The sequence below is a fragment of the Acomys minous genome (assembly GCF_964271855.1).
Source record: "Acomys minous genome assembly, chromosome: 4".
Taxonomy (NCBI): domain Eukaryota; kingdom Metazoa; phylum Chordata; class Mammalia; order Rodentia; family Muridae; genus Acomys; species Acomys minous.
Genome location: NC_140486.1, coordinates 70,186,160 through 70,258,248, shown reverse-complemented (window position 1 = coordinate 70,258,248; position 72,089 = coordinate 70,186,160). Strand labels below are relative to the sequence as shown.

At 44.7% G+C, this 72,089-nt stretch overlaps 1 pseudogene across 1 annotated transcript; it reads right to left on the bottom strand.

Annotated features, from left to right (window-relative positions):
• Positions 1–31,463: 31,463 nt before the first annotated feature.
• LOC311596270 (transcription factor E2F6-like) lies at positions 31,464–57,997 on the bottom strand (annotated as a pseudogene). The gene is made up of 3 exons: positions 57,945–57,997; positions 57,659–57,743; positions 31,464–32,207 (listed from the first exon to the last, which is right to left on the bottom strand). The product of its transcript is annotated as a transcription factor E2F6-like (transcript).
• Positions 57,998–72,089: the final 14,092 nt, after the last annotated feature.

Here is a 72,089-nt window from a genome sequence, read left to right as displayed (position 1 = left end):
AGACAAGCAAACAACAACAATAGCAAAAACATATTTTCAGATAACATTTCAACGTTTGTAGGCACAGTGTGTGGATTTTCTTTTGGCTTTTTGAGATAGGTATTCACGAAGCTCAGGCTGGCCTCAAATGTAGTCAGTGTCTGGTCTTCCTGCCTCTCCCTCCTGAGCACCGAGAATACTGACACGTGCCATAGGCTTTTGACATTTGTTGGTTTTTGAGTGTTTCATACGTGGATACAGTACAGGCCCATTTACTTTCACTCCAGCCTCTCCTATCTCCCTCCCACTCTCCTCACCCCCAATGTGTCACTCTAGGTCCCTTTTCCACACCTATGTTTCTTGCTCTGCTCTGTGACCCACAGATTTTAACTACAACTGTGCGACCATGAATTTGGAACTCTCCACTGGGGCTTTGGTGGGCTCAGCATTGGGTTCACTCCTAAAGGCAATGACTGTCCTTATTACAGAATGCATGAATAGTCAATAGTTCAATAGGCAGCAATAGGGCCTTATGAATTCTTCCTTGGTCCATGAGTGGCTATTGACAGGCCCAGTCCCATTCAGGCAGAGCGCAGGCAACTACAGCTACAATGAGTTCATGTCACCAATGTCTGTGTCATGCCCCAAAGACACTATTTCACAGCCCTTCTCCCTATGTTCTGGCTCTTACATTTTTTTCTGTTCTTTCTTTTGCACTGGTCCCTGAGCATTGGAGAGGGTGGTATAGTGTCCTGTTTGGGGCTGGCCACTCAATTGTCATTTAAAACGATTTACAATTGTTTTTGTACATTTGTATTTATTTATTTGTATTTGCATGTGTGAGTGTGTGTGTATGCGCGCGCGTCACAGCATGTGTAGGTCAGAGAACAACTTAATGGGGAATCAAGGTCAAGTTCTTCGCACTGGCAATGGGTACCTTCCCTCACTCACTGTCTCACCATTCACCAAACTTCATTTATTCTCAGCATCTTCAACAGCCATGCATCTTTGCAACCACTAAAATTCAGTGCAAAGAGATACTTATCTATTAAACGGTAAGAGTAAGATTTCATTTCTGGGTATAACAAAAATAATTAGACTGTAGTTTTGTGCCATGCCAATTTAGCTAAACAACAGTTTTGAGTTCTCTTCTAAGGCCTATGACCACCCAGCCATGGGCCTCTGACTAGGTTCACAGTGTAGGAATGTATTACTTCCTGTGTGGTAGACCTCAAATCAAGCTGAGATTGGTCGGTTATTTCTGTAACAGTTGTGCCACTATTGCACCACTGAGGCCATCTTGTCTTGCAGGTTTCAGGTTGCCATTGTAGTTTGCTGGGTTCACAGCAGGTAAGATCATTGCTGTCTCTTCTCTCCCCACTACTGCAGGCTGAATTGTACCTTTTGTCACTGTGAAAGCCAGCTAGCATGGAGGAAGAGGTTCAGCTCAGGTTCAGCTTGCTTTCTTTCAATCTTGCAACCAATGTATGAGGTATCTTCAGCAAGAGGGTCTTCTCTTCCAGTTCTGGCTGCCTAAGACATGGCCAGGGCCTGCATTGTCAGAGAGCTCCTGGGCTCTTGTGACCCACAAGGAAGGAATGCCATACTTTTACTGAGACTTTTGTTTGATTGACAAAAGCTATGGAAGTCATGAAGGGTATCTCCCTTCTAACTAATTTTCAGCTTGTGTCTTATGAAGTTTTGCTGATGGTTTTCTTGGCTCCTGCCCTTTGCCTGTCACCTTGTCTCCATTGCTACCATCCAATTAGTATCACCTGAACCTGTCTGTGCCCAGAACTTCCCCTCTCTCTTTTTACATAATCTATATTTTACTAGGCCTGCTTCCTTAAAACATCCCTCTGATGGCTCCTTTCTAATTTCCTGGCTTCTGTGGGTGCTTAAAGTTAAACACACAAACCTAAGGAGTCAAAGCTAGGATACACATATGAGAGAGAACTTGAAATGTTTGTCTCTCTAGGCCTGTATTACATCCCTCAGCACAGCTTTTCAGTTTCATCTATTTACTCGCAAGTCTGAGAACTTCATTTCTGTTCACTGCTGAATAAAATTCCATTGTAACTTTCTCAAATTTTCATTATCCATTCATCAGTTGATGGGCAGCAAGGCTGTCTCCGTTTCCTGGGTATTGTGTATAGAGCAGCTATGAAAATGGGTGAGCAAGTATTTCTGTAGAAGGATGTAGGATCTTTGGGGGTATATGTTCAAGAATAGTATATCTGGGTCATATGATAATTCTATTTCTAGCTTTTTGAGGAATACACAAACCATTTCCCACAATGGCTGCTCCAGACTACATTCCCGCTGAATAGAAGTTTCTCTCTTTGCCATAGCCACAGCAGCATCTGTTGCCATTTGGTGTTTTTGATGACTGCTGTTCTCACTGGGGTGAGATGGAATCTCAGCATCATTTTGATCTGTATTTCCCTGACGGCTAGGGATGTTGAGTATTTTTAAAGGTGCTTACTGCCCATTAACAGTCCCTATTTTGAGAACTTGCCATTCTTTTCCAGAGCCCATTTTAAAAATTGAATTGTTTTCTATGTTTAGTTTTTTTATCCCTTGTATATTGTATATATTAATTTTTTGTCAGATGTATAAGTGATAAATATTTTCTCTCATTCTGTAGGCTGCCTCTTCACTTAGTTGATAGTTTCCTGTACTGTACAGAAACTTTTTAAAACTTTATGAAGCAGCTATGAAAAAGATATGTCGTTTTTTATTTTTTGTTTTTTTTTAATTTTTTATTAATTTATTCTTGTTACATCTCAATGGTTATCCCATCCCTTGTATCCTCCCATTCCTCCCTCCCTCCCATTTTCCCCTTATTCCCCTCCCCTGTGACTGTGACTGAGGGGGATTACCTCCCCCTGTATATGCTCATAGGGTATCAAGTCTCTTCTTGGTAACCTGCTATTCTTATGGTCTTGCCTCAGGTGTGTGGAAGAATCCAATAAGCACCGTATGGAGAAGGGAACCAGTGTCTTCCTCAGGGAAGTTATCACTAAAGGGATGAGGGATTGGTAAGGGGCACTTCAACTTTAGCCTCTCTCTCTCTCTCTCTCTCTCTCTCTCTCTCTCTCTCTCTCTCTCTCTCTCTGTGTGTGTGTGTGTGAAAATAAACACCCACATGTTTGTAGCATATAGCTACAGTGAAATAACACAAAAGACACCACTTGGCACCTTGGTGCTTCTTAGCTTATAAAACACTGGGAATCAGACGGAAGACTTACGTTGGCTACTCCATGTTGCAGAGTGCCAAGAGCCCACTACTGAGCATGCAAGGCAGGGAGGTGCATTCGCCCATGTGACTTGAGGTCCTCAGCAATGCATCTGGCAAGTACAGTTGTGTCTGAGGGTCCGAGCACCATGAGGATGATGGCACTTCCTGGATTACATTTGGCCTCTTTGACTTTATGCTTACAAAGCCAGTCTCTACCCCTGGCGAATGTGTCTGCCAGCTGTTTCGGGCTCACACCATCCTTACTCTTCTTAAACCTCAACTGTCTCAACTTCCTCAGGGATGGGATTACTTTTTTATGTGGGCTCCAGGGATAGAGCTCAAGTCCTCCTTCTTGCTTGCAAGGCAAGCGTTTGCCTGGCTGAGCCACCTCTCTTAGCCAGCATCACCTGCTCGCTTTGCCCAGGAAACAGGGCGTTCTGACCTCACTATTTCATTTGGTGATGTGTTCACATGGCTACTGAGGAAGCCAAGCTATAGATAACCATGGAACTAGGGCTGGGACACTTACGAGCCATCCTAGACTAGATAAAACCTTTACCAAGGGGCTTGATGCAAAGTAGATATTTCCTTTTCAAATTATGTAAAGAGACGTTATCATTCTTTGGGTTTAAGCAAAGGGCTGTGCAATTTAGGCATTCTTCTCTCAAGCAGTCCGTGGGAAGCGAGCTATTACCTATGGAGTCTCTTCATTTTAACAGTCCTCGAAAGCTCATTAAATTAGATATACAAATCTTGCAATGTGGAATTGCTATGATTTTGACTGTTATCTGAGATGTGCCAGGAAATGCTTTGTGGCATTTTCCCCAACAATGACCAAGTTAATTGAAATGACTTCTGTTTAGATGATTAGCTTCCCGACAACGCCCATAGGCTTTGGAGATTAGGATGTTGGGAAAACAAGCATCCGCTGAAGACAAAGTTAGAGGGAAAGGCTTGGAGCAGAACTCACTGCTGCAAGCACAATGTTTTAACAGACACCGAAGTCTCAACAGCCGAGCTGGCCATTACATTGGGTTCATTAAGTGGGGTGTGTTTCTATTAAGATCATAGAGGAGAAACTAACAAATTTCAACACAGAAATAGAAGCGTCATATAAGGTATAACACTCCTCCTCTGACCCTCTTTAAATGTTATTTGTGACATGCTTCTTTTCTTTCTTTCTTTCTTTCTTTCTTTCTTTCTTTCTTTCTTTCTTTCTTTCTTTCTTTCTTACAAACTGTTGCTAGCAAATTTAGTCACGGCACAGTGCTCCATTTGACCAACATGACAGCATTCTTTTTGATCTTGGTTTGAAAGAGCTCCAAGTGAGATTTGAATTGACTTTCGGGAACTGGAGGGAAAGCGCCCTAGTAGAGAGGAAGGGACTGAGACAACAGCAACGACAACGGGAGGGCCGGCCTCTCCCTCACACTCTGTAAATCCAGTCTCTGTCAGCTGAGTCGCTGTGGGGACAAACCCCCTGCAACCGCTCATCCTTGACCTGTGAAGCAGAGACCGCACACGGCACTGTGTGTGTGTGTGTGTGTGTGTGTGTGTGTGTGTGTGTGTGTGTGTGTCAGGAACCGCAGGGAGTTTGGCTCTTTGCCAGGGTAGATAGATACTTTGAGACAAGTTGTTAAGGTCATTGTCCAGACAACTGTAATAAAAGTCTCTGAGAAGATTCAGGACAAATGTAGAAGAAATTTGGGCACTGGGGAAGCCGTTTTGGCATTGTTTTAGGAGCATGGAGGCTTTGCAGCCTCTTCTCACACTGGTCCACAGGCGCTTTCTCCACCCTCCCCTTCATCTGTAGCAAATAACTGATAAAATAGATATTAATTTAATAAACATGAGTATAGAGTGAATTGTACGTCAGAAACCGGGTTCCAAGGCTTCTCCCACAGACCAAAGCCCACAGATGGCTTGAGCCCCTTAGAGTAAATGATGTGCCATCTCTGTATAACCTGTGGACGTCTTCCTGTAAAATTATCTCTAGATTGCTTGCAATATTTAATACAATGCAAATGCCATGTCTCCACTTGTCATACTGAATTCTTTGGAGAATTATGGCAGGAATAAAGTCTGCAGATGCTCAGTACCAACCAGCTCTTCCCTCCTTCCCTCCCTTTCCCTCTCTCCCTCGCTCCTTCCCCCTCCCTCCCTCCTCCCTTTCTCTCTGTTTCTAATCTGTGGTGGCTTGAATTGGTGGCAACGGAACCTGTGAAGGAATATCCGTTTAAGGAGACACCAGATGAACTTAGCATTCGTTCTGCCCTGGTAGAGTTGAGCCACTTTTCGTCCACTCAATCCGTTATGTACGGAAACTTGGGGAAGTGAATTTTCTCCGTTTCCTGTGCAGATTATCTGAATGGTGTGGGAAGACATTATGGGGCATGGCAGACTTTTAAAAAAATCTTATGTGTGTCTGTAGGGCTTGTTCTAGGGAATGTGTGTGTGAGAGTATGTGAGCGTGTATGTGCATGTATGTGTGTGTGTGTGAGAGAGAGGGCAACCCTGTGTGTGTATATGTGTATGTGTGTATGTGTGTGTGTGTGTGGGAAGTGGGAGGACAACCCTGTGCGTGTGCGTGTGCGTGTGCGTGTGAGAGAGAGAGAGAGAGAGAGAGAGAGAGAGAGAGAGAGAGAGAGGACAACTCTGTGTATGTGTCAGGCTTGTCTCTCTGTGTGTGTGTATGTGTGTCAGAGGACAACTCTGTGTATGTATGGGAGTATCAGAGGACAACCTTGTGTGTGTGTGTGTGTGTGCGTGTGTGTGTGTGTGTGTGTGTGTGTGTGTGTGTGTGTGTGTGTGTATGAGAGAGGGGAGAGAGAGGGAGGACAACCATGTGTGTGTGTGTGTGTGTGTGTGTGTGTCCGTGTGTCTCAAAGGACAACCCTGAGTGTATGTGGGGTATCAGAGGACAGTGTGTGTGGGTGTGTGTGTCAGAGGATGCTGGATGCTGATCCTTGCTTTCCACTGTGTTTGAGACAAGTCCTTGGCTGGGTGTGGTGGCACACGCCATTAATCTTCATACTCAGGAGGCAGAGGCAGGCAGATTGCTGTGAGTTCAAGGCCAGCCTGGTCTACAAAGCGCGTCTAGAACAGCCAAGGCTACACAGAAAGATCCTGTCTTGAAAAATAAAAACAAAAGCAACACCAACCAAACAAGACAGGTTTTCCTCAGTGTTCACTGCTCCATATGCTAGACTGGCCTGCTGACATCCAAGGACCATCCTGATTCTGCCTGTCATCTCTGTGAGAATGCTGGGATGGCAGACCACGCTATTACATCTGCTCAGCTTTACATGAATCCTGGGGATGCAAACTGAGGCCCCCAGGTCTGCATGGTGAGCATGCTACCCACTGAGGTGCCCACGTCTGCATGGTGAGCGTGTTACCCCCTGGGTCATCCCCCGATTTTAAAGTTTCCTATGCCTGGTGCAAAGTTCAGAGAGAACAGGAATTCCTCAGCGTTTATTCTTCCTCTCTCTTCTCCCTTAATTTGGGAGAAAGGAGACAGACAAAAGAGCTGTGAGCATCGACAGGCACTTGCAGACATTCACAAAACTCCTATTTTTCTTTTATCAAGACGAGCTGAATTATGCTCCATGGTGATGCCTCAGTTTGTTCACTTGTGGCACAGTAGTTAAACCTTCAGAAATGTGTATCAGCTGGTTGAGGAAAAAAACCATTAGAGTAAATGAATTTATTATGTGCACAACAATAGAGAGTAGGTGGTACAAGCTTGTAATCCCAACACTTGACAAGTAGAGGTAGGAGGATGAGAGGAGGCAGGACTACCGTCCTGGACCACATAGCCAGCCTGAGATACAGGTAGCCTGGTCTCAAAGCAAAGCAAAGCAAACAACACGACAAGCCAACAGAGTGGAGAAACAGAGGGCTACAACAGCGAGCAGCGCAGGTCCTGTGATGAGCCTCGCAGGCTCACTGCTGGCTTTTGCACTTTCCTCCCGCCTGACCTCTAAAGCCACCCACATCTCACTCATCCTTATCATCAGTAGCTGGGATGGCAAAGGGGAGGTGCAGGAGTGTGTCAGCTGAACACTGAACATGAAGCAGGTCAGTAGGTCGGGTGTGAAGGCTCAACCTCAGCTACGATCCACAGCATAAAACACAAACATGGCCGGGTGTGGTGGCCCATGCCTTTAATCTCAGCACTCGAGAGGCAGAGGCAGGTGGATCGCTGTGAGTTCAAAGTCAGCCTGGTCTACAAAGCGAGTCCAGGACAGCCAAGGCTAACATGGAGTGACCCTGTCTCGAAAAACAAAACAAAACAAAACAAAACAAAACACAAATGTGGTCTAGATGTTAATTTGCCTGTTTGCAAAGGAGCCATCTGCAGCATGAGGTGGGCAGGTGTGTGTGTGTGTGTGTGTGTGTGTGTGTGTGTATATATATATATGTGTGTGTGTATGTGTGTGTATGTATGTGTATATGTGTATGTGTGTGTGTGCACACGTGTGTGCGTGCTCCACAGAAGCCTCAGTGCTCTGAGAGGTCTTAGGGCCTTGGGCAGGCTGCTGTTGGGATGGGATCTGCTGTTGTGTAGCAACACAACACCTGCTTTCCTGGGCTGGCGCTGCAGCTCACTGTAGTTCTTTGAGCCAAGCATTATTCATACTGTCTCTTTACACAGCAGTTAACCTTACTTGTCACTGCTTCCGGTGGGAGATCAAGAGCATTGAAATTATCAAGGCGGCACAATAAATCATGGTCACTCCTTGACATGGCCAGACAGAGCAGCTGGAGAGAGGCTTGCTGCAATGTCAGCTCAAAGTTGCAATGCAAAGTTTTAACAGATTAATTCTTGCCTGTGTGTGTGTGTGTTTGTGTGTGTGTGTGTGTTCCTTTTCCAACCCCCAGCCACCTGTGACTGAAATGCAGTTACCAACCCTGGCAGCTGGATAGGTTAACTCCTGCCTCACACCTGGCTCCTTTGCCAGCCCCCCCCACTCCCCGCCCCCAACCCCCCTCCGCCCCCCTCCTTGCACACGCACATTCACTTGCCCTCCCTCTTTTCTTCTCTGTAGTTCTTTCTCTGTAGTTGTGAGAACTGTGACTTAGGAGTAAAGGAAGTGCACAGAGTTTTAATGGGTATTATTGTGAAATTTCACACACATTAATAAACCCAGACTTCCTATGTCACAGCTGCCATCCCTCCTTGTCACAACCCCTGGCCAGCACTGTGCTACCTCAGTGACCTTTGGACCTTTGGGGATCCGTCTTGTTTGCTTTCTCTTCTCTTTTCCTTCTGAAACCTCTTTACTGCCCTCAGTGTCTCCCGGGTATGAACTGGTTAAATAGCTTCAGAAGACTGAGGAAATCCTTATCTCTTACCCCCAGAAAACCCATGCCTGCTTTCTGATTCTAACTCAGAAAGTCTAACCTTCTCTTTTCGCTCTTTCCCTTTCCTTTCTCTCTTTCTAGTCTATTTTCAGATACTAGCCCAAACCCTAAGCCTTCTCTGTCTGGCGCTTAGGCAGTTTCCCCTCTCCCGGGAGTCCCCTACTCTCAGCTTGCTGGGCCTGCCTGTTTTTTTCTGTGTACCCCTGGCTGTCTTGAAACTCTCTCTGTAGACCAGGCTGACCTCACACTCAGACGTATACCTGCCAGGAATATTCCACCATCGCTTGGCCTGCCCTATTTCTTGACCATTAATTTAGAAAGTACCTCCAGTCTTTTTTTTTCTCCTGGAAGCTGTCATCTGAAGCTTGCTTGTGCTCCTGCCTCCTTCATTTTTTAGGATATGCTTTAAATTATTTAGGGGCCCCTGGGCGCCTGACTGCACCACCTCCCTGGCTGTACCATGGAATGCCTGTGAATCTGGGCCGGCTGCCTGCAGGACTTACAACCCACTCTTTTTTCTGCTTTATTTCTTGTTTAATGGGCTGGGTGTGTTCCCTCAAAGTCATATGCTGGAGTGCTACCTCCCAAGTTTCAGACAGTGTTGTGTTTGCAGACAGGACCTCTTAAGAGATGATGAATCTGAAGCCAGGTCACTAGGCTCCTTCACCTAGTAAGACTGATATCCTTACTTGAAAGGGAAATTAGGAAACAGAGGCCAGGCACAGGCACACAGAGAGCACCACACAGAAGCCCAGGGAAGAGATGCCTACCTGAAAGCTAAGGAGAATCATCAGAACCCAACCTGCCGATGTCCTGAGCTCAGACCAGCTTCTAAAATGGTGAGAAACACATGTCTGCCCTTTAAGCTATGCAGACTGAAGTTCCTCATGGCAGGCCTGACCAAATGCAGATCTTATAGATCTTGTTTTGGCTAAACAGGGGCTTTTAGCAAAGAAGAAGTGTGGCCTCTAAGCAGATCCTCCCTCCCTCCTTCCCTCCCTCCCTCCCTCCCTCCCCCCTCCCTTCCATCCTCCCTCCCTCCCTCCTTCCTTCCTCCCTCCCTCCTTCCTTCCTTCCCTCCTCCCTCCTTCCCTTCCATCCTTCCTCCCTCCCTCCTTCCTTCCTTCCCTCCTCCCTCCTTCCCTTCCATCCTTCCTCCCTCCCTCCTTCCTTCCTTCCTTCCCTCCTTCCTTCTATCCTTCCATCCTTCATTCCATCCCTCCCTTCCTCCCGCCCTCCTTCCCTGCTTCCTTCCGTCCTTCTTTCCTTCCCTTCTTCCTTTCTTCCTCCACATTCTAGAGACAAGGAAACAGTGTAGGCCATGCTATTTGGAAGGAAGTAGAATAGTGGCAGGGAAGAGGCAGAGAGAGGGATCCAGGCCAACAGACAGCGCAGCAAACCCTCCTCTGCTTTCTGTGTTGATGCCCCTCCTCCTCCTCCTCCTTCTCCTCCTCCTCCCCCTCCTCCTCCTCCCCCTCCTCCTCCTCCTCCTCCTCCTGACTGTTTCCTGTGATAAAGCAGAGTCCTCTGTCTGTTTCCTCCACTCCACTCTCCTCAGGCATCCGTCTGCCTGCTATGAAATTCTCGATTAGGCTAATCCTCGGATAGGTGGTTCTGTGTTCAGGGGTCAGCTAACTGTGCACTGAAAGTGTCACAATAGTCCTAAGACAGTTGTAGAAAACAGTGGATGTGTTCCTTTTGTCATTATTGTTTAACTATTATAGCAGTGGTTTGTGTGACATTGTATTGTATCAGACACAAGTCATCTAGAGACGATTTAAAGCACATAGGAGGGTGTGCATCGGCTATGTGAGAAAGCTCTTTGCTTTATAACAGTGCTTGAACATCTATGGATGTTGGAATCTGTAGGGGGCGCTGGGTCCTGGATCCAATCCTGCGGCTCCTGTCTATGTTTCCTCCATTCCATCCTCCACAAACATCCATCTGCCTGGTATTAAATTCTAGACATGGTGAGTTCTCTGATAGGTTGTTCTGTGTTCACGGAGCTAACTAACTGGATGACATTTGTAGTTCTCCATTAACTCATTTTTATTAGGAGCTGAAGACCTGACAAAAGTGATGCACGAGCTTCAGAAATGACTTCTGCTTACGTCCCGAGAGGTGAGAGAGACTGTAGAGGACCAGTCCTGCCTGAAAATAATTAGTCCAAGATCACTTCACAGAAACAGCCTCGAAATTTATTGAGGCTCCCGCCAGGCTGCTAACCAAATGAGCCAATTGATTGCCGACCCCAGTTTCCACATCCATATTAAGAGTCAATTGGAAGGGGCAGATTTCCAGGCCGTTTATAAGCTCGGCTCTGTTTCCTTTCCTTTTTTGCTACCCTACGATTTGGGTAACTCTATTACTCCAACTGGAAAGAATTGTTGTCTAATGGCATTAAAATGTTCAGTTGCTGATACACTGTGACCAGTTCTTGGCTTTTTGCAGGGTCTGGGAATATTAAGATGTCATTAAATATTTTCTCTCCACTCTTCCATGCTAGGACTTAATGCCGTCTTCAAAGATCATTACTCAGCAATGTGGGCAAGGCTTTCTTCCTCCGAAGACATTCTTTACAAAAGCCTGCAGCACTCCTTATTGCTCTCTCTTGGCTGCTGTATCTACCTCTTGCCTAGAAAACGGTTTTACAGAGGGCAAATATTTTAAGTAGGATGTACATGTAATAGGAGGCTCTAAGTGACGAACAAAGAGGATCACCACAGCTTTTTATGCACACAGATAGGATATGTTCTAAGAGGATTAAAAAAATAACATCATGGGCTCTGATTAATATAAAAGTTTATTGAGTCTCTCGGCTGTTGATCCAAGTGACAAGGACAGAGGGGCACTTTATAGTCTATATTATAGCAACACATTTGTGCTTACTTTTTTAAAGGAAATGTACATGTATGCATTGTGAGTAGTGTTAGCTGTTAACTTTGAGATGTGTGCCGTTCAAATGGTGGCGGAGGAGGAACGCAAGGAGGAGAAAAGCACCAACAAATGCCATGGACCCCAGAGATGACACTGACCACCCAAGTAACTGACCACCGGGGCAGGACTAAACTCTGGAATGACTGGTTGTCTTTGTTTCGCTCCCCTGTAGAATATGGCTGCTAGAGATGAGACGGGAGACAGATTTGGGGGTCATTAATCCACTGCATTATCAAAATCCCCGCGCCATGAATAAAGCATGGGTTTAAGATTCAGACTGTCTCTGAGGTTCAGCCTGGGGGCTTGGACTGAATCTAGTGGGGTTTGGATGGTTAAGTGTTCATCTGTGTGAAGGAGGCTGAGGGTGTGTACACAGTTAGAGGATGAGGAAACACAGTAGAGCTGGGACTCGAGGAGTAAGATGGGGGAATGAGTCGCTGGGTGAGGCCTGCAGGCTTTCCTCCCTAGCTATCATGAGGACGAGAATCACCAACATCCTGCCCGGAAGGGCTTGGGCGTTGCCTTGACAAGGCCAGGAGGATGGAAAAGTGATGCTGGCAGGTGCTGCCTTGGTCCCTGTTTCCATGGGGATTGCTTTCCAGATGGGATACTTGCTCAGCTGAACTGCTCCTGGGCAGTTTGCTTTCCCTTTGGATGGATCATCTCCTTGTCAGCAACTTGGCCACCAGGAGGCTTAAAGTCACTTCTTGGAATTCAGAAAGGACTTGTGTTGTGAGACTTCTGGCACTTTCACTCCCATTTCCTTTTGCCCTGATTCCTTCAACTAGTTTATTCCATTGTGATATATTCGCTTCTTAAAAGGTCCCGGAAATCCTCAGAGGGCTGAGGTGAGGGTAGAAATAGGCAACAAAGGAAAATGAATTACAGAGTTTCTCTCTGCCTGAGAGTTCTGCATAACGGAGGAGCAGAGGGTTGGGTGTGACTAGGGACCTCTCTCTCCAAGGTATCTTGTGGCTTGTGTCCTTAAAATTAGAACATATGTTCTGACCCAGTGTAATAGGTTGGCACAGACATGCCAGGAGCGTCATCATAACTAAGTAGTTTGCCAAGAGCAAAGAGATGGCAGGGATGCATGAGAAACAGCATCCACTTCCATGATTTAAAAAAAGCGCTTGACTCAACTTATGACTCCAACAGTGGGGAGCTGAGGCAGGAGACTCATGAGGGTTTGTGGCTGAGCTGAACAACAGAGTGAGCTCCAGGTTGAAATTAGTTTATTTGGCTGTTTTATTTGGTAAGCTATAGATAAAGTTATTTAAATGTTCATAATATTAAATTGTTATACACATTGGTGTGTGTGTGTGTGTGTGTGTGTGTGTGTGTGTGTGTGTGCACATATTCATTCAGGTGCTCATGTGTGAGTGCTGGGGCTCTGTACCCAGTACCCTGTGGTTGCAGGGAAAACACTTTATCAGCTGAGCCATTTTCCCAGTCTTTTTGGATTATTTCTTAGATCACAAGTGAATATTTTGCAGATGGGAAGCATTTAATACATGCTTTTTGGAGTTAGAATTTCATGTCGGCTGGCTGGTCTCAACCTCTCTACACAGCTGAGGATGACCTTGATCTTTGGACCCTCCTGTGTCCACCTTTCTAGGGTTGGGATTACAGAATGTACCTGGTTTATGCAATACTGGGAATCAGATTGAGGGTTTCATGCATGCCAAGTAATTACTCCATCCTCTAAGTCCCAGAATTTAGTACTTTATTGGAAAAGCTAATTAACTGTAAAATTTGAGATGCATTCTGTGTTTTTTCCCTATTGTATCTGAAACGGATGTTGTATATGGTCACTCATTATCTTCTTTTTGTATTTATGGGGTTTTTTTTGGTGTGTGTGTGTGTGTGTGTGTGTGTGTGTGTGTGTGTGTGTGTGTGTGTGCATTACTCATGGGGTAACACATATGTGGAGGTCAGAAGGCAACTTGTAGGAGTCATTTTTCTCCTTTTGCCACACGGGTTCCAGCTCGCTGGCACAGGTCTTTACCTGCTGACCCATCTTGCCAGGTCTTCCTTCTCTTTTGTAAGCAAATCACTTGGTGATACAGATGGTGTCCCTGGATGTTGACAAGGCATCTTAACTCATACTAGCCCAAAAAAGATATGTTTTGGCTTGCTGTTCATAGTTTTGCATTTCTATTTTAATACCACGGTTTATGGAAGATTTGTGTGGTGGTTTGAATAGGTACAGCTCCCATAGACTCATGTGTTTGAGTGCTTGGCCCACAGGAAGTGGCACTATTAGGGGTGTGGTCTTGTTGGAGTAGGTGTGGCCTGGTTGGAGGAGGAAGACTCTCCCTGTGGGGGCAGGCTTTATGGTCTCGTAGGCTCAAGCTATGCCCAGTGTGGAACACAGGCTCTCCTCGCTGCCTGCTGACCAAGACGTAGAACTCTCAGCTCCATTTTCAGCACCATGTCTGTCTGCACGCTGCCATGCTTCTTGCCATGGTGATAATGGACCACACTTCAGGAATCATAAGTCAGCCCCAGTTAAATGTTTTCCTTTGTAACAGTTACTGTGGACATGGTGTCTTGTCACAGCAATAAAAACCTAGCTAAGCCGTTGCGTATTTCGGTTTTGTCTTCTTGTTGCTTTAGTACCGAGCAGAGGAAGGAAGAATTTCTCACCACTGCTCTGGGAACCTGGAGACTCCGTGCAGCCAGACTGTGGGTGAGGTGTCACTCTGACAAATGACTTGGCATAAGCACTATAAAAGATGGAAGTTCATCTTGACTCATGATTTCCGAGACATGGGTGCATGGTCAGCTCAGTGCTTCATTGCTTTGGGCCTAATCTGAGGTAGAAACATCATGATGATAATGATGTTAAAAGAACATGGCAGAGGTTGCAAAACTCATGGTGGCCAGAAAAAAGAAAGGAGAGAGAGAGAGAGAGAGAGAGAGAGAGAGAGAGAGAGAGAGAGAACTTTTCAAAGACACAGTGCTATAGTGACCTACTGTCAGGAAGCCAACCCCACCTCCTAGAAGTTCTTTTGTCTATGGATTTTTTAAAAAAATGATTTACTCCATTGCTTTGACCACAGCCCTCATGATCTATTCATCTCTCAGAAGTCTGATTAGGCACAGACTGAGTCTTTACCGCGGAATGTGGGGCCATGGGAGTAGAGGAAGCCAGCCTGGAGCAAGAGTAGGGTCGAGGTGTGTCCAAATCCTGGAATTCTCATCCTGAGACTGGCAGGCGTAGGAATGCCACCGCTGCCCCAGGCCGGCATGTCCCAGCACAGGTAGCCTTGCACTCCAACCTTTGCTCCCCGGTGGAGGTCACATAACCCAGTAGCCAGGTAAAGATGGGTAAAGCTTCCTCTCCCTTTATAAGGTCATGCTCAGCAATATCTGGAACTTCTCCTTATGCAAATGAGGCATCCCTAGCACCTTGACCAAAGTCAATGATGGACACTCACCCCAAAAGCTGCTACTCACCCCAAAAGCTTAAGTAACCCTTGTTTCTCCCATTAAATGAGCTGTCTCACGGAAGCTGTCTCCCAAGAGTCTGTTCTTGTCACACTCACAGCCACCTGAGGTCTCTCTGACCGTTCCTGCCTGGCTTCTCCTCTTAGGATCTTCCAGTGGTGACGGCAGGCTGATTGGTTGTCCTGGGTGGGAAGAGGGGACATGAACGACAGTGGGAGACTTTGTGGGGACACTTCATTTCCAAGCCACAACACACTCTATTCCAGAGAAGCGTCTCAGGTGTCTAGAAGTTAAATAAACAGATCAAGATCTATGAGGTCTATTTCAGTCTCGGCGTGGAGCACCACATAGATGACATCCAGATAGGAAACCAAGCTCCTGTGTCCCCACAGTGAAACCACTCTATTTCAGGGCAGGGGTGAGTAAAACGGCTGTGTGCACTTTTTCAAAACAGATCCTTAGTCCCGGTATGGCTATAGACAACCTACTGGAAATTCGAATATCAGAATAAATATGATTATATTAATCATGGCCCACCCTTGCCCTGAGTCTTTTGGGATTCACATGCTTGAGGTGAAAGCTGAGACATAATCTAATTATCCCATGATCTTGAGAGATTTATGCCAGTACAAATGTCAATTTGGGACTTAGAACTCTTTATTGGCAGTGCCAATGCCCTCTTTATTCCATTTAGTGAAACTTTAATTTCAGCTCATTGGTTCTAAAGTGGGTAAAAGAAGAAGACTGGACTCTTCTGTGGATACTGCCACCACTCAGTCAGCCCTGACTTAAAGAGGAAGGTCTGTGGCATGCATGCCGGAGCAACACAAAGGAACAAAGAGTCAATTGCTTTGCCCTAGCTGTTATCTCTTAGTTGGTGGTTGTCTCCCTGACAACAATTACAGATGTATTAAAGGATGTGGAACAGAAGTTAATTAAAAACCAAAACCAAATTGTCCTTAAAGAGTAGAATGCTAGTTAGAAGCCAGAGGTGCTGCTCCAAAGCAGACACTTACTGGTTGGTAGTATCAATGCTCAGATACTTTGGGCCAAGGGGACTCGTATTCTTTTTCATATAGAAAACATTTTCTTCTATATGAATAAACCTTATATGTTAACTGGGAGATTAACATTCTAAACTAACTGCAGAGTTGAATTTTCAGCTGCACACTCTCCACTACAGCACCCTACAGCAAAGCAAACACAGCACAGTGAATGTGGAGAAGCCCACATCTTCCCTGTGACATGAAAGAAAGAAAGAAAGAAAGAAAGAAAGAAAGAAAGAAAGAAAAGAAAAATGGAAACCAAAGCCCTAGCCCCAGCATGTGACAGACACACTAACACTTTCAGTTTATGACATGCTAATTCTGTGCTCATCAAATACATTTTTCGGCTTTCTTACAAGTATCTGGTGTAGTTGTGTCAATACACAGAACTCTGGGTGTGGATCGAAAAGGGAAGAGCTATAGCGTGGGGGTGGTACTGTAGACAGCAGTTGCAGAATTCTCAATTTTGCTTGACAGGTCCCCAGTTTCCTCTGTGTCTGCCTAGACACGCACTTTTCTCCCTCACGCTCTGATCCAGTGGAGTCTGCCATGCGTGACCATTATCTGTGTAGTTGAGAGTGTTTATTAAAGCCTTCCAGCTACAGTCGGAGAAATTAGTCCCCTTTGCTTGGGTGTTACTCTTCTCTCTGCTTTGACAAAGATCCCTTACGGAAGCAACGTGAGGGGAGAAGGATGTGTTTTGGCTGTAGTTCGTCACAGTGGAGTTCATGACGGCAAGAACTTGAGGCACAGACTCCTCAAATCTCCAAACATCTGGAAGCTGGCATCAGGGTCGGGCGTTCATCCTTTCCCCTTTTGTTGTCTGGACGCCCAGCCTAGGGGATGATTTTCATTCCTCAGTTAATCTCTGGGAACACCTTCACGGACACGCTGGGACTGTGTCTCCTAAGTGATTCTACACTCTAGCCAATCCTCACAAGGAACACTGTCCATCCCAACACATGAAGACTGTGTGGAGTTGACTTCCAAAGTGGAAACGACCTTCTTCTCTTTCATTCATGTTGACCCCATCTTTGTTTTCAGAGGTATTGCTCCCGTTTGACAATGACTGCTGTGTGGTATAAATCAGATAGCACTTACTTGATGCTTGGCTTTGCTCTTTGCATTCGTAGTTTTCAGCTTTAGAACTACTTTTCATGACTGTAGAAACCGATAGCTTATTTTAGTCCCAAAGCCTAAGCTGGTATTGAGCCAATCTGGAAATCTCTCAGATGATTTAGGACTACCTGCCAATATAGTGGAGGACAGCTTAACATGATTGTGATGAAACTTAACAAAGCTCTGATTTCCATGAGACTAAGGGACAAGTGGCAGCTGAAAGAATCTCACAAGACAGCACAGCACAGTAACAAGAGGTACCCCACACAGTAGCTGCAGCTCCACCGTGTAGGCTAACTGTGTGGAACTGTAGACGTTCTTTTTATGAGAGACCAAGTCTCCATGTGATCAGAGCCAGGTCATCACGGCACTTAGAAAGGGATCCGCAAATCAAAGCTTTGAGAATGTGAGAGTTAACCTTCATTGTTTGTTGGTGATTTTTTTCCACTGCCTTCCTCCTTTACACCGGCGAGGAAGTTTAGTTAGCAGTGAGAACAAGGGGCCAGCCCTCTCACAGCCTGCCCATCTTTTCCCCACAGCCATTGAAAAATTCATCAATTTCGGTTCTACTTATCTATGTGTCTGCTGTCTACTAAGTGGTAGAAATCCCAGGCCCTTTGAGATACCAAAGAGCTAATGTTTCTTTACCTCTAAGCTATTTAAGGACCTGGACATTCTTTGGGTGAGCTTAAGTCCATCACTTTTCAGCCAGTGTTCACTCACAGGAGAGCAATTCTGGGCCTGTCTATCCTTTTCTCCGCTTCCCTTTTGTATTAGGAATCTGATGAGAATAAGCAGTCTGGTCTACAATGGTATTTCTCTTCTATTTCACTCTGCACTCCCTGATGGTTGTCTACGATTTTTCATCTTCTGTGGGCAAATATGCCTGGGTTGGCCTAGGTTCGGTTGCGAGAGATCTTCAGAAGTGTTGGAGTATGGTCTGGTGCTTTGTATTTCTTAATTGCTTGTCTCCCCTCCCTTACCCCCTCCGCCCCGCCCCGGAGATTCTTACTGTAGACCGTTATGTATTCCAAATAGTGCTGTTTAAGCTTGCCTCACTGTTTTGTCTAAGAAAGAAAGCCGATACCTGCGCAGTGCCGGAGGAAGGTGGGTGCGGCAAAGGTTATCGGACTTTTAGGGCAGAGAGGATCTTGGGAAGGAGAAGCAGCCAGGTACTGGAGGAATACGAAGGAGGTGGAGAGTCACATGGACCTAAAAGAGGAACTCTGAAGTTCCACATGAGAGAAGTAGCCGGAGTGAACAACCTTAGCAAGTATTTTGGGATTATGGATGGAAGGTAACCAAACAGAAAATATAAGAAGCAAACGGCACGGGATGGAGGCTGGGAGATCACGGAAGGTAGCTTAGGAGATTAATATCTGCCCCGCCTCAGATGAATCAAGGCGATTTTAATAGGTGTCTTTTATTGATTGATATCAGGTTAGAAAATACCTCTGTAATAGTTAAAAGCCTAATAATGAACATTTATTAGGTCATACTTTTCAATGAACAGCAACAGCTCAGCCTCTTTCTTCTTGGGGACTGGAAAGAAAGCGTACCCTGCCATCTTCAGAGAAAATGAATGATCACATTTTGAGCTTTGGATGGTGTCCTGCCCATCATTTTCTCCTTAGTACTAGGCAGATGGCTGCTGCATGAATGAGGGATGATGGGAAATATAGGCACGTAAAGCCTCTGTTTTTCCAAGTGCTTGAGATGCTGAGTGCTCTTTGGGGGAGGTGTGTGGCAGAGAGGTGAGTGAGGGGGATAGCAGGCAGGAAGCACAGTAGGCAGGCATTCTGTGAGCCAGGCAGAATTTATAATTAGGCAAGAGAAATGACTATAGAACCTTACTGAGGCTTAATGTATAGTTAAACAGTACCAAGATGTCTCTTTACTTTAAAATCTTCCTTCAAGCCGTAATAAAGCAAACTCAGCAAAAGTTAATCTAAACTGACTTTCCCCTAAAACAGCCATACTCCCGTGGATGCCTTTCATTTTATATAATTAATGAAATAAAATAACAGGGCTGGCTGCCATCCACATCTGTGGATGCAGAAGGCTCCTTTCTTTCATGGCATATCATATTTTTCTATTTCTCCTGGTATTTGGAGTTTGGGAATTAGAGGACCTAGGGCTGGCTGGGTTGTAGGATGCTGGGAAGTTGTGGGGTTGCAGAACACAACTGAAGCAAAAGGCAAGTTGCTAACAGATTCTGCAAGGCAAGAAGACTGCGTGAAGCCACTGATCAGTCATTCGGGCAACTCCGGACTTGTATGTCTTTATGTAATCTAGACTCTCTGTGTGTCTTTATGTAATCTTGTCTGTGTACAAGAAGATGTAGAAAAATCATTCAGGCCAATTCATGTATCATCGTATTAGCTTTTAGCTATAAAATTGCCATTATTATATTTTTATGTAGGGAGGATATGCATACATATATGTCTGTATATATTATAAATATACATACACACATATATGCTTGCATATATACCTACCTCTCAGGAAAGAACATCTTTCCAGGAATAAGAGCTCTCTTGCTGATACAAAAGCAATGTTGGTGTTACAAGACTCTGGTCCTTTACAAGATCCATTGTTGAGAAGAATTTAACTTCTGTATCTTTTTATTTTCATGTAGCTGGAATCTCAGGCATGTACTCGGGTGTGGTGGCAAATATCTATAGTTCCAGTGTTCAGGAGGTTGGACAGAAAAATTCCACGTTCAGTATAAGCCTAAGCTACGTAGGGAGGATATGTTTTAAAAAGCAAACAAAACAAATGTAAACATTGAGAAATAATCAGATTTATTGTTTTGTCAATAATATGTTTTATTGACTTTTTGTGGGTTATAGGGTGATGAACTGGAAACAATCATTTTTTGGTTACTTTAAAAGGCTATGTAAAATATTATTTCTCACAAGAAAAACCTCACCACCACATACACACAGTCACACAGACACACACACACACAGACACACACACACACACACACAGACACACACACAGACACACACACAGACACACACACACACACACACACACACACACATACTCACACACGCAGACATACTCATTAATCACTCACAGACTCATACCTGTGGGTTTTAAGGAGAGTAATATGGGACTTGTATCATTTTTTTTTTTAATTTGCTTTTAAAAAAGTCATGAAATGATTCCTAATGACATTCTGTTATACTCACAGCTTGGTGCCCAGCCTGGTTGTCATCAGAGGGTCTTCATTCAGCAAATGATGGGAGCAGAAGCAGAGACCCACAGCCAAACACTAGGTGAAGCCAGGGAACCCCACCGAAGAGGGGAAGGAAGGGAGGATTCTAGAAACCAGAGGGATCGAAGACACCACAAGAACACAGCCCACAGAATCAACTAACCAGGATCATAGGGGCTCACAGGACTGAAGTGACAACCCATGACCTTGCATAGGTCTGAGCTAGGCCTTCTGTGTATATTTGTGGCTATGTAGCTTGGTGTTCTTGTGGGGCTCGCAAAAGTGGGGGTGGGCATATCTCTGATGCTTTTGCCTGCACTTGGGACCCTTTCCTCCTACTGGGTTGCCTCCTCCAGCCTTGGTATGATGGTTTGTGCCTAGTCTTATTGTGACTTTCTATGCCCTATTTGATTGATATCCCTAGGAGGCCTGCTCTTTTCTGAAGGGGAACAGAGGTGTGGTGGTGGTGGTGGTGGTGGTGGTGGTGGTGGTGGTGGTGGTGGTGTGTGTGTGTGTGTGTGTGTGTGTGTGGTGTGGTGGGGAATGGGAGGAGAGGAGGGAAGGGAGAGTGTGCTCAGGATATAATGGTACATAAAGGATAAAAATAGAAAAAAATAAAATTCTTGCTTTGTTTCTATTGTGCCAATCATCTTAGCAGAAAATTCCTAAACATTTTGAAGATAGTTTCAATGTAACTGACCTCTAAGATGACATTAAAAACATCTACATGGCATACAATTATAATGGGTACAAATGTTTTATTTAAAGTGAGTTCAGTGTAAGCTCCAGTCTGCACAAAACCATCTAAGGCACCTTTAGGTGCTTTAAAAAAACTGGCCTCTGGTGAAGGATGCTACCACACTCACGGCCCCTGAAATAACTTCTTTCAGCTTCTGTTCCAGTCTCCTGGCCCATGCCTCACTTAGGTCATCCCTGAGCAGCGTAAAGTCATGGTGAATTATATAACCAAAAGCATATGCTCTCTGTGTCCGCAGTGCATGAGGATGGGGTTTACTCCCACTTAGTCACATGTGTGGGTCCTTTCATTGACCAGCCTGTTTTACTTGGTGGGGGGTGGGGGGGACACCTGAGCAGCTGACCACATTATTCATCCTACAGTCTTCTGCCATAACTCTGAGGTGCAATCTTGACATCCAAACTGGGCTGGAGGGTCAGAGTGTAGCTCAGTGCTAGGGGACTTGCCTGTCATGAAAGCCCCAGGTTCTGTGGCCAGCACTGTAAAAACAGAACACTTGCCAAAACTGGGCAGGACTGACCCTCTGGGGTCAAGGTGCTTGGAGAATAAGTAACACAGTCATTTGTGCCTTTGTTCATAGAGCCCCCCAAAATACCTGAGCCTTATCATGGGCCAACCGTTGCACTTGGTGACCAGGATGGACAATAAAGAGGCCTTGAGGGCAACTCTGAGCTGTTCTTCCTGCAGTTTCTAGCTTTGTTTCTGGTTTTCCCTTCTCTCCTGCTCCCTCTGGTCCATGCCCATGCCTGCTCTCACCCCTGTGCTCCCGTGGACACTCACTGCTGCCTCTGGTTGGCAGGCACTTTATCTGCTTTGTTTCATAGATGAGGCAGCCAGGGCATCTTCTAAGTGAAGTCTGTCCCAGACATATTAGGGCTCCTGAGACCCAGCAAAATGTGTCTACGTATGGGGAGGACCCAGCACCCAGGTCTTTTTACCTTCCCTCCCCTCCTCTCAAGTAGCCTCTCTTCCCCCTCCACATCTCTTTCCCTTTCTCCCTGTTCCCCTTTTAAGAAAGGGCTCTCACTCTGTAGCCGTCCCCAGACTCATAATAATCTTCATGTCTCAGCATCTTAACACTACCGTGATAGGTTTCAGACCGCACTCCTTGCATCAGCGCTTTCTTGAGGGTCATCATTTGGGCCTTCCAAAGAGGACTTTCCTGGCCTAGTTATTTGTAAGTTTGGAGGCACTCACCCGTGTGTGCCTTGACTGCCCACTGGATGTCACTGTTGCTCCATGGATGTGCTACGGACCCAACCATAGGCCACCAGGCTGTAGGAGCCTCTGTGGGTCTCTGTCTCTGAATTTTGGACTCTCTGGCTTTGTCCGGTTTGCATTTTGTACAGCCCCAGAGCGTCCAGGAACGAGGCTAGATTGTAAATAAACAGCTCAACAAGGAAATGAAATTCTTCTTACTAAGGCGTAACCGTGGGTGGCACTCTAGTTTAGGCAACCAGGGAAGTATGTGCAGCCACTGGCAAATCACCCTCAGACAGCCAGGAACAACCATCCTTTTTCCTTTTTTTTCACCTAGACTGTTGGGAAGTTCTGCTACACAGAGACTTAGCCCCACTGCCTGGGGCCACAGGGTGCCAGAAAAGGGCCAGACTGGAGCAGACTGGGGATTTCTGCCTCTCTGAAATCTTGAAACAGCCTAGACTTCTCATTGGCTACATGCGGACACCACACTCACCATGTGGTCCTTCTGACATGCATGGGGGATATGCCAACTCCAGCAGCAGTTGCATGTAGTTGATAGAGTCCTCTTCCTTAGAAATAATACAGAAAATGGGAGGGTCATTGTCAGATGTGCTGGCTTTGTAGCCACTTCTGCTGTGTGACTGCAGGATCAGGGCTTTGACGGCTTTGCCCACGAAGCCAGGAAGAAGCTCTACCTGGACCATTCGTGCCCATTTCTATGTCTTCTGTGTAGACTCATGTGTGGCTCCCCTAGGGTGGCCGCATCACTCCCACTGCAAGCCTTCTGTCACTTGGACAGCCCAACAGGAGATCTCAGATGCCCACAATCAGTCACGGCGAAGGCAGACAACAGAAGCAAGGAATCCTTGAGTTTTCACAGCCCTGAGATGCTCAGAGGCAAGGCACGTCCGATGTGTTACTCAAGCTCAGGCACCTGGGTTTTTTTTCCTGGGGTTCATTTCTGGCTCAGAATTCCTGTGAAATGCCTGACATGAGATGTTACTTCTGGAATCTGACAGATACAGGCTTGGCTCTGGGCCTCTTTCTGGCCGTGTAACCTCAGGCAGTCACTTAGCGTCTTTCAACTTCAGTTTCCCTTTTTTTTTTTTTGTGGAAGGAAGACAATGAGAATCATTATGTCAGCCCTCAAGGGATCTGCTGCAGATTAAACGGAATACGTATAGGAATACATTTTATACTTATTTCCAAAATGCTAGCCGCTATTGCAGGAAGGACAGAAGAAATTGTACATTGTGAGTACCAGTTTCGGAGAGGCCTAGAAGAGCTAGTAATCAGACCATGGTGTTCACTCACATAGTAAGCATCCTTTTTTATTTTAAAAATTTAATCTAAAATGTGTGTGTGTGTGTGTGTGTGTGTGTGTGTGTGTGTGTGTGTGTATGTGTGTGTGTGTGTGTGTGTTGTGAGCAGGTGTCTGCTGAGGCCAGAAGAGGGCATTGGATGTGTGTACTGGCATTCGGACTCAGGTTCTATGGTAGAGCAGCAAAGGCTCCTAGTCACTGAACCATCTCTCTCTCCAGCCCCATAGTTATTGTCCTCAGGAGTTTTATTTGTCAGGCATGAGACGTGCAGAAAGACTTCGCCTATTTTAGAAGCCGGTCATTTAGAGGCAGAGACACAGCAGTGTTACATATATAATGCACGTGCAGTGTAATGTCTAATCTTGGTTGTCAACTTGATTGGGTTTGGAATCAACAAAGAGCCCTGTCTCTGGGCCCGTCCAATGTGAGGACAGCCACTGTTGGATAACGCAGATTGTGTCAGGTAAGACAACCAAATAAACCTTCCTTTTAGTGTCTGTTCACTCTATCAGCTCTGCTCGGAGGAGCAGGGAGCCCTGACTAATCCATATAGATACTGGTGTGTTGTCAGCTTTTGTTCTAACAAAGACACACCGGAGACAGTCAGCTTAGGAAGATTTATTTTGACTCACAGCTTTCTAGGCTTTGGACCACGGTCAGGTAGTCTGCTGATTTTTACCATGTCTGGGGGAAGCAGCCAATCAGAAGAGGGTGCTCAACAGGGAGGAGAACAGGAAGAGATTGCCACCTCACAGTCCTCTTTGACGCCATGCCCCTGATAACCAAAACCTCTGAGGAATCCTTCCTTGTTTTAAAGCCCATGATGCTGACAATGCTGATGAAGAGGATGCTGATGAGGACATGATGGTGATGATGTGTACATGTGTGGATGCACACGTACCACGGCAAGTGCGTGGATGCACATGTACCACGGCAAGTGCGTGGAAGCCAGAGCCCAGCTTTTAGGACTCACTTCTCTCCTTTCACTGTGGTCTCCAGGGGTCAACTTCAGCTGATTAGGCTTATATGGCAAGTGCTGTTGCTGCCTGTACCACCCCACTGGCCAGAGAAACCCTTCTTAAATATTCCCACGACTTTCCCATGGCACCATGGTAAAAAGCACGTATTCAATGGACAGATCTTTATGTAACATTCCGGATCCAAATCATGGCTCTTTGGTTGTATAACGCAGAGGCTCAATCTGTAAGGATGAAAATTTAGCAGACTTTATCTAACATTTGTCATTTGTGTTTCTACATTTTGTTTTCTGTCTCTGTTTTTTGCCAGAGTTCACCTCCGGGGGTTAGAGGAATACATGAAGGTATTTGTTTTCTCCTTCTGTCCTAGCAGTCCTGGGGCTTGAACTCAAGTCATCAGGCTTGGCTGCAAGCACCTTTACCCACCAAGCCATTTCGGGTCCTAATTAGTTTTTATGATGTGTCAGATTCTCTTATTTAATAGCACAGGGATACTGACAGAGGTGCAGTAGTAGATGAATAAGCGACACTGCCTGTGGGTCTATCACATAACAACATCCCTGAAAAGCATTTTGAACAAATGGGACTTTTCAATGCCTCCATCACATAAATGTTTATGTTTAGAGCCGAGCAATAAAATCAAGATTGCCAGGAAGACAGAAGCTCCTTCACACTTCTCCTGATCTGAGTGTAGCTCCTGTCACCCTTTCTGGGAGTTCACACAAATCATCTCAACGTTTAAAGCAGCTTAAACTTTTTATATGAATGCACACTGCGTAGATTAAAAAATACACATGATCAATTTCCTTTTGCTCAACTAATTACTGCAGTGGTGCCATTTCAACGGCAGCATCGCCCCCAGCCTGCCTCTTTCTTAACAAACACTGAGCCTTGAGCTACCATTTCTCTCTCTCTCTCTCTCTCTCTCTCTCTCTCTCTCTCTCTCTCTCTCTCACATCTAAAATGTTTACTGCAGACAGCGCACAGTTATTTAACCACCGCTACCATGGCCCTACAATGTACCTAGTATGTCAGACCCAGGTTACAAACAGATTCACCTTTCTCTTTTTTTTCCCCCTACTTGACAGAAATGAGTCCCTTTTTCAGTTGACTGGTTTGCTTGCATGGAATTCTATCTGCGGAGACTGGGGCCCAGCATGAATTTTCACAAACACTGGAATGAGTGAGGTTTGAATTCTGTGTACTAGAAAAATCTCATAAAGAGTAACATTGGGGATGGGGAGCCATCTCCTACGCACATTTTCAGTGTCTTGGGGCTGGCTTGTCATCACGACATTAGGTAGCTGTCTCTTGTGTCATGCGTGAAGCCATCCTTGCTGGTGACAGTTAACAGTAGAGGAGTGAACTGCCAAGTAGACTGCGGTGCACTAGCCCTATGCTCTTCAAGAAGCTTGGAGCTGTGGGCATGCCCAGTGGCCTTTGAGGAAGCCTCCAGTAAGCAGTCAGATTTTTTTTTATTAACTAAAAATAAAGTGATTGGAACCTTAATAATTTTAGGTTTTTAAAAAATAATTCACCAAAGTCTTAGTTCACATGTTGTTTTGGGAACTTAGTGATTGGATTCCACCCCCCCAAGCTGCATTAGGAGAGTTTTTTTGGAATTCTCCTATGAATTCCAAAAGGGAACCTTTGTGTTCTTTGCTTTCCTTCTTAACACACATGGTGGTGGGCAGGAGAGTTTATATGACTTATTACCTCACTTCCTGTCGGTTTTCCTTGTTAGGTTTCCACAACTTTTTTTAATGTCTGGGTGCCAGTGGCACTTTTTAGTCAGCTTCTACTTCAGGAACCTGGCCACCACTCAGAGTCCAATTGTTTGAGGTGTTGCTCTGATTAACACCTTCCTCTCGGGCCTTTTGCACGCTAGAAGGCTGCGGCAGTTTTGAAGATGTGATCCTGATGTTAACTAGTCACTGGAGAGACAGGAAGGCAGTTCCCTGCAGACATTATAACTGGAGTATACCAGAGCCCATCGAAATGAACATGCTAATTCAGCCAAAAGGGTCCAGTGAGTTAATGAGGGGTTAAATGGGCAGAGATTTAAACATGGGGGTTTTGTGTTCTGAAAGAGCACCATCATTTTTCAGGTTGGTAATTGAGGAGTTAAGTATTTAGGAACTCAAAGAATAACAGTTAGAAACTCGGAGAGCCCCACCAACAGTTCTGACCTTTCCCTCCAGGGTCCAGATCCAGACAAGGGTCTTAATTAGCTGCAGAGAAATCTAGAGCTTTGGCAAAGAACCAGCAGACATTAAAGAAACAAAGCCACCAGTAAATAAAAGAGCTGTATTGCAACAGAAAAGCTCAGCGGAGAGTGTTTGCATGACCCTGAGTGCTGCTTGGCCTGACTTTCTCACTTTGTTTTTCTTTTCTCATTTTTTTTGAGATTATAATATAATTTCAGCATCACTCCCTTCCCTTTCTCCCCCCTTTGTCTTATGTTTTAATATTTCCATTTTGCCTATTTTTTGCTTATATTTTCGTCTTAAATTGGTCTTTTCCCATCCCTCGCTCCCTCCTCCCTCCCTTCTTCCTCCTCTTCCCTCCCCTCTCCACATCAACTTAACTAGATTCTTTTCAGTCATTTTCATTTTCTTCTTTGTTTTTCTTATATTTTTATAATGTCTTAAACTCTCTGGATGCACTTTACAGCATTTATCACATTTTTCACATAAAATGAATATATGCTTATTGTACAAATAAACTTAACCTAGACAGATCACAAAATCATAAATTGCCTCCCACATACCCAGTTTTTTGTATGTTTTATAGATGAGTCTAATGACATACATAGGTATATATTTTTAAGTTTTATTTATTTATTTTTATGTATATTTTGGGTTTGGCATAAATGAATATCAGTGCGAAAGAGCTGTATGTGTGTGTATGTGTATGCGTGTGTGTATGTATATGTGTGTATGTGTGTGTATGTGTATGTATATGTGTGTATGTGTGTGTATGTGTATGTATATGTGTGTATGTGTGTATGTGTATGTATATGTGTGTATGTGTGTGTGTATGTATATGTGTGTATGTGTATGTATGTATGAATGTGTGTGTGTGTATGTGTGTGTATGTGTATGTGTGTGTATGTATGTGTATGTGTGCATATGTGTGTGTATGCATGTGTATGTATGTACGTATGTGTGCATGTATGTGTATGTATGTGTATGTGTTTGTGTGTTTATGTATTTATGTATTTGTATGTGTGTGTATGTTTGTGTATGTATGTATGTGTGTGTATGTGTGTGTGTATGTGTGTATATGTGTGTGTATGTATGTGTATGTATGTGTTTGTGTATTTGTGTATGTATGTATGTGGGTGTATGTGTGTGTACGTGTATGTATGTGTATATGTATGTGTGTATGTGTGTGTGTCTAGACAGAGTCTTACTATGCAGCCTTGGCTGGCTTGATACTTGCTACGTGAGCCAGGCTGACCTCAAACTCTGTACAATCCTCTTGTCTCAGTCTCCCGAGTGCTGAGATTATAGGGCTGGCTCAACATGATTGGCATACAACTCTGTCTTTCAAAAAGTGATGATCTTGAAGATACGTTCCCTCATCGCAAACGTGAATCAAAACCTTGGTGTAGGAGAGACCAGAATGGAGACAATCTGGGTCCTATTCCCCTAGAGAAACACCGCTTAGCCCGCTTAGCCCGTCTTCCAGCCGACACGTGTGCTGGCCTTGGTGTCGTGGTTTTCCACAAGTTGTAAGATGACCTTGCGCAGGGTGGGGAGGTATCTGATCCCACTAAATGGACCACAGTGTGTAAATAAAGCCTTTTTCCTTGACTTATTTCTGTTTCATAATTTCTTTGGAGTACAGGGAAATGAAGAGATGGGCTTATGGCCCTAGGTAGCCAGCTACAATGCTCTACCCTTTGTGTGTGGGCGCATGCTCATTTGTGTGCAGGTGCACATGCACATGTACATGTGTGCACATGAGTGCAGACTTGGAGGACCACTTCAGGCGTTTTATCTCTGATGCTCTTATATCTTACTTTTTTAGTTTGTTCATTTTGTTTTTTGTTGTTGCTTTTTTGAGACAGGATTTCTCTGTGTATGTATTCCTGGTTATCCTGGACTCACTTTGTAGACCAGGCTGGCCTCGAACTCACAGCAATGCGCCTGCCTTTGCCTCCCAAGTGCTTGGATTAAAGGTGTGAGCCACCATGCCTGGCTCTATATCTTACTTTCTGAGACAGGGTCTCTCACTGGCTTGGAGCTTGCCAAGTAGCCTGGCTAGCCGGCATGTTCTGGGGGTTGGGTTGTCACTCCCTCCTCAGGGCTGCCATTCTGTGTGCAGGCCACCATACCTGACAAAGGGTTTGGGGGGCGAAGCTCAGGCTCACATGCTTGCAAGGCAAGCACTCTACATGCTGAGCTGTCCTTCCGGCCTCCAATGACTGTATTCTTACCATCGCTGCTATTTCAGCCTTTTCCTTATTCAATGGTGCTCTTCCTCCTTAAACCCTTCCTGGGACTTGTTTTACCCAGTTCACTTCCATTTCTCTCTTCTGTTTGCTTGGAGATGATGGCGTTGCAGAAGCAGGAAGGCCCCTTTGATTTCTTTCCTGCTGTGTTTCACAGGCTGCTATGGATTCTGTGATCTCCCCTGAAGTTAGCTCCGAAGCACCATCGTTCCAGATGGGTCTGACCTCAGCTCCGATGACGGGAAGGTGGCCACAGCAGTGCCAGGAGAATCTGGCCTAGCAGCCTCTAGTGAGTCCCTCCTTATTCTGTAAATCTGCGTTGGTTCAATCACTTGTGTGTTGATGTAGAACTTGGTTTTTTCCTCAATGGGAGTGAGGTTTAGTTTATTCTTGAACTAACTATGTAGTGGGGAGCCAGGAACCAGACTGCCCCAAATGTTCCAACACGAAAATGCTTTTATGACATCTTTAACTTTCAAATACATTGGTGGTATTAACTTAAGCCCCAGGAAACAACAACAACAACAACAACAACAACAACAACAACAACCAACAAAACCAAACCAGCCGACCACCCAAATAAACCATAAAAGCAGCCACGTGTTTAAGATTCTCCAGGGCTGTTGACTGATGAACTCTTCTGTGGTTGTGGAGATCAGGTAAGTCACAGGCCCAGAGGCAAACTATCTTAGTTCCCATTTGCTGTGAGCCAGGCTACCTGATGTTTCTGTCTCTCTAGTTGAAAAAAACTTAATTAATGTCTTCCTTTGCTTTCTTACCCTCACACCACCGTTGACAGTGGGAACATATGCAGGCAGGTTGCGGCAAAGCATGGGCATCTCTGCTATAGGTTCCAGGTGCTATCTGATGGCGTTCGTAGTTTGGGGGTTCAGCAGAAACAGGAGATCTGCTAAGTTACTACACCCTCACAGGTTTTATGTGCGAGTCACAGGTCTACTAGGTGCAATGCAAGGCTGGACAACGGATGACGAGAGATAGCTTATGGTAAGTTGGTCCCACATCGAGCAATTCTTTTTTTTTAATACTTTAATTTTAGATCCCTACTTTAAATCTTTTTTTTTATATACATGCTTGTTATTTCAAGTTGCTTCAAGTCTTTTGTAAAGCAAGGGAGGTTTAACATGCTAATGATGCATCTCAGAATCCTGTACGACAAGCCAGGTTCCATCAGTCCCATGTTGCACTCACCCACTCACTCTTTTCCCACACATTTATTGAGCACTTGTTTTGGACTAGGCATGGTGCATGGTGCTGAGCAGAATTATAAAATAAGGTCTCTCATGGAGCTCACAGTCTAGTGGTAAATTACTGAGTGAACTGAGGCACAGAGAGGTAAATGACTTACCCACTGAGGTAGAAATAGCCAGGTGCTATTATATATAGAAATATTATATATTATAGATATTATATATTATGTATAGAAATAGCTAGGGCTGAGAGCTGGAAGGTAGGCAGGGTACAATGCATGGGAGGTAAGCCTCTTGGACTGAGGAGCAAGGCTGCATGCAGAAACACATTATAACATCTGCTCACAAAAAGCATAATGATTTTAATTTCACCAGGAACAAACTCACATTATAGTGAACTGATCCATTGCCAGATGGCATTTCTGTACTTGTCCCCAGTGCCTTGAGGCATGCCACCAATCTACTGGGACATAGTGACTCTGTAGGCAAGTTAGAAACAAGAAGTAGCCGACTCCAATTGTAGCACTGGGGACCGTATTGAAATACTTTCTAAGTTTACAGGCATCTGTGAAACTTCTACATGTAAAACTTTAGAAATTTACTCTCACACCAATTCAGAGGCTTCTAATAAGTTACGGGTACTGAGGAAATAGAGATCAGTCTGTCACTTTCCCTATATACATTATTTTGGCTGTTCTAGGTAGAAGTGTCACTTAGACATATTTCATAAGCAATCTAAATACAATACAGATATATACAAAGGCGCCACATTTGACCCCGTGTGTACACCTCACAGTGCACAATACCTCAGTGCAAATGTGAGCCGCTCTAGGGCAGTTCTGTGAAGCAAACTCCATCTGCCCGGGCAGGGCAGAGTCCACATGCAGCTGTGCAGCTGTCCAGCTGTCCGCTCTTGTCATCTTCTTGGTGATAAAATGATTTCAGGAGGCAAGGGATTTACTTCACCGACAAAAGGCAGAGAAGAATTATCCAAAGAGCTGATCTTTGAATGTGGAAGCCATCCAGGAACCCTAAACGGGAAGCTACACTGCTGGCCTTCAGCGAGGCTACGGATTTACAGCGAGAACAAGAGCACTCCATGGAGACTTACTGCTTGAGGATCAAATCGGTACATAATTCATCTGCGCAGGATGCTCCCAAAACCTTCATCACTTCGCATGGCTGTCAGCCGCCCACTTGGAGTGGGTCTTCGCCTCACTGAGGAGCTTGTCTCCTTTCTCAGGGCACTCCTGATGTCTACTTTTAGATAGAGAGGCCCTTACTCCATCAGTCCTTTTACCATTTAACTGGTTTTGTTCTACTTCGCACAAATATACATCAATGGGTCCTTCGGTGCCCCGAATATGCACCGTGATAGAATCTTCTCTGGGAGCCGGAACATCCAGTCTGGTTTCCTCTGGAGCCTTCACTGCAATGACAGTCTGTTCATGGAAAGCTTGAATGCTGTGGATATCTTGATAGGTTACGTAAGCTAGTCTTTCATTTTCTTTGTCAACTGTTAACTCCAACACAGTTGCTGAGCACAATCTTTAATCAACTCTTCCAAGGCGTCTTCCATCGCCGTCAGGTCAGAGAGCTCAGTCTGCAGCTTCTTCTGCTGGGGTGCGGCTCCAAAGTCCTATCCACCGAATGTGGTTCTTGGATTTCTTTTCCACCAGCTCGATGCCATCCAAGACGTTGGTGACGTCATACACTTGCCTTTTTGAGACTCCCAGTTTTGTGGCAACCATGTTTAAGTCCAGAATGCCTTCAGGGGCAGATCTAAGAACATCCATAAACTTTCGAGTTAAGTACACCAGCAACACATCAAAATGGGGCCTCTTCACTTTCAGAGCGTTTCTCTTGGACACATACTGTATGTTTTCTTCTAGGTTGATGCTTATTTTTGACGGCTAGCGCTGCGCTCAAGTTCCAAGAGGACCAGGGTGAATGACCGTGGAAGCGCTCAGGTTCCGGGGCCAGCCATCTTCCTGCATGCACAGTGTGCCTGCCCCTACACCAAGCAATTCGTATCAACCATGCAGAATCTTCGACATGGCTGTGGCTGCTTTTTTTTTTTTCCTGTGACTACAGTTCGTATTTGTGCTTGATCCCACTTTTCATTAACCCGATACATCAGAACAGCTTTCTCCTGTTTCTTTATGTCTTCTTTCACGAGGGCTCCCAGGGTATGACGATCTTACATGAAGTAGATGCGTGTGTTTCCTGCTTGCTCTTCTGCAGGAATCTCAAAGGAACTAGTAACAGCTGAGGGAAAGAGGCCCCCTTCTTGGCCTCACAGAAGTTTTGGCAGAATTTTCTTTCTTTTAAGTGTTTCCCGTAGAATTTCAACAAGTGCAAGTAGCTTAACACGGTATATACGGGCACATTAATCATATATGCTGTCTGGTAATACACCCTAAACCTAAGAAGCTAAGAAAAAGAGGATTGCCCCTTCTGACTTAGATGCTATTGCTGTTGATGGTTTTGCCATGATTCTTTTCAGCTTCCCAAGTTACACACTTTATTATTTCTTACAGCTAATGACTCTCTCCTCCCCTGCGTGCACATCATTCCTTTTTCTCTGTCCCACATCCTACATCCTCTACTGGTGTCATCTTCATCTGTTCTGAAAGACTTCGTCTAGAATTTCATTCTGTGAAAGTCCAGTGATAAGAGATATCTTACTTACTATTTTTATTTTTGGAAGATGTGTTTATTTTTTCCTCTATTCTTGATCATTTTTAAAACTCAAGGTTGAAGGGCTGGGGAGCTGGCTCCACGCTGCCTCTGAAGATGAAGCGAGCTTGGAGAGCTGGGACCTGTGATTGACTACCCTGTTGCTCTGTGGGGCTTCCAGTTGTGGGGTTGGGGCTATTACTCATTGGGAGAGACTGCTTTCCCAGTACGCACAAGGCCCTGAGTTTGATCCTCAGCTGCATACACACACACACACACACGCACACATGCACACACACACACGTTTTTACATCAAAATTAAAATTTTGTGTACCCAAGGACACTATCAATAGAGTTAAAAAGCCAACACAGGGAATAGGAGAACGTATTTGCAAACCAAATATCTAAAAGTCATTGATATTCAGAATATATTAATAATTCCTATAACTTAACAATTAGAAGGCAAGCAATAGGATTCAAAAGAGGGTTTGCATAGACATTTCTCCAAAGATCTAACAAGCATATGAAAGGGCGCTGCACACCAGTGATCACTAGGGATATGTCAATCAAAATTGCAAGGAGACACACTCCACACCCACTAGAGTGGCTAATTAAAAAGCCTCCAGCAAATTATACCTGTTGGTGAGGATGTGGAGAAATGAGAACCCTCGTGTGCTCTCGATAGAAACGCTAAATGGTACAGCTGTTACGGGAAGTAAGATGATAGTTTAAAAAAAAAATAAATTAAAAGCGGGAGAACCACGTGACCTGGGTGTGTAGTTGGGATAACCGTGTGACCGGGGCATGTAGTCCAAAGATGTGTGAACACGGTGTAGAGCGGGCACGCTCATCTTCACGGTCCAAATGGCGTGCCTCAGATTAACAAAAAGTGCAAGCGACACGTGTCCGTAACATGAGAAGATGAGTAAAGCGAGGTGCAGATATATCATGGACTATTATCCAGCTCTAAGAAGGGAGGACATTCTGACATATGCTACACCGTGAATGTACCTTGACAACAATATGCGAAGGGAAATAAGGCAGTCCCTGAAGGGCCATAACTGTGTGGTTCTGTGTGCATGAGCTGCCTGGAGTACTCAAATTTACAGAGCAGAAAATACAGTGCTGGTGTCAGGAGCTGTTGAGGGGTTTATTGCTTAATGGATATAGTTTCAGTTTAGAAAGATGAGAAAGAGCAAGGAGATGGCACAGTGGGTAAACGGCTTGTTGAACAAACCTGCAGACCCGAATTTGCATCTTGAACACTCACATAAAAGCTAGCTGTGGCGACACGTGGCTATATAATCCCAGTGCTGTTGGAAGTGTGTACGGAGACAGCAGAATCTTGGGACTTACCTGGCCAGCCAGCATAGCTGAGAAGGACAGGCTCTTGGCTCAGCGGGAGACTTTGTTTCAGAGAAAGAGGTGGTGAAAGAGGAAGATACAGGATGCTGACTTCTGGCTCACCAGAGCACAAGTGGGTAAGAGTGCTTATACACACACACACACACACACACACATACATAGACACATATATTCACACAAATATGGACACAAACACACATACTTACCCACATAGATACACACACATAGACACATACACACACACATAGACTCATAAGCATAGACAGACACACACACACACATACATTAGACACACTCAGACAGACATATACAGACCACATAGATAGACTCACATAGATACACACACACACACAGAGGCATACTCACAGACACACCCATAGACACACCCATAGACACACGCACTCACAGAAGAATTCTCTCTCTCTCACGCATGCATACACCACAGTGAAAATGTTCTAGAGACATGTGGTACTGTAACAAAGGGACTGTACTAAAGCCTCTGAAGATGCAAATTTAAAAAATGGCTACAGTTCTAATGTACTTTATATTTAATTTGCTACAATTTAAAAAAAAACCAGAAAAACAGTTGTTATATGTTTTTAATTCTTTCCTCTGTTCAGTTCTAAGACATCCGATCCTCCTTGATGCCAGAATAAGACATCGCAGGGCCTGCCTGACTCCCCTTCCGAGTTCATGGTGTGTGCTGACTGCTCAGATTCAGAAGCAGATCGCACGCTACGGAAACCCAATTAGTAAGAGGTGACGTCAGTGTCCTGCGTCAGCAAGTGGTCTGCACTCTACTCTTCTCCTGCCACCATTTTAGGTCAGTTATTTGTTTACATTGCATTATTTCCATGTTCTACCATGATCTTTGGTATCATCTCCTCCTTTGAGCAATAGATATTCATAATTTATATTAGAAAATAGGGACAATTTATGTAAAAAATCAGACTTGAGTTCTTTAAAAAATTTTTATTTTATTTTTAAGACCCCCCTTTCGGTGTTGTGTGGTGTGTGTGTGTGTGTGTGTGTGTATGGGTGTGTGTGTATGGGTGTGTGTGTGTGTGTGTGTGTGTGTGTGTGTACATGAGTCCAGATGCTTTTGGAGGCCAGAAGAAGGCATTGGATCCCCTGGAGCTGGCGTTGCAGGAGCCACTGTCACCATGGGTACTGGGATCCCTTGGAGCTGGCATTGCAGGAGCCACTGTCACCATAGGTACTAGGAACTGAACTCTGGTCTTCTTCAAGAGCAGTAAACCCTCTTAATCCACTGAGATATCTCTCCCAGTCCTTGACTTGAATTCTTTTTTCCTTAAATATAGGGTTTCACTATGTGGCTCTTACTAGTCTGGAACTTTCTATGTAGACCAGGTTGGCTTTGAATCCACAGAGATCTAAGATCTGCCTGCACACGACTCTCTCCCACCACCTCTCTCCTGTACTTCATTCATTTATTTGTTGCACACAGATGTTGCTGTCATGTACCAGATAAGATGTACACACTTGGAACACAAAGTGAATAAGAAATAGATAGTGCCCTCATCAACATATGATGGGGACTAGGAAGCAGGGGAGCAGGGTACATGTGGCATCCAGAATGGCCATGTTACTGAGGCATGGTGCTCAGAAAAGAAGCCCCTGGAGGCTAGGACTGATGCTGGGCCTAGGACCGATGCTGAGGAGAAAGCAATCTCAAATATTTAGGGAAGATAGCTTCATGAAGTGAGACTGGTGAGGAGAAAGCAGCCATGAAGTAAGCTCAAATCTGAGTGTTATCAGCAAGGATTAACACTCAAATAGATTCAAGAGCAGCTTGGTGAAAATAACCCTTCATCTGTGCAATTGCATAAAAAACGAATTGATGAGGGATGTGGAAAAGGGCCACTGGGAAAGCTGCTCAAGGATCCAAATGCATAAGGATCAGAATAGCACCCCCCCCCCAAAAACCAGGTTCACCTCTAATGCCAGTACTTAAGAGGTGGAGACAGAGTCCCTGGGAAAGCTACCTAGCTAGACTACCAGGATTTGGTGAGCTCTGGGCTCAGCAAAAGGCCCTGCCTCAATAAACAGAATGGAGAGTGATAACGGAAGGTCCCAATATCAATGACACCCCAGACACATAAATATGACAAACAAACAAACAAGAGGGACAAAAATCTTGATGAAATGAAAATAGCCAGGATAGCTGCTCAAATCGGCATCATCAATTTCCAATATTGAAATCAGGAAATAACCTTCTGAACTCTGTGGTTCAGGTAGGTCACTTCCAGCAATTGGAGCATACGTTTTATACAGTTTGCTCTGCATGTATCAGGTAGGGCAAACGCGCAGGAGGGTGACCATTTGCTTAGGACTTTACGGCCACAGCTAAAGTAAACACGGCTTCGTGTTTGAATAGAGGACTCTTTTTTCCCCACACACTCCAGCTTCCCTGGGTGGTTGGTGGGCTTGGGCTTCCCAGTTAGAGTATATCAATCAAAAAATTTCCTATATGTGCAAAATATCACCTGCTTTGTGTGCTTAATAGACAACCTTCACACGAATAATCGCAGACACCGCTCAGGGAAAGATCTGCCCATCTGTGCATTCAGATTTTTTTCATTTAGTAACAAAAATCAACCTCAGATACACACACACTGCACGTTTCTCATTTATATACTGCCCAATTAGTGCCCCACTTAATCCGCTCACCTGTTGTTGCTTTGTCCTGGCTCTTATAGTTCTTTTGTTTTAAATCCATTCTCGAATACATTTTCCTAGGCAGGCTGATTGCAGCCACCCCTTGGTTTGAGGGAGAGCGTGGAACATTGCCATGGTGTCAGAATTGCCTGAATAAAGAAAAAGAGGTCCTGTAATTATTTTATTTTCTCCCCAGCATGTCATTTGTTACTGGTGACACAAGAAGTGGGTGCTTTCTCCGTTAGGCTGGCTGAGCCCTGTGCAATAGCGCAGATGCCATTGTCACTGTGCTTGAAGCTATAGCTTGTTAGGCAGCATGGGAAAATAAACATGAACTTTTTAATATGTTGGAAATGGCTCCATACTAACTGATGTTTCCATATGCTTGCTGAAGTCATGGCTGAGGCTCAAAGGAAGCCTGGGAAATTAAAAGAGGGGGGATACTAGTTGAACCCTTAGAAAGAGTGATTACAGAGGCACACAATGAAATTTTTGACAGAAGAGCCCACTGACCTGTACACATTCTCTTTAGGTCTCCCCCTTACATCCATAGAGCCACACTGGACACTATTTTATACATATAATATTATATTGTTATTATATACATATATGTATGTATATTCACTACTAAGAGAGCCATTCTTTCAATGCATTCACACCTACAAACAAAAGACCAAACATAAAGGAAGGGGGTCTCTCCTCCGCTTTATAAAAAGAATGCATATCACAGTGTTTACGTAGTAGGCCAATTATTTTAAAAACTGGGTTGCAAGGAAAAAAGTCACTCTCTGGCAGGGACCTTACATGACAAGTCTCGCTCCACAGTGGATTCAAACGGTTGAGAGGAGATGCTAACCCAACCTCAACTACAGCAGTGTGAACACACCACTGTAATAATTCATTTAGAATGATGACACCTGAGACCTAATTTAAAAGTCCTAGATGAATACCAGCCTCACATTCAACCCCGAGGGCTGCTGCAACCCTACCTAAGAAAGTCTAAGAACCATGGTGAGTCTAATTGAATTGGACTTAAACGGACCATTGAGATGGCCTCACAGAGCTCGGGGGAATTCATATTGTCTATACTGTATCAGAATCACAGCTTGAGCTGAATAACTGGTTACATTCAATCATGTTACTGTAACTCACGCTTGAGGTAAAGGGGAAACCTTTTGCTATCAGCAAGACTGGATGGAAAACAATTTCAAATCACTTTAAACCCAGTTGGCAACTACTTTGCCAATTATGGAATCCAGTGGGAAAGGTGTGTGCGAGGGCTCAGGACTAAATGATTTATGTCAGGCATTCGGGCCTCTGGAGGCACGCGGGGAGTGTGTGGAAGGAGGGGCGTGCGGCTAATTATTTCTCCTAAGAATACTTGAGCGAGGTAATTTGTGCTTGCAGATGAGTCACACTGCAGGCTGGATAAAAGGCAAAGGAATCATAGATATTCCTGAGATCCCATTTAGAGGTGGAGAAAGAAAGAACCTAGGATTCAATTTGATTTCTCATCTCTCCGTTCAGAAACGTCCGGAGATAGAGACAAGAAAGAGCAAACTCAGTGCTCTGCTCTAACGGGCAAGTGGGGATCAAAGGCCGTAATGTGTGCTTTACTACTGTAGCTGTCCGCTTTCAGATGGGGACCTCGCGGCAAAGATGACAGCTGTCACTGTCAGATGGATGGGTGCCGGTCTGGGGTCCTTTAGGACAACCCTGAGAAGCAAGCTCACACTCTTTCTCTTCGCTTTTTAAGCCCCACTTTATTTTTTGATGACCCCAGTTTCAGACAGAGATGAGTTGTTATGGCTTTCAGCGCCTTCCAGCAGAAGGCACTTGTCATTTTCTGGGATCCGTATATGAGGCTCTCCAGCTGAGAAATGATCCCGAAAGTCATGCCAAAGCTAACGATCACCCCTAGACCCTCAATACAGGAAGGATACTAGAATTCCAACATAGAAACTTACAGTGGAGACACAGACAGACTTCTGCAATGGTCTTTTCAGATCCATGCACATTGTGGGGCGTGTTTTTAGTAATCTGGAGATTATGAATACTGTTGATTATATTACGTCTAGCACCAGGGTGTGTGTGAGTCTCGTTGAAGCCTCACGTGAGTGTGTCAGTAGCAACTTTTGGCTCTCTTGCTTTCCTGTTGTCTGTGCCTTTCAGCAGCTGCCTACCATCATTACAGCTAATATAGTGGATTAAACTTCTGGGCTAGCTGGCGGCTCCAAAGATGTCTCTAATGGTTTCAAATGCACACATCTCTAGAAAACACTTCTGACCAATGAACCACTAACTGCAAATGACACAAGTAAGCTTCATTGAAAATGACACCACTGGAGGGAAGCTTGCTATCATTTGGGACGTTTCCTCACTGGGGAAAGAAGGCCATTTCTGCAGCTACAGCGAAGGGACACTGCCACATAGCATTTCTTTCTTCAAGGCACAGAACAGAACAGTGGGGGTAGGTAGCACTCCTGCGTGCTAACTATGTACCTAGCTGTTCGATGCCCAAATAAGAATTGAAGCACAGCCTTTCTAGTTCATCCCCACACAGAATGGGGGAAACGTAGGCATGTGATCATCTAAACAGTAGCTCCTATCTGTTGGTGCCCTTCCTGACCAGCAGGAATAAGACTCACGACAACCGGGTTCCTTCTCAAGACGGTTTACTCAGGAATGAATCTTCAACAGCTTCGCTAGACGGAGAATGGCCCCGCCCCCAGGCAGGCAAAGGCTTATACCCTCAGCAAGAGCCAATCAGGGAGAGCCACGTGTAGCCTCCCCATAGGTCTGAAATGAGTCATGGAGACGTAAGGCTTGATGCCCGTGCTGATAGCCATATAAGGACTTGTTTACTAGGGAGAGCACTCACCGTCGGGAGGGTGGAAGGCGGAAGCCAGCGCCATCTTTAGGCGTGGCAACATCGCAGCTCTCGACACCTATCTGAAATGAATCATATTTAAATGTAGAGCTTGTGAAAGTGGGAGTTAAGTGTCATCAGATAGACACGGGTCCAGTATGGGGATGGCTTTGGGACTGTTGACCAACAGAGCTGTCACCTAAGTCTTGGCTGCAACCCTAGTGATTTTGTTTTCTGTTGTCCAGTTCTCCCTCCCTCAGCTTGCTCTGTAGCAGGAAGGAGGTAGACCAGATGGTTTATTAGAACTTGGAGATAATTCGAGTGTTCAGTTTTTGCCAAGATTTGTGTTAGGCAATGACGAAGTGAAGAGAATATGGCAGGTTTGGTCTGGGTCTTTTTGGCTCTTGTACCTTATCAATTTAGGCATCATTAAATTAAAGGAAACATTTTCAATGAATGGATTGTTTTGGTGATAGAAAGTACTCACGGTCATGGTAAGATACGAGCAAGCAGTCAGAGAAGGCTTCTTGAGATCTGAAGGTTTCAGTTGATCCTGAAGGATAAGAAGGAGGTGACTAGGAAGATTTGAGCGGTGCAGGAGGCATTTCAGACAAGCAAATAACGTGAAATACTGTGTCATTCTGTAGCCCAGGATAGCACCTATTGATGTAAAGACACAGCTTGTACCTCAGATCGAATATCATCTTCAGCATGGTATTAATCTCATGAACTTCTCATGGTGGCAGGACAAAGGAAATTAAAATTAAGACACTTAGTACGCAGAGGCAAGTGGTTTTTGGTAAAGTGGGAAATTATCTGGTATTGGCTTCAGATGCTATCTGATGACTTTCTCAGTTTCTGAACTGGTGGAAACTCATGGCTTGCTAAGAATACATTTTATAAAGGATTTGGTACCGACAAGAATGCTATGTTATGATCTTTCTATAACCATGTCTGTGATTATTTATGCGATGTTTGTCATCAGATATAGGGATGGTTGGGCTTTCAAAGGGCTTTACAATAGCCTGGGATAATTTATTTCTAATCTGCCACATGTTGATTCTTCATGATCATCAAGTGCAGGCGTTTAGCCTTATAACACAGGTGCAGTCCTCACTACTCCTGACCTGGGAACTTCAGTTCACACCTCTGGCCTTAGCATCCCATGCACAGGTGTGTGGCCCACACCATTTTAGCTAACGCCATCTTTGAAGAGTCTGCAGTCGGAAAGAGGTTGAGACTGGATAATGGAGCATGAAAATATGGACAAGTGGGAGGGTTGCATTTGCTGTGGTGATGCATCAACTTCACTTTGAGGGCAACGAGAAACCACTGAAGGCACCCCACTGCAGAGTGGGGCTTACTCAGATGTGTTTTTCTCTAGAGCAGGCATATTCAGACTTTGGCCATTGCAATGACACTGTCATCTGAAAATGTCTTGGGCCATCTTCTCAACTATCCTAGGATGCTTGTGGCCTATAGTCCAAAGTTGGATATACTTGCTTCAGACATAGTCTTCTGGAACTTCCTACATGGCTACTGGGCTTACTAGATTGGTTCAGTACTCAGGTTGAGCTAAGGAAGAGGACAACCCCAGAAACGCACCTTTTATCCGCTGCTTGCTGTAATTTGAAAAATAAAAATGAAGTAGCTTGTTCAAGTGCTCTGGTGCCTTTTATCATGGCTGCCAGGGCTCACAGCAACCCGAAGGAGATGCTGATTCGTGTTCTTTACTTCTTTGTAGAACTTTATAGTGGGCTATCAAATAAACTAGAGGTTCTTCTACATCTGTTTAAAGGTCATCGTGGAATTAACCTACTCTCAGATGCACTAATTCCGGGACAAACATTGTCCCATCTTGAGGGAATGGGACAAAGGTGCACATGGATGGAAGGAGACAGCTGGATGAAGCCTAATCCAGTGCTTGGGAAAGATGTTCAGGGACCCTGGCTGACATCAATCTCCTCCCTTCTTCCTTCTCCTTCCCTCTTTTTCTCACTCTTCTGCCATTTTTTCTTTCCCCTCTGGTTATGTATTTGTCCAACTCCTTCAGAACTGTGTGCTAGGCATGATGTTGAGCGCTGGGAAACAAACCTAACTAACCCAGATTCCTGACCCTTAGCAGAGCTTCAGCCAGGCACGCAGGAACTGGTGCATAGCACTATCACATGTGAGCTGGGCGCTACGGAAGCCCGGAGGATCCTATCATCATATCCCCACCTGTTCTTTCATGAAAGCCACATGTGGGAAACTTGAATGGTATGGACTGTGTCCTGGCAATGGGAGCACAAGGAAGAGGGTAGAGGAATGAACTCAATGTTAATGATGTTTCTGTCACTGGGACAAAATATCTAAGGCCACAAAGCTAATAAGGGAAAATGTTTATTATGACTTGTTGTTTCAGAGGTTTAGCCCATGGCTATTTGACCCTGTGTGGAGGGAGTATGGGACAGAAGGAACCAGTTCATCTTATAGTAGCTAAGAAACAAAGGAAGGGAACAAGGGGTCCCAATATCCTCAACAGCTTAAACCCAGTCACCCAACGTCTTTCTACTAGAACTCACCTCTTAAATGCATCACCACCTCCCAACAACTGCAAGCTGTCAACCCAGGTACCTTTGAGGGACTATCCAAAATCCAAATGATAACAGGCTCCAAGGTCAAATGTTCTTACCCCAATATGCTCCCTATCCAAGGCTTTGGGGGCACACACAGCAATTCCAGCATTTGAGTGGCTGAGGCAGGAGGATTGTGAGATTGAGGCCATTTGGGGCTCTATAGCAAGATCCAAATCAAACCACGTGAGGGCTGGTCACAGCGGGGCCTCTCCCAGATGTGACCTCAGCTTGTTCTGTTGTCCCTCATGCAGCACGTGCTCACAGACACCTCATATGCACACCTCTGCTGCCCGATCCTGCTTCCTACCTTGCCCAGTGATCCCGAGGGCGTCTGTGGGGGTTGTGGTGGAGACTGCCAGCTTCTGTGTTGGCATCGCCTCTGGGACTCATGCTCTGCTAACTTTGCTGGCAGTAGTTTGAAAATCGCTCTTGTTGAAACCCAGTTTCACAGTTTCCTTGCTTCACTTTGGAAAGAGAGCCAGGGCATTTTATTTGCTACCCACTGCTTAACTATGGCAACTCTCGGCACAATTAAGGTCTTATTGAGGGAGAAAAGGCTTTGATCACCTTTAGTGACTCTTGGAAGCCCCTCTAAGTGCCTCTGCTAATTCTTACCTCTTTTAATAGCATGGGTATGTTCAGTGACCCCTGTCCCACCCCCCCACAGATGCTGCCTATAGTTCCCCAGGCACAGATGTTCACCAACTTAATGATCTCTGAAGCTATTGTTAAAATAATATCTGGGATATCGATAACATCGGGGACCTGGGTGGAGCTTGTGGGGAGACAGCAGGACCAAGAACGTGCAATTATAAGCCTCATTTCCAGTTCGGGTAGGAGGACTTTCTTCACCCTTGGCATGATAGGGACTGTGGGCTGAGAGAGATCAGCTCAAATGCTGGGACTGAGCCCAGCGCTGTGATGCGAGTTTGCAATCCCATCACTCTGGAGGCCGAGGCTAAAGGAGTTTGAGTTTAAGATCATCCTGGGATACATAGAGACCTTATCTTACAAAATAGGGGAGATAGGGTGGGGGGCTGGGAGCTGGGGGAAGGGAGAGAGAGCTTTCCTGTGTTTCTGTCTTATAGATCTGACTTTCCAAACATTGAAAGATGTGGAAACTTTGGAGCTTCCTCATGTTGCGTGACTAATAACTGTAGCATACATGTGACTGCATGACTAAAAACTGTAATACACATGTGGATTTTTCTTTTTGTTACCAGTAGTTGGGGTATCATGTCTAGCTGAACTGAGATCCTGAAGGTGACAGCTGACAAAGATCTGTATACCCACAACCCCCATTTTTTTGGGGGGGGGATTCTTTTTATTTATTTATTTATTTATTTATTTATTTATTTAATTTATTCAGATTACATCTCAATTGTTATTCCATCTCTTGTATCCTCTTGATCCTCCCTCCATCCCGCTTTCATCCTATTCCCCTCCCCTATGACTGTGACTGAGGGGGACCTCCTCCCTCTGTATATGCTCATAGGGTATCAAGTCTCTTCTTGGTAGCCTGCTATCCTTCCTCTGAGTGCCACCGGGCCTCCCCATCAAGGGAACATGGTCAAATATGGGGCACAAGAGTTTGTGTGAGAGTCAGTCCTCGCTCTCCACTCAACTGTGGAGAATGTCCTGTCCATTGGCTAGATCTGAGTAGAGGTTCGATGTTTACTGCACGTATTGTCCCTGACAACCCCCATTTTTAACATTTAAAAAATCATTGGAAATGGTGTCAAGGAAGGTCAGATTCTGTTTGTCTTCTAGTCGCACCACTGTCCAAATCCTTCATGTCTGTAAGCAGGTGTTTTAGTGTATTTCTAGGAAGGAATGATGTCTGAAGCTGTTTTTAATCTACACATGTCAAATATGAAGTGAGCATTTTGATGATGAGATACTTACATACTCACACAGACATACGTACATAGATATACATAGACATACATACACACACAGACATACTCGAACATACACACGCAGACAGAAACCAGTTTCAGAATACTAACTCAATTTACATCAAGAACCCTTGTCTGATCTGATGGAAAGAAAAAGCTCTCAGGGGGCTGGGGCTGGAAGATGCTGAGAATGCCCAGCTGATCTGTACGCCTCAGCATCTCCTCTCAAAAGCACCACTATTGGTCTGCAGTTTCCAGTTGTAACTTTAAGTTTCTTTTTCAAGTGTTTGTTTTCTTGTAGAATGGAATTAAAAACAAAACAAACAAACAAAAAAAGAAGTGTTCATCATTATGGCAAATTTTCTTCTCTGTTTGTCAGTGAAAAACAATTTAGGTGCTGTAATCCCTCTGACGTTTGTTTTGGGAAGGTAGAAAAGGAGATGAAGGTACCGTGAAGAGACAAGGGGGCTTCTCCCCAGAGGTCATGCCATCTTAGGAAACAGCTATGTGTCTTTCTTATTCAAAGCAGCAACACCTATGACTGAAGGTTTGGGGGCAAATATAGTAAAGGATCAAGGGCAGGGTGACAGTTGCTCAGACTGATGCACAGAAGCTTCCTAAGGGAGGGGGCAGTGATATGGCAAATTCAGTTTGTGTTTACAGTAGAACACGAGCACTGTGTTATTCCAGTTAATTTGTCTGATGCCATTTTTATGTTAGGTGTTTTTGTATCTGAGTTTGGAAGCCAAAGCTGGGAGATTTGAGTTCACTTGCTTGGGTTAAACCAAATATTCCTTGCATAGGAGTTCTGCTCAGCTTTTGGTTTTTTCCCCCCTACTAAGGCCAGGTTTTTTTTTCAACTCTGCTCTGCCTTAGCTCAGGCATAAAGAGAGGAGATTTTTCCTCCCCACACATATGAAAGCAATTTACTCAAAAGTTGAACTATAATGTATTTTCTCTGACTGTTGAGTATGGTCTAAGAAGGAGAATTTGTGCTCTCTTGTAGCAGCAGTGCCTTGAAGGAAACCTCAAACAAACATTCTTTGGTGGAAAGAGAATATTTTAAGCTAGCTACATTTAAAAAAGAGAAAGGGTTGTTTGATCTATTCTGCTCTGCATCCATGTAGTGATTGAACGTAGAGATAGAGGCAAACTCTGTGTGTGTGTGTGTGTGTGTGTGTGTGTGTGTGTGTGTGTGTGTGTGAAGTAATTCCAGATGGGAAGTTAAAAATGATGAATATATTTTTCTGAAAATTAGTTTTGAAAATGCATTTTCTTCTGCTTCCTCACTGGCTCCAGGCAAAAGAGCAGCTTTCGTTTCTGGAGACCCAGTGAAATTAGGAGTAAGGCCTTGAACCATGGTGAGAAGGCAACAGGTCAGCGAGAGTGCAGTGTTCCTGCTCTGCATTCTCCCAGGCTATGGACCCCACAGAAGGACCCCATTGAAATACCCATGCAAGGCAGCATTCCTTAGAGGATTGAACATATTGCCTTCCCGGCTCATTTCTTGAATGCTGTACCCATCAGTGCTCTGCTCAGGGGAAGGCCAGATAGCCAGATCTGGCCAGACTCTCCAGCGTCAGCTCTGTCACTAACATGGTGCATATCGGCCTCAAGCCTGGTCTACCCTGGCTAGCTGTTGAGGGGATATGAGCGATGTCTGCCAAGAGACAGAGACGGCCGGGGGTGGCCTTCTATGTGCTGTCTTCCCTCTGTACTGTGTGACAGAGTGGGAGGCCAGGTGGACAACTAAAGTGGTGGTGACTTTCAGGGTCCCAGTCTGTGCCTCTCTTGTCCTCCTTACTCTTCTGCATGCTGACATGCCTGCACTTCTTTTTCTCACAGCTTGCCTTTGCTTTCCTTACATTGTCCTTCCCTAAATTGTTTAGGAGTCTCTGGCATGTTAATGAGTTTGCATTGCCATTTGAGCAGAAGTTGTGCTATTGGACAGTCTTTTCACCAACCAGAAAAGATGAACCGAAACCCTAATTCTTGGTGGCTGTCACTACATAGGATGCTATGTTAGGTTGGTGTTTAGGTACCATCAGCAAGACCCTACGGGATGCAGAATCTTAGATAAGAGGTAGGTTTGTCCCCAGAGCATCTGTCTAGAGCCCAGGTGCATAGGTTTGCTTAGGCTTCTGGACTCTTTCTACTGCATTATTTTACCATCTTGTCCTTCTCTGGGCGGATTGAATCTGCCACTTGACTTTATCAGATAGGAGACAGGAACTTCACAGCCAAGGTTTCTTTCAAGTAAGCACAAGGGTGTACCATGTCCTTTCAGGATCTGCTGTCACCTGGCTCCACTCCAAAGTGCGGTGTCTCAGTGGTGTGTAGCCAGACTTGAGCAGAGTGAGGTGTTGTTGTCTTAAGGAAAAGGGGGCAGAATGGAAACCAGAGGGTAACCAGCAATCTCAGCCACAGACTCCTGGCTTAAGCATGGAGTTTAGAAAATAGAAAACAATTATTGGCAAGTGATGTAAGCCACAGCATGTAAGATAGAACAGAGTTTCCAACTGGTGTGGGTGACTGGGCTCGGTGGATGCTTCACATGAAGAGTGGATAACAGCCAAGGTCTTCCTGTGTCAACAAGCCGGAGGCATCAGTGTGTGAAAGTGGCTTGGGTGTGGCCCCAGTAACACGGTTTCTAGCCTTTCTCTCCTCTCCCGGTCTGGGTGTTCTGAGGCTCCCACTGATGTAATTTCTTTTCCTCAGGTCACCAGCAGTTAGGAGAAAGCCTGTGAATTCTAAGTCTCCTTTCAGTGTGCGAATTCCTGTGCATTTCTTGCTGTGCACTCCAATAACACAAGGGATACATTTTGGGGGGTTGGGGAGGGCGGCATCCAGCTGCTCGCAAAGCCTAGAGAGAACCAGCAGCCTCTCTTTGGATCGACTGTCTTCTTGCTGCACATGAGCATGGTGGGGAGGCTGTCTTCTCCAACTGATCCTTTCTTCCTTGTCTTTATCTCTGGTGTGATAAAGGGCATCTCTCCTAGGACAGTTCCTAAAATTGCTGACAAGATTCAGTCTCCCCTAGGACCAGTCAGGAATCCCAGGTCCACAGGGGCTTCGGAAGCTGCTTTTATTTTCCTGCTCTTGTAAAGTATGTAATTTACTTTTGCTGGTCAGCCTATAGGGTTCTGGGAAGTGCAGGGTGGACCTCCTCCCACAGAAAGCCAATCCCTTGAAAAATTTTTTTAATTGTACTACATCCCCAGAGCAGTTTCTTCTCCCTCCACTCCTCCAATATTCCACACCTCCTTCCTCTCTCCCCTGGATCCACTCCCCTTCACCCCCATCTCTCTTCAGAGAAAAGCAGGCCTCCAAGCGGCAACAACACGACAGAACAAAATCCAATAAGACAAAGCAAAAGCATTCACACCGAGGTGACCCAACAGGAGGAAAAAAGTCCCAAGAGCAGGCAAAAGAGTTGAAGACACACTCACTCCCACAGTTAGGAGTCCCAGAAAAACACCAAGCTAACAGCCACACATATATGCAGAGGACCTGATGCAGACCCCTGTGGGTGCCATGTTTGCCACTTCAGTCTATGTGAGCCCACATGAGTCCTCCTTAGTTGATTCAGTGGGCCAAGTTCTCCTAGTGTCCTCCATCCTCTCTGACTCCAACAGTCTTTCTGTGTGATTCCCTGAGCTCTGGAGGCACTGGGGCTGGGGACCGATGGAGACTTCCAAATTAGACTGCCTTGCCACACAATGTCTGCCTGTGGGTCTCTGCATTCACTCTTACCTGCTGCAGGTAGAAACCTCTCTGGTGATGACTGATCTACGAGTATAGCAGAATAGCATTAGGAATGATTTCTTTCTTTTTCTTTTTAAAGACCAGTTTTGTTTGGTTCTACCCTTGGTCTCTGGGCTACTCAGACTTTGAGTCCCAGCCATCCAAACAGTGTCTGGCATAGGTTACTCTTATGGAGCGGGGCTCAAAGTAAGTAGGACATTTGCTTAGCCATTCCCACAAGTTCTGGCTCATTTTTGTCCCAGCACATCGTGCAGGCAGGACAGACTGTAGATCAAAAGTTTTGTGCCTGGGATGGCGTCCACATTTCTTTTGGTAACCTGTAGAGTACCTTCCTGCACCAAAGAGACTAGGACATTGTGAAGCCTCCATGCAGGCGCCATCTCAGCTTCCCTACACTGCCAGTTTTCAGAGAGTGACCCTGTGTCCTAGAATCAACGTGCATTGTTTAGAGATCTCTACAGGGCCCTCTTAGCCAACAACTCGACCTAATGCAACCTGGTCCTTGCCTGGCTGAGAGCCTTGCCTGGCTACAAGAGATGGCCAGGTCAGACTCCGCATCTTCCATTGCTAGCAGTCCTCACTAGGGTCACTTCCATAGGTTCCAGCAAGTTTCCACTACACTAGGCTTCTACATTGTCCCCAAATGCTCCCCCAATCCTGGTCATTTCTCTTTGCACTCTCTCCCTCCATCCTATCTCACCCCCAATCTGATCCCTCCTGCTCCTGTCCCCCAGTTGACCCAAAATATCTATCTATTTTCCCTTCCCGGGGAGAACCGTGCATCCCTGAGAGGGACTTCCTTTTACCTACCCTCTCTGAGTCTGTGGATTATAGCTTTGTTATCATTTATTTAATGGCCAATGTCCACTTAAGAATGAATACATGCTATATTTGTCTTTCTGAATTTAGCAGTACAAGTCCTGCTGTTCCGGGCATTCAGTGACTTAATGTTGTCTACTTCTTCCTATTCTTGGGGATCATTTGTTTTTAAATAGTGAAGAGTTGAGATTTGTAACAGAACTGAAAAGAACACATATCAAGAAAGGTTAAATTAAAAGAAAATTGTAATGGTCTCAGCCTATGTCATACCCTGTTGTGGGGACAGCGAGATGAGCAGGCAGCAGAACACAGGCCCCTGTTCTACACTGTCATGAACCTTTCCACAGTGGCCAGGAGCTAGGTAGCCTGTCTGAGACAGCAGAGTTGGCTGGACATTTTTCAGCGTGTTTTATGGAATGCTTCGTTTCCAGAGAAACTTGACATCGATCCATCGGCCGCTCTACAAGTGGAGTCACAGCACTTCATATGCTCATGAAATTGCTCATGCATTTCTAAGTTACAACGCAAAGAAATGTCTCAACCTGATTCCTTTCTACTCTTCTTGCTCCAGGAACACCAATCACGCCATGACGGCAGATCAGGGCTGCAAAATGAGAGCAAATGTTGTCATCGGCAGGGTATAGCTTTAACTCGGGTCTTTATCATGTGGAGGGGAAAGTGAAAGTGGTGTGTTCTAGGATGTTCGCAGTCCACTCCTCAGCTCTTGGCATTCTCATCTAATCGGTAAAAGGTTTGTTTTTCAGGCAAGGCCTTATGTCTTCCAGAAGCATCAGACTTGCTCGATAGCCAAGGATGACCTTGAACTTCTGACCCTCCTGCCTCCCCCTCCTACCTGCTGAGATGATAGGATTGGGCCTCCATGTTGTTTTCTGTTAGACAGACATTGGACTGACTGAGCCACACCCCAGACTGTTTTAAGCTTTCTGATAACAGTAATTGGAGCAGTGATTGAGCCAGCTTTGTCCTGTTACTCACAAGCTTCCTGGAGCCATCTTATCTGGAGTTACTAATCATGTGATCAGGAAGGAATTACATAAACCAACAGTGCTTCAGTTTCCTCCCCTACAAAATGTGAAAAATAACAGTGTTTCTTAGGCTAGCTGCAGTAAAAATAAGCTGCCAGTTCCAATATGCTAATGTTTCTGTACGTGTGCTCAATCAGTGGATCAAGAGATAACAAATTCAAACTCTTAACACAAACAATTGGCTTTAAGTTGGTATCACTGTATTATCATAGATATGTGAATATTATAATTAAAACTTTATATCTTGGTCAAGTTTGTACAATTAGATTAAAAAATTTTTTTTGAGACAAGGTTTCTCTGTGTATCCTTGGCTGTTTTGGACTCCCTTTGTAAACCAGGCTGGCCTTGAACTCACAAAGATCCACCTGCCTCTGGCTCCCTGAGTGCTGGGAGTGTGCCACCGTGCCCAGCTCAGTTAGAATATTTCTATATGAATGTCTTAACCACTCTGCAAAAGGCTTTGGCCAGTCAGAGTCGCAGCACGGATCTCCGGGCCTTTGTGGAGACACTGCACATTAAAAACGAGTCTGAAACATTTTGTTGTAAATCCTAATTGTGACTATAAAGTAGTTGTTCTCCTGGTCTGTGATCCACGTCCCTGGCCCTGATGTGGACTAACACCATAACGACTTCCCTTTAGAAAATGCTTCTCTGTCAACTGCATCAGAAGATCCCTGTGTGCCCGTGAGACCTTACACTCCAGGGTGGGAGGGAGAAGCTAGCACCATGGTGTGTGGCAGTGAGTGAGGAAGCCCGTGAAGACTCCTGGGAGTGTGTGTTGAAGGCAATGCTCAGACGGGAACTTAGGGGGACGATTAGATCATGAGAGTCCTGATCTCGAGAGGATGGCCTGCTGGTGGACTAGTGGTTGAGTGGGCTGTTGGGAGCTGGTGCCTAGTGGAGGGAGCAGGTCCTCAGAGGCAAGCCCTCAAGAGAGTGATTGCTCTTGAGCCCTTTCTGTTCCTTTCTCTGTTTCTGTGCCTATGGCCATCACGATATAAGAAGCTCTTTTTCTCCCATGCACTTGTACTGTGATGCTTGGCTTGGCTTTGACTCTGACCCAGAGCAACTGTGGGCTCAAAACTCTCTCCATCTCTGGTTGTTACCAATGGTTTTCTATGTTACCAATGGTTTAACCCCACCCTCCTCCTGCCTTTAGCCTTATTTGTTTTGGGATTGTTGGCCCAGGCCACCTCACCTAGCTTAGACCCTGCCTCCTTTTTAAAGTTAACTCTGTTTTTTTGAACTGTATTTTATTTTTGAGACAGGAGTTCACACTGTAGCTAAGACTGACCTGGAATTCACTGTATGTCCCAGTCTGGCTTTAGCCTTAGGTAATCGCCTTGCCTTAGGCTCCCAAGTGGCTAGGGCTACAGGAAAGAGCCATCACAGCCTGCTTTATTTCAGATGATTGTCACCTGGACAGAAAGCTGACTCCCAGAGACATCAGTGAAAAGTGATGGTATTTCAAAGCAGGACAAGCTGTATCTGGATGAAGAAGAGAGTTGAGGGAGGTATTTAAGGTAGGGGCTGCAGGGAAGTGTTTGTTTAAGCTTCAGTAGGGTAGCTTTGGCAGGGAGGGATTTGGAGAAACCAGTTCTGGCTGAGCTGGAGATATCTGGGGAACATCCAACAGAAAGGAGCACAGGGGATCTGGCATCTTGGAGAGAAGCCAGAACAAGTGCCTTTCCTAAGGCAGCCATGCCAGTAATGCTTGTAGGTGAGAGGGCAGAGAGGACCCTTCACCTCTTCTCTCCGACATCTGCCCCTGCCATCAGCCTCTCTCAGTGTTCAGACTCTATGCCTTGTCTTCAAGGAGTCTGTGGTGTAGTGCTCTTTCTTTTCATATAGAGAAGGCATGCTATAGAAAGGCGATGCTTCATTTTATTTTATTTTTTCCAAGATATATATTATTTTATTAATTTGTTCTTGTTACATCTCAATGGTTATCCCATCCCTTGTCTCCTCCCATTCTTCCCTCCCTCCCATTTTCCCCTTATTCCCCTCCCCTATGACTGTTCCTGAGGGGGATTACCTCCCCCTGTATATGCTCATAGGGTATCAAGTCTCTTCTTGGTAACCTGCTGTCCTTTCTCTGAGTGCCACCAAGTCTCCCCCTCCAGGGGACATGGTCAAAGGTGAGGCACCAGAGTATGTGAGAAAGTCATATCCAACAATCCACTCTACTGTGGAGAATGTTCTGACCATTGGCTAGATCCAGGTAGGGGTTTAAAGATTTATGGCCTGTATTGTCCTTGGCTGGTGCCTTAGTTTGAGCGGGACCCCTGGGCCCAAATCTGCCTATCATAATGTTCTACTTGTAGGTTTCTAGGACCCTCTGGATCCTTCTACTTTGCCATTCTCCCATGCTTCTCTCATCTAGAGTCCCAGTAGAATGTCCTCCCCTCTGTCTCAGTTTCCTGGTAAGTGAAGGCTTTCGTGGGACCTGCCCCTTGGGCTAATATGCAGATATAAGTGAGTATATACCATTTGAGTCTTTCTGCTTCTGGCTTAACTCACTCATTATGATCATTTCTAGCTCAATCCATTTATCCACAAATTTCGGGAATTCCTTGTTTTTAATAGCTGAATAGTATTCCATAGTGTATATGTACCACAGTTTCTTTATCCATTCTTCTACTGATGGACACTTAGGTTGTTTCCATGTTCTGGCTATTATGAATAAGGCTGCTATGAACATGGTTGAGCAAATTTTCTTGTTGTGTGCTGGAGCATCTTCTGGGTATATTCCAAGGAGTGGAATAGCTGGGTCTTGAGGAAGCCCTATTCCCATTTTTCTGAGATAGCACCAGATAGATTTACAAAGTGGCTGTACTAGTTTGCATTCCCACCAGCAATGAAGGAGTGTTCCTCTCTCCCCACATCCTCACCAGCATGTGGTGTCGCTTGAATTTTTTATCTTAGCCATTCTGATGGGTGTAAGATGGAATCTCAGAGTTGTTTTAATTTGCATTTCCCTCATGATTAAGGATGTTGAGCATTTCTTTAAGTGTTTCTCAGCCATTTGGTATTCCTCTGTTGAGAATTCTCTGTTTAGTTCCAAGCCCCATTTCTCAATTTGGTTATTTGGTTTGGTGGTGTGCGATGCTTCATTTTAAACTTAGTAAATGCAGCTTGGTGACGGATGGTTTATGCCAGAGGTTTTAGGTTCCAGACAGACACCTTCTTGTCCCTCAGCAGAGTTTTAGCATGGAGCTGTTTTAGTGACCATTCTGGTTTCAGTGGCAGAATATTTGGCAGAAACAACTCACGGGAGGAAGGCCTCATTTTGGCTCACGGTTTCAGGAGATCTCGGACTATCATTTGTGGCAGATGGAACAGCTTTGTATGAGACTATGGCAGCTCACATCGTGGCTTGTTCACATCTTAGTGGATGAGGAAGCAGAAAGCGTGGTCCAGAACCAGAAATAGATATTACCCTGACAATCTGCCCTACTAAGACTTAATTCTGGTAGTCACATTTACTGTTCCACGTGTCTTAAAACCTCCTATGACAGAGCCACTAGCTGGGGGCCAAGTACTGAAGCATGCAAGTATGAGAGTGTATTTCACAGTCATAGCTTAATAGGAGCTTATCTTCTTCTTCTTCTTCTTCTTCTTCTTCTTCTTATTATTATTATTATTATTATTATTATTATTATTATTGTTATTATTAGTGAATGGATGCTGGTAGAAGGGAACACTGCCTCCTTTTGCAGCTGGAAATTAAATAAGATTTCCTTCTGTTTTGCTCTTCAGCATCCACATGGAAGCACTTCCAGGGAAGCATTTACCCTACTGTGCATCCTTATCCTCATGTCTTCGTAGAAACTGTGGTCCCTGCACTTCCTATTTAACCCTGAACTCTGCAGGTGCTGCTAAGCTAGAAGGAAGACCCACAATCCTCTTCTCCTCCTTTGCATCTCCCCTTTTCTCTCTCTCACTTCTCTTGCTCTTCTCCTGCATGCATACATAAATTCCACTCTCCTTCGTGCAGTGCATCTGTGACTATGATGAAACTACTTCCTGTCCAGGTAACTAAACAGATTCTGCTTGGTTATGACTTGCCAAGGATGGAGGTCATTCGCCCTCACCAGGCAGTTCTGGTGTTATCTATATGGTGGGGTTATGTATCCAGGTTAACTCCATTTTAGTATGGAGGTAACAAACGCTCAGAAAACCAAAAATAATTATTCTACTGTCACACTTCCTAGGGTCATCAGCCCTAAAGTCTGTGCAGTTTTCCATCATGCCACACTCTGTTGAAGGTGGTGGGCATTTCAATGGGTAGAATTAGCAAGAAGGCCAGATAAACAGAGATGTAGACATGGAGTAAGGGCCAGGTGCTCTTAAGAGCCAGTTGGCCAAGGAAGATAAGGCAGGAAGCCAGGGTCCAGAGGGGACAAGGCTGGGAGTGATGTGTGAAGAGTTGGAAATTTCTGCCCTCTTTACTGCATTCTCTTAACAGATGACTCATGTCCTATTGTATTGGTTGGGTCTTGGAAGAGCTTTCCTCTTTTCTATAAAAGGTGAGCATGACAAAATGATCTAAAATGGCAGCTTACGATTTTAGATGAAGCTGGGCATGGTGGCCCATGCCTGTAACCCAAGCACTCTGGGAGGCAGAAGCAGGCAAATGAGGCCAGCTTGGTCTACAGAGTGAGTCCAGGACAGCCAGAACTACACAGAGAAACTCATTCTCAAAACAAAAACAAAAACAAAAACAAAAACAAAAACAAAACAAAACAAAACCCAAAAGATTGTAGATGGGATGTTTACTCAAGGAAGTTGCATGCAGAATTCTAAATGTTGAGGAAACCATGGCAGACAACACAAAGACCCATTCTTACAGAGTCAGGGAAAGGATGATGTGCTGGTGGGATGGCTCATGAGTCAGCATCCCTCTAAGGACAGACTCTCAGGTATCTTGAAGAGTTCATTAACGAGGTTACTTTATTTTGGAAAACAAAAGAAGTAAGAATTGGAAAGATATTTTAGTTTTTAGGTGGCAAGTTAGAAAAGTCTCAAACTCTTAGACTATGGGGCTTACTTGATATCTGTGGTGAGTACGAGGCTCTGAGTTGGGTTGTGTAAATAGCTAGGCATGGGAGGTGCACTTACAACTCCATCTCTGGGGGCAGAGCCAGATGGATTCACTAGGACTGACTGGCCAGCTGACCTAGTCTAATTGGTGAAATTCAGGCCAATGAGAGACACTGGCTCAAAGAAAAAAGATGGATGGCATTTGAAGAAGGATGCTTGAGGTTGTTCTCTGGCCTCAACACACATTCACATGTGTATGCTCACACGCATGTGCATGCACACACACATGTACACTTTCAAATGCATTTACACATGTGTACTTGTGCACACACTGTATACCACGTGTGCATATATGTGTGCTTACATGCATACACATACACTCCATATGAATACATATTCACCTATATAAGGTACCTATACAACATGCATCTACACACATATGTGCATGCATACAAATGCATTCACACACATGTGCCTGAATATACATGTGTACCTGTGTACACATTGCACCCCACATGTGCATATATATATATATGCTTACACACACATACATACACACACACACTGCTTTGATACACACACACCTATACACAGGTACCTGACACACATACACCTATGCAAACATGTGCACCTTCATACGTGTGTATCCACATGTATATAAATATACATACCATCCTGAGCATGTGATACGCATTTTCCTGCCTCTCATTAATGAAAGAGTCTGAAGTAGGGAAGAATTTTTTTTGCTTCTGGAAAGAACAGTGTGGAATATCTGAAAATTGTGCAATTAGACAGAGCAGGAGTTTTGGCATCTTGCTTGAAGCCTGCTGAGCTGTAAGGCACGTGACTGAAGGTCAAGAGAAGTACGCAAGTAGATATGGATTAATAAACACACTGCAGTGTCTTACTGAGATAGTAATATTTGGATTATAAAACACTTTTAAGAACTATTTGAGCCCATGATTAATTGCGGCTCACAAATTTCAAGCAGTGAAATGTTTTTTACTGCAATTGCTATTAAGAACTCCTATCAGCTATCTGATTCCTTGATTTCCCTAGTGAATTTTATAATCTAAATTAAACAGAGAATGGTATAAATTTTCCATTTTGGGGGGTAGCTGATTAAAACCAGTATCATCTCAATATACTGTTGCATAGTAGTTATATCTGACTCTATGGGACAATTTATTATGGATCTGATTACTCCCAGTATTTTTATGAATTGATCATAAGCCAATTTGAAAACTTACCGATCTAAATAAGTTCAGGAGTAGCAGAATATACTGCCTTCAAGAATTAATAATGAAATGAATCAGGATCACAGAAATGAGCACATCTCCTCGAATAACTTATATTGCCATGAGACCATGGATCACCTTTTAGGGCATCTCTCAAACTCCACACATAATATGTGGCTCTGGTGTCACACCAATTTGGAAGTATGCCTGAGACAGAAACGTATTTTATGAATGGAATTCCTTCCCTTATGGGGAGGTCTGGTGACACTCAGAGGAAGGATAGCTGGCTACCAAGAAGAGACTTGAGACCCTATGAGCATATACAGGGGAAGGAAGTCCCCCTCAGTCACAGTCATAGGGCAGGGGAGTAGGGGGAAATCAGGAGGGAGGGAGGAATGGGAAATACAAGGGATGGGATAACAATTGAGATGTAATATTAATAAATAATATAAAATACTAAAAAAATTTACATAGGAGGGCTGGAGAGATGGCTCAGAGGTTAAGAGCACTGTCTGCTCTTCCAGAGGTCCTGAGTTCAATTCCCAGCAACCACATGGTGGCTCACAACCATCTGTAATGAGATCTGGTGTCCTCAGGCATACATATGGGCAGAATACTGCACAAATAATAAATAAATCTTTATAAAAATTTCCATAGAGGGCTGGAGTGTGCTTTAGTGGGTGTTTGCCATGCAAGTGTGAAAACTGGACTTCAGATTCTAAGTACCTGTGGACATACTGGGGGCTGTGGTTCCCACGTGGGGAGGGTGAGACAAGGAAGAGGCCGAACTAGCAAAACCAGAGAACTCTTGGATCAAGTAAGAGTCTCTGTCTCAATGTACAAGATGCAAAGTGATCGAGGGAGACATGTAATGTCAACCTCTGGCTTCCTCATGCACAAATAAGAGAATAAACCAATTAATACTGAATATTTAAACAATGTTAAAATGCCAAGCATACCCTCAATTTTTATGAAAATATCTTTATTTAGTTTCCAAATAAGCACATATGTTCTTAGATAAGATAGAAATTTACCGTCGGTGAGTTTTCTTAAGCCTTTCAAAAGAAAAATCCTTGCATACAAATACCACTGGCATTTATCATGAAGGTTCTTCAGTGGAGGAAGAATGTACGAAGAACATTTTCATGATGTGGAAGCTGTAAGCACAGCTGTCTCACTACCTTGTGGAACAGAAACCAGTGGCCCAGGGTAGGTGGGGAGCAACCACCAGAAACTGGGAAATACAACACAGGTTTCTTGGAGGAAGTGGGGGGCCTGTTGGCACCGCCCTTTTCTCCTCGCTCTTAAGCACAGCTGGGTTCTTCTCAGCGGGCTGGAAACGTACCTTCCTCAGGTGGCAGGAGAGGGTGACATCTGCTTCTCCCCAGTTGCCTAGAAATTTTTTGTAGGTGCTTGAAGGCAAGTATTTTCTGTGAACAAGAGTCAGCGGGATTAACTTTATGGAGTGTTTGTGACAGACCACAGCACAGTGTGGGGAGTGGATAATTAAGGGCCATTAGTTTGGGTTGTGTCATTAAGTCTCCCTCTACCCTTTGGTCTCAGCCTCTGAGAAAGTACAGGACATGTTGCTTCCTTGCTGGCACCCTAAAGATGTTCCTCAGCTTTCTTACCTCCATGTGAACATGGAGACTGTCTTCACTTTGAACTTCACTGTGCTCCACATGTCCTAGTCAGTTTCTTCCTGGGCCTCATGATGTCATTATGAAGGCCAGAGTGACACTTCCTCAAGTCTGGGGTTTCTCACAATGGTGATCTGAACTGACCTCACCAGTCTTTTTCACTGGTTCTTTAAAAATGTTTGGTTTTTTTTCCAGCATGATTCATAGGTTAAGTGACAGACTTGCTTCTTTGTACCCTCTTATCCTTTTGAGGTGTCATTGAGGTCATTGCCACCAATGATGCCCCTAAACAATACTATCTTGTGTATTTGGATGTAAAATGTCCCTTACAGACTGTGTTTGAATGCTTGTGGTACTATTTTTTGTGGGGGGATCATAGAACTGTAGAGATGTGTGCTTAGCTGGAGGAAATGGGTTTCTGAAAGCCAGGTCATGAAGTGTATAGCCTGACTCATTTCTTGTCCTGTCTTGGCTTTCTGGTCTACCTCGAGTAGAGTAAGCAGTCTCATGCTCCTGCTGTCATGTCTTTTCTGCCATGACGGGCTATAACAGAAAAAAGAAGCCTTCTCCTTTGGGTGGCTTCTTGTCAAATGTTGGGTTGTAGCAATGAGAAAAGTAACTAATACACTGTGCTTCCTGATGGTGAGAGTGGTGTGTTGTCAGAAAAGACATGAAACAGTCTGCTAGAAGAATTTCTGTTCTGGTTTTTAAGCAGTTGACCCACAAACCCAAGGCTGTGGATGTGAGTGTGTGTGACACAGTGAGACACTTGCCTAAAGGGAGCCCTTGGCCTCTCTGTGGCTGGGGTAGGCAGGTGAAGTGAATGGGAGTCAAAGTTTTCTGCAGCTGTCCTCTTGTATATAGTTTGTGTCCCTAGACTCAACGATCAGTTGGAAATATTAGAAAGGAAACTGTGTCCATAATGAACAGGTAGACTCTTTCTTTATCTCTATCTGTTAAACAATATGATGATAGTAACATTTAGAGAGTGCCAGGGGCTAGCCCCAGGGAAGGCCAGGTCCTACAGAGGAGATGAGGAGTCAGTGAGGGAGGAGTGAGTCAGGCGTCGGGGCTGGGAAGTCTTGCAGCCTGATTGCCTGGCAGACAGAGCGCTTCCTTACTTAGGCAGAGCTCAGTACGCAGGGACAGATTCATGTTGTTCCAAACCAGAGATCAGATCATGTTTGTCCCCGGACACATGTGTTTTTTAACTTCCTCTTAGTCATAAGCTTAGACATCATTGATAAACTATGAAAGAGCAGAGTTATCTTTTTACAGTCCTTTCTCCTCATCAGCCCCGCAACCCAATTTTTAGCCACCTAGAGGCGTGTTTGCCAAAGTGTGATGCCCTGTTCTCCGGCTCGTAGCTGTTGCAGTTTCAAGGACTCTAGACAGTATACAAATCTCCAAGCCAGCCTGGGCAGAATGTCATGTCCCAAGGAGTAGATTATCACCTTTTAATGGCCAGAGTGCTAATTGTCATCAGGGAGAAGAAAAATCTTCAGGACGGAGCTGCTGCCATAAATAATGTTTACATTTTATATAGCATATATAATATGTACTATATTTATATATTTTATATATTTGTAACACTTATTTATATGTTTAGTTTTGGTAGTCTTTTGTTTCGTGGTCATATGACACCATAGTGGTCTTGCGTGAGCTAATTTTCTAAGAAAGATAGGTCTTACTATTTCATTCCTTTATCATTTATCTACACCATTCTTCGTCCATCAGTTATAAGTTCCTGTGTAGGGCAGGGATAACTCCCGGCAGTCTAACCTGGCTGCCGTATCTTTCCTAGAGGGGCATAGCATATGCAGCTCCCAGCGTTCTTTGCCACATGAGTGCCAGAGTGCAGAGTAAGAGGAGGCCTCTAACCTGATCTGCTGCCAACTTCTCCAGCCCACTGAACCTTCTTTGCCTTTTACTTTGTTCTGAGTATCTTGTTCCTGAGTAAATACAGGAGCAAATGTACCAAAAGTGTCTTGGAGTCAGACCATCATAAGAAAATTTCCCCCAATCCAATATCTCCAAATTGTACAAATGTTAAAAGACCCCCAATCATGCCACATGTAAATATGAAGAATAAAATTGAGGGATGGCACAATGGTGATTGCATCATATGGCTCAATTTGGATGGATCTTTGTCAAGCAGCTGTGCTGGCTTTATGACTCTCACTGTTCCCATTATATATGGCTGTGCCACTATAGCATCTATATAATGTAGATTATAATTAATCTAGAGATGCATTGAAGCATATAGGAGAATATGCATAGGTGACATGTACATTTTACCATATATATAAATTTCTGCATTTGCAGATTTTGATATGCTTGATGGGTCCTGGAGCACTCATGGATGCTGAGTGACACCTATAATCTGTATTTTGTGTTGATGCTCTGATGTACAAAGGACAAGCATCAAGAGAATAGAGATGAAAGAGGTAAGTTATCATGATTGAGAGGTTCCAGAAAGCCTGTCAGACCTAATACATTTTCTTTGCTGATTTATAAAGAACAAAATTTCCACCATAAAAGTCTTCAGCCAAGTTGGCGTTTAATTTCTTTCTCTTTAGTTTATCATCTTTCCAATTCCCATATGCACATACTCTTATTTAAAAGGCACATGTGATGGCCAAAGGCAAAGTGTTAGTTTGTTTACCAGCTTTGCTGACTAGCAACCTGGGGAGGACCTTCTGGAATGAGACAGGGAGTAGCTGAGTTCCCATTGACTGGAATGCTGTCAAAGCCCTGAGAGCTTTAAGAAGCTTGGAGCAGACAGAGAACTTTAGATTGCTCGGGTGAACTGTATATATCTGTGTTGGAGATACCTTTCTAAGATGACCCACCACAATGACCCCAGGCTTGTGCCATCTTGCCTGGAGAGGGAATGCAGCTTGTGAGTAAGTTGGCACACACTCCTATGGCTTTGTTGATTTATGGTACAAGGGACTGTGCAAAATTAAGCTTTGGGATCAATTGCTATTAAGAAGGATGGGACCAGGCTTGAACTCACCAGTTGATTACATGTGGGTCAGGAGATCAGAGATGAGAGAATTCAGGTTGGGACAAGATTGATACCTATAGGGCAAGAAATACAGTCTATAAATGGCCTGTAGAAGCAAGGAGCTGGTGATGGGAACTGAATTTTACCAGTAAGGAGGGAGTCTGGATAATGTAATCTCCACAGCTTCTAGCCCAGGACTCATCCAGAAGGGTTGGTTTCTAGCCTTGTAAGACCCAACTGAACAGCCAATCATGCTGTGAGGGACCTCTGGACCCAAGAGTGTCTGGGTAAATTAAATAGATGTGGCTCTAAGTGGATAAATATGTGATAATTTGTGAGGTAGCAATACAAAGCAAACACTGCTGGCAATGCCACATTTGGGAGGGGGATACAGATCACTGTTGTCTCACATTTTTTTCCAAATGAGTCAAATCCTTGGATGAAGGTCTATTGGGAAATGGAGCAGATGTGTGGGTGCCCTCTCTCCACTTCCTCAACAGCAGATGTACACAAGATACATCCATGCTAGTGAGCTTGCTCTCTGCAATTGCCTTGGTACACTATGAGGATTCAGTGTTCCTAATTATTATAATTCACAAAGGTCAGGAAAAGTGCATGACACGGTGATGCCCCTGTATCCCTTCCTCAGAGCTTTGCTGTTCACAGACCCCATACTGCTCCTCTATTCATCACCTGCCTTGGGGTCGAAGTCATCACTTTCACTCTGAGAAAGGACCGTCCCAATGACCCTATCACTACATTGTTATCACACCACCCTTCTTAGGCACATAGTGAATTGTGCTTGAAATCCTACCTCTGTGGTCCCAGCGTGACTCCTATATGCTCCCAGACCAATCCATCTCCTCTCCCACATCAGTCTCCACAGTTAGTCTCTTTAGCCTGCATACTCTTATGTAGTAGAAAGGGGGTTGCAGTGGCTTTACTTTCTTCTCAGATACTCATGCCTCACATTGGAGGGCATTACTGAAATCAATGCATTTGATTGGAGGCCCTGATGCGTGAGGGTTAAGCAGGGGCTCAAGGTGAGTCTATGTACTCAGCCTTTGATGTCTATACAAACACCAGTTGTGTGTTAAATGCCTGTTAGTTGATTGTGGCAGCAGATGTAGCTCTCCAAACCATAGTTCCAAGAAAGAGTGGGCTACAAAACTGTACATTGAAATTGGGACACAGTGGCCCATTCAAAGAGGCCATTATCACCTTTGATTTATGAGATTTTAGACATTGGTTGACTAATTGGCTGCTTTGGATCATAGCTCAATCTTGGGCTCTCATAGTCAAATCTTACTGTTTTAGGAGACAGAAAAATGGTCCAGATTTCTTGTACCACTGAGTTGGGGAGCACTATCAATGACAATTCATGGAGTTGGCTCTTTGATGTAATTCCCATCTTGGCCATTGTTCTCCACCTGATAGAGGCATATGTGTGTGCACATACACACACTTAGGTACTTACACACACACACACACACACATACACACACACACACACACACACACACACACACCACTGTTGATGGAGAATAAGGACTGCTATATCTTATCTGCTTTACTATGCACCAAAAAGAACCATAAAAAATGTGACGCTTCAGACCTAGAAAGACACACATGGTATGTTCTCACTTATAAGTGGATATTAGCCATAAAGTAAAAGACAACCATGCTACAATCTACAGAGCCAGAGAGGCTAAGTAATAAAGAGGGCTTAAGTGGGGATGCAAGGATCTCCTGGGGAAGGTGAAATAAGATAGATTTCACAAGTGGACTGGGAGTAGGTAGGGTTAAGAACAGGAGGGATCAGATGGGGGAGGGAGGGAGAAAATGCTGGGAGAAATGACTGGAATTGGGGTGCATTTCAGAGATGAGGTGGAAACTAGTGCAATGGAAATTCCGTGTACCTCAGCAAAGACTCCTAGCAATGGCAGACATGGAGCTTGAACTGGCCATCTCCTATAACCAGGCAAGGGCTCAAAATTGGAGGCATTGGGCCACCAACCCAGGCAGAAAACCATCAGCCAGTGTGTCCTACCTGCAAAAGCATTGAGGGACCAGAGCCTAGCAGAATTATCATCAAAGAGAACAGAGTCTTCATCCAGCAACTGATGGGAGAAGATGCAGAGTCCCACAGCAGAGTCCCACAGCCGAGTCCCACAGCCGAGTCCCACAGCCAAACATTAGGTGGGGCCTGGGGAGTCTTATGGAGGAGGAGGAGGAGGAGGAGGAGGAGGAGGAGGAGGAGGAGGAGGAAGGATTGGAGGAACAGAAAGGTTAGGGACACCACAAGAACACAACTTATGGAGGCTCGCAGAGATCAGGGAGCCTGTAGTGGTCTGACCTGGGTCCTCTACATATATGCTATGGCTGAGTATCTTGGTGTTCTTTGTGGGATCCTAACAGAGGCAATGAGGGGCGTTCCTGACTCTTTTGCTTACTTGTGGGACCCTTTTCCTTTAACTGGGCTGCCTCGTCTAGCCTTGACATGATGGTATGTGCCTGGTCTTATTGTAGCTTATTATGCCATGTTTGGTTGATGCCCCTGGGAGTCTTGCTCTTTTCTAAGAGGAGACTTGGGGTGGTGGATCTGAGGGAAAGGGGAGGTGGGGGTGATGGACTGCGAGAGGAGGGATAACTGCATTTGGGATGTAATATATGAGAGGATTTTTTTTAAAAAAAGGAAGTGAGGTTTGCTCAAGTTGGGCAGGAGGAAGTAGAATGCTTTTGCTTACATATCTGATGTTTTTCTGGGCAGCTCCTATTTTAAGTTGTGGTCCAGCTGAGCAGCTGGGCTTGACTGCCGGTTGTGGCCTGGGTTCAGATTGGCTCCAATGTGCTCAGTGTGGGGCCTAGCGGTGGAGCAGCATTAGTCTTATGCGGCAACACTTTTTTTTTCCTAAGGTAGAGGTGGCAGGGCAGGAGAGCATGTGGGGAAATGCTCTGTTGGAGGCCAGGCTTGAAATGGGTACCCCAACATGTCTTCCCACATTTAAACAGATGCAGCAAGTCATGTGATTTAACTCTAAGCACAAGAGTAGGAAAGCATACTCCAGATTTGAAGGCAGAAGGTGGGAGAATATATGGCATTTCCTTGAAACTGTGAACCAAAATACGTGACTCCTAGTGACTCCTCATCTGTATGTGTGTGTCATCTGTCTATTTACCTATCATCTACCTATCTGTCTGTCTGTCTATCTGCCACCTTTGAGCTACCTCCATAGCTAAGTACTAAGTAAATATTTTTCAACACTGATTTACTTCACTTCAAGAAGTAAGATATGTATGTGTTTTACTTAATCTTGCATTGCTATAACAAAATATCTGAAACCAAGTGTACTACAAAGAAAAGAAATTCATTTGGTTGGCAGTCTGAAGGTTGCAGCACGTGGTGTTGGCAGGAAGAAGAGACCAGGGTAGGAGTGCTCTGCTTGTTCTTTTCGTAAGAACCTATTCTCCTGGAAACTACATCACTCCTCCTGGACTTGACCTGCTCATGCAAAACAGCGTGAGCCCATTCACATGGGTGGTACCCTATGACCTCATTATATTCCACGGAAGGTCCTGATACATCAGCTCTGCCACACTGGGGCGGGGCTGAGCTTCCAGTGGAGAACCTCTGGAGGCACCGCAATGCCATAGGCACGTATTCAGAGTGACAGCTTTGAAGCATGGGACAGCTTTACTCTTGGCCACTCGACCCATACAGGCAGGATCCTGAATAGAATTCAGCTCTCTGATCATGGGAGCTTCCTCTGCATCCATTTCTTCTTGCTGTTCTGGCCTCTCCACATTAATTCAGGTCACTTTCAGTTAAGAAACGAGACGAGAGTGTTTCAAAGAAAAATGTTCTCTATGAAATATTTAAGAGTGGTTAAAACTACCAGCAAGGTAGAGTTGAATGTTTTATGTGATAACGGTCGCTCAAATCTTAGTTCCCTGCAGGTGGTAGGAAAAGACCATAGTGGCAAGCTCCTGCTAGTGTTAGTGGCTCGCCCAGGGTGGATTATTTTGTCCCCACATCCAAAACCAGGAGCCCATGTCAAGGGGCTTCTTTCTTTCTTTCTTTCTTTCTTTCTTTCTTTCTTTCTTTCTTTCTTTCTTTCATTGAATGTCTATGATTTACATGTCATGCACGAAAATCCCTCTTCTCCTCTCAGTAAAATAAAACAAAGAGACAAACAAAAAATCTTGTCACAGAAACTATAGTGTATCATGCAGTATAGCCTTTGTCCACATATGTTTACTTTCAAATATTCATTGCTATGAGTCATGGATCTGGTTGGAAGCCTACGCTATCGTTACTGGATCCTCACTGGGGCTGCTGTCAGATATCCCATTGTTGCTGTGTGTTAAGGAGATTCTTAATCTTTGAATCTGCAGGTCCAGCCCCTACCTGTGTTCCAGCAGGTCATACATGGGATAGATGTTGGGATGAGGTTCACTCAGAGCCCTGGATCAGGGCCAACTCCCTTGTCCTCAGGGCAGGGTCCACTTACTTTCTCACTCGCTCCTGTGTCCTCAGGGCAGGGCCTGCTCTCCTGCTCCCTTGTCATGAGGGGAGGACTGGATCACCAGCTCCCATGTCCTCCGGGCAGGGCTGGCTCACCCGCTCCTGGGATCTTCGTTCTTTCAACTTGTTCAAGGTGATGAATGGCGTTCTCATTGCTCCAAGGATCTGGGGGAGGAAGAAGCACTGGCAAGCATGTTTGTATTTATTGAGGACCTACCATGTGCTAGCAACTATGCTGCTATTTTGGAGTGAGGAAGTTGTGGCTCAGAGAAGCTGAGGTGTTAGTGAAGGTCTTGTGGTCAGAATAAGGAGACCCAGAAGCCAATGTGTCCAGGTGTGAATACTGTACTTGGGTGTGAGAATTTTTTTTTCTCATACTCCAATGACTGGGGTGTCAGTGGTAATAGGGCAGGCTTTGTGAAATTCAGGTAATAGTAGTCACCTTGCACTGACCTTGGGGCTCCTTAGAATTTCAAGTTACCAGTACTATTTAGCCATCATTTGTATCTGATAATTCTTCCTTATTCTTCTTGGGCAAGTTTTGGGCACACACATACACACACACACACACAGGACTGACTTTTATCACCTTCATTATCCTTGATCAGGTAAACCCTAGGTTTTCTTAGGTGACAAAGTACAAAAAGCCAGAGGAATCCTCCTGGAGATGGGACGGCACCATACCCAGGAGCTTTGGGCTTTGGCTCTCATATGGATGCATGAAACAGTTGAAATATAGGCTCAATTGTCACATGGTTCTGTATGAGTATTTCTTAGCTAGACTTTATGACACCAATTAAGGAGGCCATGTGGTGACCACACGTCCTTTCCTTCATGGTGGTATGTGATGGGAGGTTGTGCCCAGTTGGTCAATGAGTATCTGAAGCCTATAGAATATGCATTGTGCATTGCTAAATAGTCACAGGCTGGTTTAAGTAGAAGTTGCACTAAATATGAAAGTAGAAGGTACAAAGGTAACTGAAAAGAAAGCCAGTGGTGAGCCTCATGGGAGGCATCAGGAAAATTGTCTTGACGTCATGCTCATGTGTCTGTGTACTGGCTATCTCCCTGTAGCAGTGAGTGGTACAAAGGAAACTCTTAGCTTGTTTGGGGGGTGGGTTCGTCTGACTTCTTTGTGTATTTCTATCAAATTTAGCTTCCATGGCTATTCTCCATGGCATGTACACTTGAACACATGAGTGCTTAGAAGCTGACTCATCTTCTGTTCGGTGCGTCACCCAGGCTTGACAAAACTGTGTCTGAAATGCACTTTTGGAAAGGAATTTTTTTTGTGGCAAATCTGTGAGGAGTGAAGTGAAATGAGAGTATTTGTTTGGCCTTGATCCAGCATCACTAATGTTCTTAGAAGAAGAGAAAACACAGACACACATAGGAGCAAAAGGAGAGGGCAGCAAGTGCAAGCCCCGGACAGGACCTCGAACAGATCCCCTCCCCTGAGCCCACAGAGGTGTCAACCTTGGTGACACCTTGAAGTGGAACTTATAGTCTCTGAGACTAGGATGCACACATTTCCATTGTTTAGCTCCCACAGTCTGCAAATGGCAGTCATGGCAAGTGAGCATACCCAGCCTAGAAGGGTCTCTGTATCAGACAAGAGGAGAGGATGGGGACAGGGACAAAGAACTCTGTTTGGAGTTCTATCTAGCATTGACGTTTCGAAGATGCTCCCTTGGGGGTGGTGTAGGAATCACTGATGGTGTGTGCTGGCTGAGGTCAATTTATTTCAGATAATATAAAAGTGCCAATGGCCCAAACTTGAGTCTAAAAGTGAAATCAATTTAATTCTTTATTAAGGAATTTTTGTTAGGTGATTACAGTCTGCACAGTATAAGTAGAGATGCCCAAGGGGGGGGGAAGATCTTGTGTGGTGGTAGATATTTGCATTGACTTAGCTCTCTCACCACAGGATGTCCCCAGCCCTGCATTCTGTCACAGAACATCTGGCTGAAGGGAGCCTGGACCCTCTGCAAGAAACTGCTACAAATTCCTTCATATGGGTATTTGCCCAACCTTTTTCCATTCACCTTTTGTTAAGATCAACTGCCGTTATGTGTTATGTCCAGGCAACCACCCCGTGAAAACCCAGAAAAACCTGAAAAATAGAAACTAGGTGATGCCTTTGAAGTGGCATGTGAGGGCTTTCTTAGGTCAGTGGGGGAGGAGCTGGCTCCAAGGCGTTCCCAAGATCTTAGTGGGGCTGCTGGAGTGCCCAGTGCCTGTTCCTGCCAGCCTCTTCGAACACTTGGATATTATAAAAGCCTTTTTGTCCACTGTGGCCTGTGAACTGTCTTTCATCATTGGCACCAAAGACTAGCCACTCTCGAGGAGTAAAGGACAGGATGATCAATCCCGAGGGAGACAACTCCAGTTCCAGAATGTTCCTTTGTCCAGTAACAGCTGTGGGGAATTCAAGACTAGCCAAGGATGTAAAGATCACAGGACCTCTTTCTTTCATTGTCTACTTGTTCGTCTGGGCACCACACTGTGCTTCTGCCATCCGAGGAGCTGCCCACCACAGCGAAGGCATGAGGCCTTAGCTCAAAGATTTCTTTCTTTCTGCAGAGCCTACAAGCAGTTGTTAACCCTTGCTTTACCGTCCTTTCATATAAAATGCTTTTTATCATGTATGAACTTGTCAAAGATGAATGAATAAAGGATATAAAAAGATTAAAGCAGTTTTGAAATACATATTTACAGGATACAAGAATATGTAGACCATAATTGTGGTAAATATAGAGAGCAGTACAGCAGCGGATACCCATAATATCATTAGACAAATTCTGCCTTCTTTTAGGAACCTTGAATTAATACTAGGGGGCTTTATTTCTTGTTTGCACACTGTATTTTGACATCACTGTATTATGTGGCTTAGCTACCAGGCTCAGACTATTCAGGTATGAGATTAATTATCACAAGCATTGGGCCAATTATTAGCGAAGTCAGCATTGGTGCAAAACATACTGTTAGCACAGGTAACACAATTAAATTATATTTTAAAGTTGGTAGGAGTGCAATTATATAAAGATTAACCCATCCATCCTTTGAAACTGAATTACAGGTGAAGATGGGGAAAGGATGAATGCCAGAGCTATCTTCTAGCCTGTCTCCTTCCTTTTGTTAAACATTTCTGACTTGAGAAATGATGCCTTTTTTTTTCAGGTGCCCTGCTACCAGGTCAACTCTGTCACGCCTTGGCCCTGTCCATTTAGGGGTTGTATGTGTTTCTAGATTCTTGGATCATCAACTTCCCTTTTGCAATCTACTCTTGATCTTGGGTAAACTAACAAGACAAAACAAACAACCCCTTCCCAATCCTTGACCTACATTATGCCAAGATGGACTCTTGGGATCCTTTTGGGGCATCACAAATACTATAGCCAGGGAGGGACCTCCTCTTTCGTCTGGGCCTCGTTATGTTTGAACAAGTGTCCATCTGTGTGGTGACAGTTCTTGGAATTAAGGTGACCATTAACCAGTGTGGACCATGGGCACTGAAGCAGGCTCAGCTCACAGGACAAGTGGAGTGGAGGAAGGTGGGATGTGATGAGCCCAGATCTTCCTACTTTGCCTGCTCGTCTTTGGGAACAGTCATGAGACCACAGATACCCACCTATTTGCTGCGAGCCACATATTAGGTTGCATTAAGTATAATGTCATTGTCTTAAAACCCTCTGGGGTAGGTATTTAAAAGGCTTGCAGGGTAAGTACTTTTGTCACCTTGTTACGGAGGAGGAGCAGTGTGAAGCTTTGGGAGAGCACCCCCAAAACCAAGGTTTTGTGGCTCAGAAATGACAGGGCTGCTTCTAAACCCAATCCTTTGCTTACAGCTCAGGCCAAGCTTTTATTTAAAAGTTGGACACTGTGGGCAGCACTGTCCTAGGATGTGCCTGTCACACAAGCCACCTGTTCAGGGCACTCCACACTTCTCCACTGTTGAGGTTTGAGACAGAGCTAATTCAGGACAGAACAGCAATTATCAGTTTTCTTCTTCTGACCACTCTTTCGAGGTTTCCTTTTTCCTTTTCACAGAGAAGCAGCTCAGCAGAATGGAGTGTTTCTGGGCTTGGGAGTTAGATTTCCTCAGATTGAAGGATTTTAGTTAAGTTTCCATTCTTTTCTGCAAAAGCACAGAAAACAAAACCACTGAACCAATGAAACACATCAAAACTGGCATCAGGACAGATCAAATGCTGGGGATTGCAAGGATGGGAGCCCAAGTTTGATCTCCAGCATTTATGTTCAAAACCCAGGTAGTTTTCACACTTGCATTCCTATCATTAAAGACAGGTTAATTTTGGGGGCTCTCTGGCAAGCCAGCTCGGCTTATTCTGTGATTGTTGGGTCTCAGTGAGAGGTGGAAGAGTGTCATGAATAATGACAGCCGAGGTTGACATTTAGCCTCTACACACACACACACACACACACACACACACACACACACACACACCCCTTATAAACCACCCACACATAGACACACAGACACAGACAGACAGGCAGATAGACACACACAGACACACAGACTCATAGACAGACAGACAGACAGACAGACAGACAGACAGACAGACACAAATACAGACAGACAGGCACATAGACACAAACACATACAGGCACACACCAAGAATCATGATATTGATTCTGGGTATCAGGAAATCCTGTTTTGTTGTTGTTGTTGTTGTTTTGCTTTTTAAAAGACAGATGGAATGCCTGGCTCATTCTGGAATCATGATTCTATTTTAACAAGCTTTCCCCCTCTTTTAGTAACAGTAATGTCTAGAAACTAGCAATTAGCTTGAACAATGACTCTTTAGTGGTGACATTTAATGCAAAATGATGGACAAGGTAAGGAGCTATTGCTGAGCAAATGGATGTTGACTGATGGCTGCAATCTTAATGAGTCCTTGATGTTGGTCCAGCACGTGACTTACCCAGTCTTCTTGGCTGGCTCCAATGGGGAAATGTTAGACAAAAGTTGAAAAACACATTGCCGAGAAACTAGGATAAACTCAGAACTGATTTCTTCTGCTTTTGCATTCTCTTTGTTATTACATTTATTTTGTATATGATTTTCGCTGTATTATCAAAAATGCTTAGACTTGAGCCCCATTAGTGCAATTGAAAATATTGTATAGGGAGAAGTCTTGGTGAAATAACATGACCTTAACGTTGTTACTATACTGTAGTTGGTCCTTTAACAATTACTGCATTAGGATCTTTAATGACAACTCTTTATTTTTCTCTAGACAGGCTTTTCTGAGTAACCCTGACTGTCCTGGAACTCACTCTGTAGACCAGACTGGCCTCGAACTCACAGAGATCTGCCAGCCTCAGCCTCCCTAGTGCTGGTATTAAAGGCTGTGGCACCACTGCCTGGCTAATGACAAACGTTTCTAAGTGTAGATCCCAGTTTGGGACTAGCTAGTACCTGTTCCCACAATGCCTTGGCTTACTTTGGGACAGAAATCAAACACTTGACATGTGCAAGCATATGAACGCACGCACCCAGAATACCATCAGATGTCACAACTCTGGGCTTTCCTTAAATGTGATGCCTTTAGCTGTGATCTATATAAATTCTCCCTTTATAGGAAAGACGTGGGGGAAAGAAGGAACCGTTGAGCATGTGCAGCTTTGTAGCGAGAGGCAGGGTTTTCAGGTCTAGTTCTGTTCAGGGTCCTTCCTCTTTCCCTTAGGTTTCATGAACTTTCCAGATCTTCTGTTGTTTCACCCTGTTACAGGTGCTCTCACTTCCCCTAGGTCTGTGCTCTTCCCAAACACCATATCCTTAGGACCCTTCTGTGCTTCAGAGCATCTGTTTCCAACTTCCTCTAACACATTCACTGCCCCAATCCAACTAGAACCCAAACTTTATGAGATAGAAAGGTCTTTGGTCTATTCACCACAAATCTGCAGTGCCTCCACAGTTGGTGCTCAGGAACTATTTGTTGCCCGTTTGGCTGCACATCTGCTAGTGAGAGGTGTAGTCCACAGAAGCAATGCTGAGTCAAAACTCCATCCTCACTCTCATGGACCACCCGGCTTATCGCATCTGGAGCCTCACATCAGTTATTTTGCTTGTGACAGTCCTATGAGAGGCATTACTGAGGGTCACATAAGAGCGCAGACAAGGGATCTGGTTGACCCAGGAGGCTTCCTGTAGCCAGGAGTGGGAAAAGCCATTCACACATGTGGCCATTGTTTCTGAATCAGGCCTCTAGAGAGCCTTTATCCCAGTGATGTCTGCAGACATAAGGTCAGACCCAAAGTGACTGTGGCTTCTGTGTGGTTAATTTAGTCTGTGAATAAGCTGAGTTTTGCTTGCTAGGAATTTCCTGGGATGTGATCCTTTTGGTAAGGTTGTGAGTGGAGATGTGTCGTGGGACCGATCCTAACATAGAACTCATGTTTGGTTGACTGAGTCCTTTTTGAATGAGTTTCCTTGGAAAGGATGCCTTCACGCAATACATGCCACCTCTTTGGAAATTCAGTTGGGAGGGAAGAGTCAGCTTCCTCCATGGCCACATGATGTCACTGTTGCTTAAAAATGTTTAGGAACAAAAGAACGCTTTTGCCAGGCCCAGTT